At 40.0% G+C, this 67,795-nt stretch overlaps 2 long non-coding RNA genes across 2 annotated transcripts; both read right to left on the bottom strand.

Annotated features, from left to right (window-relative positions):
• Positions 1–30,978: 30,978 nt before the first annotated feature.
• On the bottom strand, positions 30,979–31,519 carry LOC110013554 (uncharacterized). Its single transcript, XR_002874838.2, has 2 exons — positions 31,306–31,519; positions 30,979–31,227 (listed from the first exon to the last, which is right to left on the bottom strand). It is a non-coding gene; the product is annotated as an uncharacterized LOC110013554 (long non-coding RNA).
• Positions 31,520–35,870: 4,351 nt separating this feature from the next.
• Positions 35,871–36,636, bottom strand: LOC105355858 (uncharacterized). The gene is made up of 2 exons (XR_910180.4): positions 36,198–36,636; positions 35,871–36,119 (listed from the first exon to the last, which is right to left on the bottom strand). It is a non-coding gene; the product is annotated as an uncharacterized LOC105355858 (long non-coding RNA).
• Positions 36,637–67,795: the final 31,159 nt, after the last annotated feature.

Genomic DNA, 67,795 nt, shown 5'->3' with positions numbered 1-67,795 from the left:
ACTGGAAGGCAACTGTGCTAACCAAGAATTGGGTCTTTTGTGACAAAAAGGGGAAATGCCATCCTAAAATATTTAAAACAATAAGAACTCTTAAAAAAAAAAACATATGGGTCTTTCAGTGGACTAAGACTTTTCAATGTTTTTTGATCTGAAAACTGACCAAAAGTAAGAGTCACACAGGATTCAGACACAGGAGAAAAATAGATGACTAAGAGTTTGAACTGCATGGCGGTTTTCCGCAGAGATTGACAGTTCAGGGTCGCCAATCACTGTGCAGGTAAAATTTGATTTAAGCTTTACTGAACTGAGCTGGGTGGCAATGCAAATGTATTTTTTACTGACATTTATGGATCTGATTAGGCTACATTTTCCTTTAAAAAATGTGATTGTCCATGTCCCCAGTGGTAGAAATGCCCACGCTTAAAGATGCAGCAGATAAGGAAACCTCTCTATCTTTGTGCATCCATCCAAATCTAAAGCATCAGAGTGGATTCTTTCGAGAAAACACAATTGAACTTGAAAGATGTGTGAAGAGCTCAGCTCACAGATAATGCAGTATTTATAGCTAGACATCAAATCCTCAAAAAAGCCTGGTAAACAAAACCTACAGGACTATTAGAATTTCATCTTGCTACAACTGACAGCATCATTAACCAGCAGCAGTCAATTCATCTTCAAAACAATAATAACAAAACATCATGGAGAAAGATGAAGAAATAAAGAGTTTTGACAAATGAATATATAAAATAAGGATTAGTAGTCAAATTTAAGAAAAAGTGAGGTAGGAACATACTCAAGCTGTTCTAGTTAAGTGTGACTATTAGATCTATGCTTGCAAATATTATTAGAATTTATTGATACATACCCAGAAACACAAATATAAGTGTATCCAAAGGGACAATAATTCACTATGCAATGCTGGAAACTGTCAGATTGTTTTAAAAGTGTGTGTTAAATTATGTCTGGGAGGTAAAATCACGCCCAAGGTTTATGCATTTCTGGCAGAGTCTGAGTTTAAATTTTGTTAAAATTCTTCTCATTGAAACTTGGATAAATTTGAAATCTTTTTCAAACTGGAAAACGTAGCTTAAATGGTGAAAAACAGGCTAAAATTCATCTAAAATTTGGATGCAAATGATAACTTGAGAAGGGTCTAGTACCCTTTAAATGCCCGACTCCTAGACTTGCTTTATTGCAGTTTTAGGCTAAGCTTGTGTTCTTTGAATTAGTGTACATTTTCAAACATTAACACAGAAAAAGTAATTCCAACAATTCTGAGCTTAAGAAAAGCAGCTTTGCACTGATACTACATTGGTAAAGTGCTTTGGCCGTTACCGTGAAACAAACAGAGTCTATCATGGAGAATCTGTGTTGCTGATGTGCAACAGTTTATAATTGTGATTTTGTAAACGATCTAAGAGTTTGTTGCTGACGACAGCTTTAGTATTATGCTACGTAGACACCGAGTTAGTGATGCACTGAATTTTTTAATGACCTTTTAGCATGCAGAGTTCACGCTGGGCTGTCGCTCCCCAATACTAGCATATGTACTCATAGTTGGAAGAGGGTTGGTGTGAAATGTCAAAGCGGTGCAAATATAGCCAATCTTGGTCCAGGGCTTTTTACTCTGATAAATGAAACACTTGGCGTCAAATACTATAACTCCAGCTGAGTACAAACCAAAATCATCAGTTTTTTCCTTCATGATCAATTTTCAAACAGTTGGCATTTAAATGTTTTAGAAAGAATGTTAGTCAAACTTCACTACCCAAACCAAGTCATTGATTGGTCAAAGTTCAACTGGTCTAACTTTCAACTTGTGTGACCACATCTTTTGTACGTAGAGCCTAAAAATGGACTTAAAAACTTGGATGCTTAAATGCGCATTTACATAGACTTTACATTGAAGGTGGTCACTCATGTGCATGCTGCCAAGAACAGAGTAAACAAACATTAAAGAGTTAAACACCCTCGACAACATTTTTGCTTTTCTGTATTTCCTATAAATTTTTTTAAATAAACACTTTTTAATTTCTCTTTCACTGAATGAGCTAGATCGTTCATTTCTGAGCTCCAGAAGACACAAATCACACAACAACACATGGTTTTGTTTTTTTCCCATTCCAAAGGGGTTATGTTTTACCATCTTTTGCAAATGATGGTGGCATTAAACCTTTTCCAATTAGCCATCTGGGGGTTGATGGAGAAATAGCTCTCAGAGTGTAATCACTGTTCCCTACCTTGCTTGCCAAACACTGACTAACTTGGCTTGGCTCTCCAGCTTCCCACTTTCAAATGCCCTCATGTGCTTGATAATCACTCTGTGGAAATAGTCACACATCCACTCAGGGGTTTGTGTATATCACGTTTAATCATTTGTATTTATGACTATCAGCACAAACGTGTCTGTGTGTACATCACTTGTGAAGCCTTCCATGCATTTGATGATCAGTAAGTGAAAACATTTAGATTGACTGATTCTTGGTGCCAGTCTGGATTAAGCCGCCGATGAAACCGTTCTACTTTGATTACCATTTTGGCATTTAACCTGCACGGATAACGGGAGGCATCAGCGAGGGAAGGACCCGACACTTGGTGCATGCAGACACACATGCAGTTCAGATAATTGACTCATCATGTCTTTGCCAACACCACCTCCCTGTCTTTTCTCAGCAACTCCCTCCCAACTCATTCTCACTCTCAGCACTATTGTGTGCTCAGGGCACACTGAAGCTATTTGGATTAGAAGCATCCGCCATGTGTGACGTGTGAAATTCCATCACGATTTATGCTGAAAGGCACCTCTGCAGCTGACTACCAAGCAGCATGATGTTCTATGCAAATCAAGTGATTATCTGACCTTGACAGATATTCCTCCTTTCCGTATTTTTTATTTCGTAATGTTCTCAAGCGTCTACGGTGAGCTTTAGATATTTAATTTATGCAGTAAAAGAAAAAAGATCAATAAAAACAATTAGGCAAAGGATTATCTGCATTGGCGCTATACAGAAGGTATTTTGAATGTTTTGAGGAAAAAATAAAATCCTACATGGGATCATTTTTCTTCCACCCATACCTTTTCAAGCACTTTGTTTTGTTTAACTGTCTATTTTTTACTCTTGTGTTTATTTTCATTTTGTGTTTGAAATAAAAAAAAAAAGGAAAAATGTCTTTGTAATAATTTTAATCCATTTGATCCATTTATTTCTCAGATGTCCTTTTGAAACGAATTCATCCAAAAGTAAACCAGTTAAAGAAAATTCAAAGGAACATTTAAAGGTAGCGGCCAAACAGATAAGGAACATGCAAAGGACTAATAAAACTAGCAGGCAAAAAGGCATGTTTTGAAGTAAAGATAAAGAAAGATTGGAAGGCAATCAACAGAAATCAGGTGGGATAAAAAACAAAACAAAGAACATTGACTAACAAAAATTGAGCTCTAAACATCTAAACATAAAACAAGTTTTGCACAGTAAGAGCAAAAAGTTAAACTTAGTTGGGGTTTATAGATCAAACTCTTGTTTGCAAGTTTAAGTTCAGTGTGTGTAGAAGGAAAGAAACTATTCCCCCTTTTAACACCTGAGCTTTAGCTTCATGGTTAACAAATTGGACAACCGTACCTCTTCAAACATTGACGCAATTAATTCCAGCAGATTCTTCAGCAGGGGAAGGCGGCTGTGTGCCGTTATGCAACACATTACTAAGGCATTACTTTGCATATTGGTGCAAAGTTGATATGGAAAAACTACTTTTCTCTGCATCAGTATGAGCTCATTCACATTGAGCGCCTAAAAGGTGGAAGAGCTAAAGTAAGTCAAAGAGCGTTTGTCATTTAGGTGTCGCCGGCGACGTGTCAGGAGTTAAAGGGATACAGGGAAAAAAAGTAAAACCAAGAGCAAGTGAACTCAAATGAAGAAAACATTTTTACGGAGTGTTGGCTTTTTTTAAAAAACAAAAAAATTATATGCCATCTATTTTTTTCAAAGGTCAAGTAATTGTTTTAAATTTTTGGAAAGAAAGAGGAAGAATCTTCGCAACCATGTACTCCCTTGGTGTCCCCTTTAATGATCTTGAGCTGTCTATGTCCAGATGTCCAGCATGTTTTAGGTGCGGAGAAACTGGCTTATGCCTTCACATTATTTGACTTATTGTAAACCTTTCCCTATACTTTCTTTTTTGAATTTTTCCCAGATTCTGACCCCTACTTACTTTACAAAAACTGCAAACTTGCTCTTTAGTATAGATAAAAGGACACAGTAACAGTTTATAATATTTCAGTCTTTGACCATGACATACAAATAATCACTGTTTCTCAAAATTAAACAGCGGTGGTTTATAATAGGCTCTCTCTGGGTTTGGAATCTCTTTCTTAGAAAACATGCCTGCACAAAAACAGACGACGCAGCACATAAAATCTATGCACTGCCTCTCAAGTTCCTCCAAAGATGGAAAGAGCCATAAACGGACTCTAACTCTAGTCTAAAAGCAACATTTGTTCCTATTTTAATGCCTGACAATGATCACCATCTGGAGTTGGGGTTTGCTCCCTGTGAAATTGACTGATCATGTGTACATATTCCATTTGTCTGAAAGATTTAGGCTTCTAGAATCTAGAAGAGACTCTGCATCCTTATAGTTCATGAATAACTCTTGCTTTAAGGAAGAGAGAGTGGATTCAGGCAAAGGAGGGGGCAGGCATAAATCTGAGGCTGACACCCTCAGTGAAAGTCATTAGTCAGCCGTCACCAACCCTGGCCCTTTGCCACGTCACGAGAACCCCACCACCACCGTCATTGGTTTTTCTCTCTCTGTCTCTCCAACAAAGCTTTTCTTATTCCCTCATTCCTTTAATGGATCCGGCAAAATCAGAAGATGGATCACGTTGATCTGGCCCCTTTTGAGGCTTAAGGGTAGATGTGTAAAAATATACTCTGAAGTAAACAAGTAGCATTCCTTTTAAGCAGGAAACAAGTATGCAGACTTTCGGCGGAAGGATAATGAAGGCAGTAAAATCCTCATGAATAATTCATAGGTGAGGTTTTGATCATCAATTTATGCCATGCTTTCTTTATATCTCACCCTTCCTCACGCATTGGTAGGACAACCCGCAAATGGAGAGAAAAGTGACGCTCAAAGTAGAAGCAGGAAAATTTGTTTACAGGAGCACAGGGCATTCTATTGTGGCGGGCCGGCGAGAAGGTGATAACGGTGTGTGCTGCAGCAAAGTTCAGAAGATTTCAAAAGGTCCTTTTGTATCTCCAGTGAATATGACTGATGCCGGGCAGACCCCGAGAAAGGGGGCGGCTCAAAACGTTGCTATTTTCAGAGAAAGAGGATTTTTTTTTTTTGTGTGTTTGTGTGTGAAATGAAGACGGATAAGCTCTACGCATGTTCCAGTGAAGAGCATACATTCGATTTAACAAACTACAAATGAGCAGCTCTCCATTCCAGAGGACACAATGCTGGATGTCTATAATCCTGCCATGCATGCGAGTACTCATAAAATGCCGGGGTCAGACTGCGAATGAATCCAAACACAGATCAACCCTGAAATGCATTGAATTTTCCCCACACGTTCGTCTGCTGGCCTTTTATCAGATGAAATTTAATAATTTCTTTCTAAAGACTTATCAGATGAAGGAGTGACTGGAAATAAACAACACTTTAATTTAACACTCAACTTTGTCACATTAAAGACAATTTACTGGTGTTTTAATCCGTCATTAAGCTAGTGTTTATGCAGATTACTTTTTTTTTTTTTTTTTGCTTGTGTTAAAAGGATCTGTGCTGCCAACAGAAACAGAACACAGGTACAGGTATGAAAAAATGTATTGAAAAGTTTGAGTCAAAGATTTGCGTTTTCAAAAATAAACTACAATCTGAAACAAAGCATCTAAAATGAAATTCTCAAGCGACTTCTACACATGATAAATGATGCTGTCTGGAGTGTTTTTCCAAACATAGCCAGGGTTGATCAAATCCCAGCTTGTGTCCTGGCAACACTTCTACACCCATGGATCCGCTCATTGCAAACATCTTGAGGCGACGTCTACTCCCTTCATGTCCACTTTCATAGCCTTAAGCGATGTCCAGATACCCAGCATGTTTCGGGCTTTACAGAGACTGGCTGATGAATGTCCCAAACCTCATTGAGGAAAACCTGAACTCACTGTTTATGGATGAAACGAGATTTGATGTTGTACTGGTTGTATTGTATTGATCTCTTTAATTTTTTTCACTAGGTTTAACTTTTGAATGATTAGTCCTATATGTTATAAACCTTTTACAGTATTTTTACAAATTCTCTTCCATATTCTACATTTACTTTAGGAAAACTGCAAACGTGTTCTTTAATTTAGAGTAAATATTGTATATAGGTACATAGGATTATTCCTTCTTTCTGAAGATATTTAAGAAAAAGAAAAAAATTGTTGATTTCATAGTCAAAATTGACCACTATTGCCATAATCTAGGATTGTATTTTCTTTTGTCATAAGATCTAAAAATCTTTTGTTCTCTTTTCAAGTGGAGTCTGCCTTTAGGTTCCAAACTGCTCAATAAAGTTTGACTAAAAGCTTAGAGTTGAATATTCAGGACTAAGTCAGGTTTTTTCACCTGCTAAATCATAAGGATTTTTAAAACTTTCAGATAATTTGGTGAGAACTCTTTGTTATTTCAAGTAAAAGTGTTGTCATGCTGGAATATTCCAAATGAAAAATGGCCTAACTTATCATAATGTCAATGCTCATTGAAGATACAGTTAGAGGATGTTTTAGATTAGTCATGTTTACCTGGATGTCTCTGTATATAGTCTTATTTTAGATTCATTTGAAAAATGGTTGAACATGTTAAAACAATCAGTGAGACTTCTTTGCATTGAAAAGTCAGATTGTATTTAAAGTCTGTTTCAATAAAAAGAAAATCAAGCATGTGCATTGAATGCCAAAAAAATGGTAAAAAGGTTTATTTAAATTTATTTTATTTTAATGATAGAAAACTCTTCATAAAATGGTTATTTTCAATACTTTGTAGAATTAAATCATAATAATTGGGTGCCGATCCGATTCATAGTTGATATTGGTTCATTTTGAATGATCCAATTCACTGACCTGAAATGGATCCAGGACATCTTTAGCCAAAAATTCCACCACCATGACTCAGAGATAAATACCTGATTACTGAACAGTGCAGGTGAAGTTTTCCCGATTCCTTGTTTTTCTTGCAAGATAATCAATTGTAAATTAAATGTGTGTACAAACCAACAAGTAAACAATAATTAATGGCAAATCCATTCACATTTTAGTTTCCTAGAGTTCAGCGCACTGTTGTTTTTTAGTGTTTCCACACATTGAACTGCTGCCAACTGCTGGCACTAATGCTGTGTTGTCCGCTGTGATGTCACTTGGTTGTTATAGTAAAATAAACCTGCCATGCCTTAATCCAAATGGTATTTTTCTATATCAATATACTTGATTTTCATTCATTTTGAAAATATTTTTTTTTAATGGTTTGGGTCAATTCAGTTAACAACCTGCCTCAGACAGATTGATCTGGTTGGATCGTAGGAATACAAATCGATTTATTGTTACACCCGAACCACCATGAAATTGTTTGTATGTCCATGCAGTTCATGTCTGCCATTGAAAAGTCAGTGTCTTGCTGGCTGACACTTCCAAATTTAAAACCAAAACAATTTCAACAGTTTCATAGTAAAAAACACAAAACAAAAACTGCCGTTGTGTTATTTATAGTAGTATTAGACACAATGGTGCTAAGCAGCAATCACTAGCTGCACCTACAGAAGAGTAATAGCAGACACACATCTAGGCACAGGGACACTACTGAGCAAAACAGGAGCAAAAGGTTATGACAGCAGCACTATGACTCTGTCTTGTAAAGTGCAAAGGATATTATTACAAAGGTCACTTTTAATTAGCTCTTTTTGTTAAGAACAAGGGATGGCAGCCTTGCCAGACTGTGGTGTTGCTTATTTTTATGACTTTACCTTCTTATACATGTTTTTAAATAGTTTCCTTTTTTGTTAAAATGGCAAAACATATAAATGCGGTGTTAATAAAAAATTTGCCAAACTATCCAAGGATGATTTGTACAGAACTAACAATGCTAATAATTAAACCAACTTTATTAGGTGTCAGATTGCAGAGACATGATGGGTTGACTGTGTATACAGTGTTTTATGAAGATCAGTGTTGATTATGTTTATTCCTAATCTGACTGCTTGTTTGTCAGTTGTTCAGGTAACTGCAACACAAATCTGTTTGGGAAACTGAACAGTCAGCTCTTTAAAATAATGAAAGTTAGCTGGTAAATAAACTGGAGGCCCTATTTGTCTTTGAAGCATTGGTCTCAGATTGGTGACATCTCCCTGGTTGAATGTTGACACTACCTCCACCAACCGATGCTCCAGGAGACCCTGAGGTTTTTTCCCTATCGAGGCAACAACTCGAGGAACTCGCTTTTGCAAACATCACGCACATAATTGCTCATGAGCCTAAGCGCCAAACCAATCAGAACCAACTGACAAACCTAAGCATCTATGTCTCCACAGAGCTCACACTTTGTCAGCATGAGTAACTGCACCAGTTCTGCAGTCTTTAGTAGCTCAAGTGGGCAAACATTTGGCAGAACAGATGCACAGATTGCAATAAGGGATTCTTCTACAGGGAACCTACACCCATATTTCACTGTCTTCAAATCTCCAATAAAAATAAAAAGCAATAATCCACGTACGATAGATTTGCTTTCCAATTTCAGCTTCATAAAACCACAAAGCAAGAACCTAAACAACCTGAAATTGTCTAAATTGCGTTGCTTAAAAGTCTCAACCATCATCTTTTGAAAAGCTATGACATTTATGCAAAGCAAAAAATGTAAATTAGTCACAGCATGGTAGCGAGACATTTCTACGTTGAGGCACTCACCAGAGTAAATGGGAAACATTTTCCTGCCACAATCGTCATTGTCGACAGACTGGGACTAAAGCAGGATAACATGCCTGGTTTGACTTGTATGCACAGTACTTATCTCATCTGTGCTAAAAGGAGACTTTATTTCATGTCCTTCTCATTAGATTTACATTACTGTGATACATAGAAGTTGTTAGTTTATGCTTCATTTATTAAGGCAGTTCCAAGCCCATTCCAGTTCAGCCTCCGTCTATCTATTACCAGAAGTTAGCAAACTATTTTTTAAAGGCTCTTAGTGCCATCCCTCTGCTTTAATTTGACTAAACCTCACCCTGATAGATTTAAAGGCGGGCTGGTTAAACAGTTTAATGGGCCTCACATTAAGAGTGAGCAGAAACACTATATTTCCAACTACCAATTCATTAAGTTCCTCAGTGGTGTTTATACTCCTTATTTTTATGTAGTGTAAGGAAATCTGTAAATTACTGATAGATGAAAAGTAAAAAAAACACAAGGGGAAACAGCTGCAGGTACGGCTGATGGATGATGGTTTGACTCCATGTAGGGGCAGTGTATTTGGAAACCTACAGCGCATGATTTAACAGTGTGTTGGAAATGGATTGTGGTGGTCCCAGCTGGGTTTTGGGTTTAAGGCAAGGATGTCTCTGCCCGGATGACAGTTGCGCTCTCAGTAATGGATGCTAACGTAGGGGTAATCATAAGCACTGAAATTAGGTCCATTAGTACTGTGAGGATGGTGAAATATGAATACTGCAATAAGTAAGTCTGGAGTGCCTCTGCTTTTTTTCTCAGGGTTGGTAAAAATGCAGTAGAAACAAAACAGTTTTCCCAAAAGGCTTTATGTTTGTCTCCCCCCTATTTTTAACCTGGATGGATGGTGAAAAGTAAAAAATTACTGAGGCGTTTTTCATAATTTGGAGGGCCGTTGGATGATTTGCACATGCTTCGATGGAATACAGCAAATGCCTTTGCAAAAGAAGACACTTGGCATCGTGTGACCAACTGCTGCACCATTCATTCTTTTATTGGTGCAGTAAAGAACATTTAAGAGGCTTTTTGAAAACCATACCAGCAAAAGTCTTAAATAAAACAAATACTCTGCTGCCAGTGTTTTTGTAAATCTTTTTCTGGTAAAAAAAATAAATAAAAAGAAATGTGAAAGCATCTATAGAAGGCACTTAATCCAACAACATTCGATTTAAAAAAATAACTAAACAAACTAGGTTGTTTTTTTTATTTGGGTGCCTGAAATCCGACAAACTAAAAAAAAGGTTGATTGATTAAATACTGCTTGCAATAATCACACAAGTGGAGACAGGTGCGCTAATTAAAAGGTGCAGCAAATGGCAAGCTGAATGAAACAAAGACGCTTGGAAAGGTCACAGTAAACAAGAATAGAGCAGTAAAAATGAGAGGAAAAATAAACAAACAATCAAGAGACAGGTGTTGCCAAAGGAGAGATTAATTTAAGAGACAATTTAAGACAAAAATCATGTAGAGACTTGACAGTTTAAAGTGAACGTTCCACGTTATGCCTACAAATGGTGTCTTTCATGTTTAAACTGACATTTATTCAAGAAAAAAAGTTTCCTAATGCACCGGACTTACATACATTTGAAATACATTAAATGTTTGCTGCCTATTTTATGCTACGTGCTTAAAATTTTCCTTCTGTTAAAGTCAGATCAACATTTTGGGCCTAAAGATAACTGCAAAAGAATGGAGTCCAATTATAAGTAGAACTTGTACAACCATTCACAGTTGGACAGTTTTCAGCTGCGGTTTCAAACTGCTTGACTAATTAATGTCAGTTAAATGAGGTCCACTGTACTTTTTGAAAGGTAATTATATAATTTTACGATTCACTAACCGTTTGTCACCACTGAGTATAAATTAGTTCTCATCTTACTAATTGTGCCTTGGCACACAGAGAAACCTCTAGAAGACGAAAGAAGCGATCCCATACACAGTTCAAAGTTTAAAAACATCTGGCTGAAGATGCCCAGTGGGTGACAGTCCCAAGTTAAAAGCAAAAGTTGGATGTTCAGCTTGTTAAAACACATTTGATGCTTTGTTACTCAATGAAACAAGTGGATGACCGTGGTCCATCTCACTGCGTAAAGGCAGAGAGAAAACAGAAAACTGTGTCACATCAACAAAGCAGGTCATCTTAGTTTCTGGAGTTTTCATCATGAGCTGCTCAAATTTCTGATCCGAGCGGATCAGACAGATTTTCTTGGGATAACATCCGACTCCTTTGATGTTATGAAAGGACTAAAGCGCCAACGGCAATGAGTTGCTTTAGTGACTGATGACTGGCCACAGAATGTACAAGAAAACCAACTTTAAGTATGTCAATGTTTGACTAAAATGGATTGCAAAGATTTATTCTAAAGCTGGACACTCAAAGTTGGACACATTTGTTACAAAGGTAGCCCATAAAATGTTTATTAATCATCTGAAATCCACATGTACTCCACCTTTAAAAAAAAATTACGTCAGATAAATCTTTCAGAGAATTCCACCATTTTTTTCTTCTTTTTATTTTGCTGTTTGTTTATTCAAAAGTGTCTGAAAATATAAATAAATTCTTGATATGTTTTTACCCAACCTGTGTCCTGTCAGCAGTTGCTTACTGTCATATCTACAGTGGGAATTTGGGACTCACTTTTACCTCAGTATTGCAAGGCTGAGTGCCCATTGGCCCCATGTCAAACCCCTATTAGAGCCAGAGTATCAGCTGTCGACATGTCAAAAGGATTCTGAGCAGAAGACACTCACTGAAGTGCTTTTTTCACTTTTGTTCTACTTCTTTTCATTTATCAAGTCTTGCTGCCTGCCAGAGTCAGAAAATCTAGAGATGGAAGGTCTTTGTGAATCCCTGACAGTGTCTGTCACTGAGTCGTATCACGTTCTTTTACTTGAAGCACTTCTGAGTTGGAGTAATGGAAACTTGGGAAACTCAGCGTTACAGATGAGTGAGTCTTTTTCCTAAGGGAAAGATTAACGACTTTTGAGGAACGGGTTCAAGGAAAAGGTTCCAATGCTGATAAAGATAAAGAAATCTGTGAATATAAAATTGTCCTTTTAAATGTCTTTTTCTCTACATTTACCTGCAGTGTTTGAGTGTTTACACTTTTCGTGTTCTGATTTCTAACCTGCACAGACTAAACAATGGATTCCAAAGGGACAAGACTTAATCACAATTTGATGAGTTTGAACACTAAGCTGCTGCTGTCTACAAGTTAGGAACCTTTTATTGGTTCCTTGAATGATTAGTGTAATGAAGGCTTGACTGCCTTTGGTTTTTGAGCCCAAGTTGTTTGGTCACTGAAAGTTAAAGTTGTAATAAATTGAACATCCCAAAAGGGAGTCAAGAATCCCTGTTGTTTCTCTACAGCAGTTCAACTGAAAATATAGAATCTGCTTGACAAGCGAGCAATAAATCGCTATTTCAAATGTTAAACCAAAGAAAAGCAGGTTCCAGTGAAAAACCCACTCCAATGAAAGTTATGTTTTTGGTGTTTTTTAACATCTTTTTGTGATTGGATTTCTGAGTATTTCTTTATAATAATTCTTTTAAGTAATTGTAGTTAAAAGACCACTGGGAAGATTTTGAAAAAAAAAGACGATGCATGTGGGTCTTTAATGTAGATGGATTATGTGTAAGTTTTTTTAAAGTATAAAAAAATATACTTGAAATACTTATACGTGAAATTTTTTATGCTTGAAATTATTATACTTGGGTGTCTTGACAACAGTAGTTGACATCACAACCAATGTTGTGTTGACAGGAATAAATATTACAATTAGAACACACCATTTAGGTCTTCGTTAACAAAAAATAAACGTATATATTGTTACTAAAGATAGATAAAGTGAATATCAGAAACAGAGGGTGGAAAAAGACACATATATGCTATATTTCATAAATTAAAGCATTTCTTTATTTTCTGCATTATGTAAAATGTCCCTGAAAGAAGACACTCTGAACCACATAGAACTTGAAAAAAGAACTCCACACATTTGTGAATTTTTCTTTTCATTAATTAATTTGTAGGGTGTCTTCAGACTGGACACATTTGAACCAGAGCACATTTCCCCTGATAATCCAGAACAAACTTTTAGTCTGAATGCACCCAAGCGAACCTTGATTAAGGACCAGGAACCACTCTGGGACCCATCTTTCAAGGTGGTCTGGGTTCGTTTCCAATTGAGCTGAGCTTCGGTTCGCTCTTAGATTCCTAAATCTGAATACAGTCCGTCGTTGGAGCAGAATAACTGAATCAAACTCCAGTGGTGATGTGACGTAAACAAAGTAGGAATGTAGTAACAGAGCAGCCGCGGACGAATATAAAGCAATTATTCTGGTGTTATCAAAGAGGGGAAAAAAAAAAAAAGAGTCCAACTTTTTGTTTGTTAGAACATTTATTTTAACACAGCTGAAATGCTTTTTACAAGCTTTTCTGTGTCTCGTCACTCGGCACGTGCCTGGCGCTGCTGTTACGTCATCCTAAAAGCTACCTTGTAGTTTCTTCACAGACTTCTCTTAAACACAACGCCATAACACCACAACGATGATACAAAGCAACTAATTGAAATGAGGTCGGCTGAATTCAGACTCAAACAATTTTTAATGTGACACACATTGCTTCTCACTGTTTTCCTGACAATCTATATGTCACAAACACTTTTCAGCGTGCCTTCTAAGCGTGTCTTTTTGCCCTACAGTATGCCTCTACCAGACCAAGAAAGCGAGTAAAAAGTGTCGAGCCTAACGTTAATACAGACTTTTCAAAATTTGTGAGCGAATTATAAAATTTGAATGTGCAGTACGTCCATTATTTCTGCCTTTAATTGCTTTGCCCCAGCCTTATCATTCCTAAACAATGAATAGATATTTATTCACATGGTTTTGTTTACAAACTTTAGTTCAGAACAGGAAAGTTCCCTTGACGGCACTCTGATTACAGACCATATGCAAGGTTCAGAGCCAAATAAAGCGGACTGGGTCCAGACCAAATGGTTTCCCAGTCTGAATGCACCCTAAAAGAAACCAGTCCCAAAATGGGTCATACCTTCTCCATTAAAAATTGACTTGTGTAGTGATTTTGAATGTTTTTCAGTTGTTTTTAAACATTTCCATATAAGTACCTTTAGTTTAAAAAATGTGTCAATTAATTAAAGAAAAAATAATGTATGAAATTTTACACAATGTAAAATGCCTTCTTACACCTCTGCTTCAGATTGGCTGCAGCTACTTTATGCCTCATCACTCATCGCATAGTGAATGGAAACTTCCATTGACATGCAGCTGTGCAAGCCTGTTCTCTTCACAATGCCGGCTGGAGGGGGAGGCTTACCTGTCAGTTTATCTAAATTAGATTTTCATTGATTTCTGCTCACCCTCTGGTTGTATCATCCCACTGAACCTCAGCTGACTAGACTTTAAATATGAAAGGTAAAATACTCTAAAGGACAAGATACATTTGGCATTTCGTATTTGATGACCTATTCTGGCATGCAGCACTGTTAGGTAAGTGATATAATGCACTTGTACAAGTGGTGCATACAGTATAATGGGTTTGGAGTGGGTCTCTGGATGTGGACAGGATACAGATTTAGGAGGTTTCATGGTTTCTCAGTTTCTTCTCGCTACAACTGGGTAACGCTGGATTTGCATCATGATTGCTAACGTGCCAGATTTTCAGCCTATCAGAAAAAGTCAGCTGGGTCAACATCTTAATTACAGAATGATAACCTGGAATCAGCGTGACCGATGTTACCTGAAGCATATCAATCGATCGTAGAACATAACATGTCCTCAATCTCGTTGGATGTTGGAGGCGTTACATGTAATTTTGTTTCTGTCAGGCTTATTAAATCTTTTTCTCTTGCATCACTTCTCGTTTTGTAACTTGATATGATAGATAGATAGACAGACAGACAGACAGACAGACAGACAGACAGACAGACAGACAGACAGACAGACAGACAGACAGACAGACAGACAGACAGACAGACAGACAGACAGACAGACAGACAGACAGACAGACAGACAGACAGATAGATAGATAGATAGAGTACTTTATTAATTCCGAAGGAACTTGCATATCCATCCATTGTTCCTCAATACACAAACATTCAAAAGAAAAAGTTGAGCAATAAATAGCCATAAAATCGTAAAATATGGAGCCCAAGCTCTTAGAGACCTTTAGGTAGTTATTTTCTATCAAAAATGTTTCCAAAAACAACACAACTAGAGAAATTCAATTTTACTTGTCTTGCACAATGTATGTTTTTAAAACAAAATATAAGATGATGTCTAAAAGTGTTTGCACCCCAGTTTTTTAAAAATATTTTGAGTAAATTTTATAAAATCCATGTTTGCAAAGATTTTGATTAATATTATATGGAATATATGGAATATGTTAAAAAATATTTGCAAGCTAGAACTTGAACCATATTGATGACTTTTTGCTATTAGGTGCAACCATGCCAAACACAGCACAAAACGGAAGATTTGCCCGACGCTGTCTCCTCACTTGATTTCCACGCTCTCACGAGACTCCTTCATATTCACTTGCTCCTCCGCCCCCTCCCACACTCTTCCAATCTCATGCATCTAACTGACTGGAGCACCAATGTAAACACAGAACACAACAGAATCACTTAACGCTAACTGAGGATAGCACCATAAAACAGATTAATAATGCTTAATGTTGGTTGCCAACTGCGACCCTGGAAGCTGTCCACCATCATGAGAAAAATACTACAAGAACATGTTAAAAACACCAAAAACAATAGTTTCATTGAAGAGGGCCAAAAAAATCAAAGTTGATGAGCTCACTAAAAGGTCATTAAATATCAAAACAAATATGAAAAGGAGTAAGCTGAAGACCAAGTTCATGATTCAAAACAGATATACGGCACAAATTTGATTCATAGGAAATTCCAGGAGTATGACAGTGGATCAAGATCAGCACAGACTGCAACTTTATAACACATCGTACACATTCTCATTGGGTTTATGGTGTGGAAAGAGGTGTGAAAGTGTGAAAATAAAATTGTATGCTACATCCTCTGAATCTACCATCGTGGCATAATCCTGTGAAACCAGTAAAGATTTGGTTACATAATAGTCCAGAGTCAATGACTAACCTGGAAACAGGTTTTGAAATGACAAAAAACTGTTTAAGGAAGTTGTTAAAAAAAAAAAAGGAATAGCTGGCTTTAGGGCATTCCTGCATGTCTCCCTTTATACCTTGTTCTGGCATGTTCTGATTGGCTGGACAGATCAGCCATGAGTAGGACAAGAATATCTGGAAATCATGAAGACACACCGGCCGTCGAGGCCTGGAATTGCCCACCCCTGCTTTAAGGCTATGTTAACCTCTTAAGACCTGGGGCCTCATTTATAAAGCTTTGCGTAGGATTTGCGTCAGAAATGGCGTACGGATGAAACATAGGACGTGCGTACGCAAAGAAATATTCGGATTTATAAAACCGTGCGCACGCACATCCTACGCATCTTTCCCTTAATAAATCACAACCGATTCTAAATGCAGCGCAGCTTTTTGCGGCTTCATGACACGCCCATATTTGTCCATAAATAGTCCGTGAAACGCCCACAAATGAATATTCATTGATTGCGGAACCATGGCAAACACAGAGAGGAAATCAAAAAAACGTAACTTCACTCAATGTGAAGTAAAAGTTATCGTTGGCGAGGTGGAAAAGAGGAGAAAAGTGTTGTTTGGAGGGCACAGTGTGGACATTACTAATGCCAAAAAGGCACGTGAGCGGCAAACGGTGGCAGACGCCGTAAATGCTGTAGCCTCACAACCTGGGTGGACCGTGGCCGAAATGAAAAAGAAATAAAAGAAATGATCGGACATCAAAGTCGAGGCAAAAAAACGTCTAGTGCTGCATCGGCAGAGTGTGTCCGCCACGTGGGGGGGGGACCGGAGCTGACCCCTCTTGATGAGAAACTGGCCGCTATTATTGGGGAATCCCTATTAAGTCCCCCTTATCGGCGTCCTCCTCCGCCTCAGTCACCTGACTGAGACGGAGGGGACGCCGACGCGCCAGGGTCAGGGTGACACAGGTAAGAAAAATAATTCAAATGAATGCAGTCAAGTCACATGTATGCAGGCTACACAATTACAGATTATTAATATGGAACAATTTTATTTTAGTTGCTGGGTGTTCCAGCGGGGCCAGTGGTTACGATGCTGCAGCTGAGCAGCCGTCTGGCCCCAGCGTCTCCACGGCACGCGGCTCTCAACCCTCCAGCAGTGGGCGTGTCCTCACCGATGCAGTCATTGAAATGCAGAGGGAAGTCAGTAGTTCAATCAGAGAGGTGGCCAAGGAGTTGGGCGAAATCAAGATCGCCCTGACTGAAATAAACTGCACGATGAGGGAATTCTTAAATAAATAATATTTTCCACACCTCTTTTTCTTTACAAGCGACGCATCACTTCCAAACGCTGGCGCACAGCAGCAGCAAATGGCTCAAATGCGTGGGGATGGGGTTCAGGGTCGGGGCCAACACAGCAATCAGCGCCAGGGGGTAGAGGCACGTTTTTAAGCTGTGCCACATTGTGTAGCACAGCACATGCCAGCACGATTTGGCACACACTGTCACTTTCACGTGTTTCTTCCATCTGCCGACGGTGTCGCCGTTTCTCATTTCACCCGTTTTTGTGCGTACGCCTGGGTCAGAGCTTGCGTGAAGGACCGCACATTTTCCCGTCAAGTTTGCTTTTTATAAATCTCAACTATTGCGTAGAGAGTGGCGTACGCCTTCTTTTGTGCGTACGCAACGTTTATAAATGAGGCCCCTGGTGTCTTAAGAAGTTGAACCTATCCATTTTAACTTTAGAAGGAGATGTAAATAGAAAGAGAAATGGTACCATGTGCAATACACCAAGTAACTACTTGTTGGCTGTTTACACATCAGAGTAGTCCCTTTTCCCCTTAAGGTAAATTAAGGTACTGAAAATAATTCCAAAATGTTCCAGTACCTTTTCTCGTGTTTTGTGTCTAGAGTTAATACCAACGCAAAGAACTCATATTGCAATTTAAAAAGTACCAAATTAAGGGTGCAGCCTTTTGATTGATTGACCTAAATGGTCTCACTGGGTGTGTTCCAACAACTCTTTGGCTTTACGTTTCCTTTTAAAAGGCCGAGGTGAGCAGTCTCATACCATTCCAGGATCACAACATCTACAAAAACAAATTAGCCTTACATCTGCGCTACAAATCAATGGATCACACAGACCCTTTCTTATAAGTTAAAAAATGTACAGTTCTAGACTCTAATTCAGCTTAAGCACACTATAAAGCAACAGTTTAGCCCAGTATATAAAAAAAGGAAAAAAATCTCTTTGGCGACCTCAGGATGTTTTCCATGACATGTCTGGCAATGGATTAACAAGATTCTCTCCACATCCGTTGGAGTTAAATACCATATTGCCAGCAGGAACATATTAATCACTGCAGCCATTTTCTACTGGGAGGCTGTAACCTCTTTGCTTTGTTAAATCCAGGTGGTGGTTAAACACGCACACACTAAACACACATTCATCATGTAACCTTGCCAATGGATTAATCCACCATAATTAGTCGCGCAGTCACAGCCAAATATGAGCATCAGTGCTAATTATGGCATTAATTCCAAATACTTAGGTGACATAGCATTGGAATTAATGTTAATTTATCAGTTGGAGTGATAAAAAATATATATATAAGTATATCACTTGTTTCTTTCTTTCAGAAACCCCCCCAAAAATTACCTTTGATTTGTACCTGAAATCACACGGTTCATTTGGAGCTCCACTCAGCCATGATTTGTCCGTGAGATCTCAACGCCTTCACTGCTTTTCACAACAGTGTTTCATTAGTGAAAACAAGCCTGGCTCCGATTTGCAATGCATGGTTAAACATTTGCTTGGCATACAAAGCAGGGAAGAAGCATCATTCTGTAAATTGTTCAGACATTTGTGTGTTGTTATTTTTTTTTATATTTGGTGCAGCAAATTTGCCTCTAGTGTATTTTATCATCACAAAACTAGATGAGAATATGCAACAATTGCGCAAGATTATGAATTAAAAACCTCACATTTTGCAATCCATTTTATCAAGTTGTACTTGTGCGCTTTGAAAACAGTCATAAGTACCCTAATAGATGTTTTTATGTTACAGAGTAAGCCATCTCTGGGAAAATGGCTTGCGGACGCCTAATGCTACGTTTACACCAGCATGTGGTGGTCACAGTGGACTGTCACTACCCAATACTAATACATGTACCTACAGCTGAGAGAGGCTTGGCGTGAAATGTCGAAGTGGTGCAAATCTTTGGTGTCTTCTTTCACAGATCTATTCAAGACTTGGTGTCATGTAATTCCAGTCGGGTACAAATCGCAATTAACTTCTCCTTTATGGTCAATTTTTAAAATGGTTGGCACTTCCACAAATGAAAATTGACCCTATCCATTCATCAGTACCAAATCTGAGTCCCTGATTGGTCAAAGCTCAATTGCTCTGAGGTTCAATGCATGTTCAATGGATGCAAGTTTTGTACATAGAGACCAAAAACCGACTTAAAAATGTGTGTAGCTATGTGTAACTGTGAGAGTTTTGAATGCAGAAGCTCGAAACATGCATATACTTTTAGTTGAAAGTGGTCACTTGAGCGCGCTTTGCGCAAAAAAATACCATTCAAAGGAAATCTCTGTTGCCACTTTCCCACTAGTCTTTTTTTAGAAACACTACTTCATGTGTAATTTTGTCCCGGGTTTCACTTTTTTCAGGACATTTCCAACTCAAAAAGGCCATGGCAGATTGTCACTCTTGCAGCTTTTGAAATAAAATTAACTATGACAAATTATTTCCCCCCAAATCAAATTGTACATAAATTTAGGTTTTGCTTAATTTGATGTTTTTATTGCATTCTCATTGTATTGGTTAAAGATGACAGCAACTTGTAAAAAAATAAACCAAATTGAACTTTTCATAACAACTTCTTTATATAAACAACTGTTCTGTCTACTTCAATGTCCTAAAACATCTAAGTTGAATGTCAGTAACTAGAAAAAGATGAAAACATCTTTTCTGGTACATAGTTTCTGCAGAGCGACAATAGTTTTTAGAAATTTGCTCTTCAGTTGTTTCATTTTCTCCATAAATATCCTCCATCATCAGTCAAATGTCACAAGAATGTCATGGTGCCTGCCGGTCTCCTCCCCCTTCCAGCCCTGCTCTGCTCCTGACTCCAGCTGTGACCAATCAACTCATCAACTCACCTGCTTCTTAAGGAGACCCAACTCCAAGAGTCTTCGCCAGTTCGTTAACCCTGATGGTGCCTAGTCATTCAGTGCTCCACGTCTGGCTCCCTTGCCTAGAACCACGCTAACCTCTTTTGTCTTGTGCCTCAGGTTTTGTCATGCCACGATTGTCACCTGGAACCTACACCACCTTGAGCTGCAGCTACCTCCCAGACGCCGACACTCTTCGGCCACAGCACGCACTGGTTCCGGCTACACTGGTCCTCCAGCCTTGCCACTCACAAGAACTCCAGCAACACCCCTCCTCAAGACCTTCAGTCACACCACTCTCAAGATCTCCAGTAGCGCTGCAGCTGCACCTCTGTCAGCAAGAGCTACAGCTCGCTCGGGCTTCTCCACCACGCTCAAAGCCACGCCTTCTAGTCTCGACCTAGCCACGCTCCTCCAAGCCTTCGCCATATTCAGTGACATTAAATTACATTTATCCACTTACCTGTCTCCTCGTACTGGGTTCCAGCATCTGGGTCCGTCTCGTGTTCTGACCATGACAGAACGAACTGGCCATCATCCGGACCCAGCTGACCCGGAAGGACTCCGCCTGGCAGTCAAACAACAGGGCGTCATGTTGGAGCATCAAGCCAAAGCGCTTACACAGATGGCCTCCGTGCACCAAGACTTATTTTGCCGGCTGGAAAGTGCGACACAAACCTTGCTAGAACTAACCGGGCAACAATCCGTCTCTGCTGTTCCAGCGTCACTTCCACCTTCCAGCGATCCGCCTGTCTCTAGTTCCGCCTCACTTCCGGAAAACTTCCGTCTCCAGCCAGAGCAGTTCCATGGCGACGTCGAAGCATGCGGGGGTTTCCTACTGCAGTGTCAACTCCTGTTTCTACAAGCGCCTCGTTTCTACCACTCGGATCACAGCAAGATAACTTTATTAGTCAACTCACTCAGAGGTAAAGCGCTACAGTGGGCCCAAGCTTTCCTCGCCGCCAATCCCGTCACTCATCTGTCCTTCGAAAGCTTCATTGGTGAGTTCCGACTCGTATTTGATCAGCCGAAAAAACAGGAAGAAGCCACCAGACGATTACTGAGGCTCAACCAACGTAATCGATCTGTCAGCGATCACGTGATTGACTTTCGTATTCTAGCGGTAGAAGCAGGCTGGTCTGATCCGGCACTTCGTGGTATCTTCTATCAATCATTAAATGACGCCATCAAGGATCATTTATGCACTCAGCCCGAAGCTCAGTCTTTTGAAGATCTTGTGGCTGCTGCGCTACGCTCTGATACCCGCCTCAGAGAACGTCAACACGAATGTAACTCACAACCCCGCAAGCCGCCATTAGCTAAACCACATGCACCCCCGGGTGATCCAGTTGGTTTTTCCCCGGCCATGTCACGTAGCAGCTCCGAGGAACCCATGCAGATTGGGCACTCAAAACTGTCAGCTGAAGAACGTCAGAAGCGTAGAGACGAAGGTCTTTGTTTCTACTGCGGTGATCCGAATCATAAGGTTTCTCAATGCAGGCTCCGTTTAAACTCCAAGACCCCCCGCTAGACGACAGGCCGCGGGCGGGTCAGACTGCTTTTCCCACGTCCAAGAACTTTTTCTATGTTCCTGTCAAGCTATGTTTCAAGTCCGCTGTCACTGAAATCCATGCTTTGGTTGATTCTGGGGCCGAACAAAGTCTTATTGATTCTGATTTAGTGAAATCACTGTCGCTGCCCGTGGAACCTTTAGAAAACCCAGTTAAAACCACAGGGTTGGGGGGTCAGCACCTCGCTGTTATCACTCACCGCACTAGACCTATTCAGCTCGTTTCCTCTGGCAATCACCACGAGTTTATACAATTCTATGTCACGCATGCTCCTCAAAATCCAGTGGTTTTAGGTTATTCTTGGCTTAAGCTGCACAACCCACGTTTGGACTGGGCCTCTCACCGAGTGGTTACCTGGAGTGCTTTTTGTCTAGCTAATTGCCTTCGTTCAGCTATGCCTACTGTACCTTCCGACGTCAACGTAACTACTGAACTTATTGATCTTTCGTCAGTACCCCCGTGCTATCATGAGTTTAAAACCGTTTTCAGTAAACTCAAGGCTAATTCTTTACCTCCGCACAGACCTTATGACTGTGCCATTGAACTCCTGCCTGGGGCTACTCTACCCAAAGGACATTTATTTAACCTGTCTGGTCCTGAAAAGGCAGCCATGGAGTCGTATATCCATGAAGCTCTATCCTCCGGTCACATTCGACCCTCCTCGTCCCCGGTGGGTGCTGGGTTCTTTTTCGTCTCTAAGAAGGACAAAACGCTACGACCCTGCATCGATTACCGGGAACTTAATCAAATCACTGTTAAGGACAAATACTCTCTCCCACTTATCAGCTCCGTGTTCGATTCAGTGCAGGGGGCCCGCATATTTACCAAACTCGACCTACGTAATGCCTATCATTTAGTCCGCATTAAAGAAGGCGACGAGTGGAAGACCGCATTCAATACGCCTCTGGGTCATTATGAATACCTCGTCATGCCTTTCGGTCTTACCAACGCCCCTGCAGTATTCCAGAGACTTGTTAATGATATCCTCCGGGACTTCATTAATCGTTTTGTTTTCGTCTATCTCGATGACATCTTGATATTCTCACCTGATCCCGTGCAGCATGAAAACCATGTCCGTTTGGTTCTCTCCAGATTGCTCGAGAACCAACTTTTTGTTAAAGCGGAGAAATGCCAGTTCCATGCTTCCTCTGTCCAGTTCCTCGGCTATATTCTTGAGGCTGGCAGCATACGTCCTGATCCCGCTAAAATAGAAGCCGTCACTCAGTGGGAACCACCGGAGTCACGTAAAAAGCTGCAGCAGTTTCTGGGGTTTGCTAATTTTTATCGGCGGTTCATACGCAACTACAGCAGTATTGCTTCACCCCTCACTCAGTTAACTTCCATCTCCAAACCTTTTATTTGGAACCCAGAGGCACAGGCTGCTTTTGACAAACTCAAGTCATTGTTTATTTCGGCTCCTATTCTCATCCAACCTGACCCGAATAGACAGTTTGTGGTCGAAGTTGACGCCTCCGATACTGGGGTTGGCGCTGTTCTCTCCCAACGTGAAGCATCCTCTGGCAAACTCAAACCGTGTGCTTTCTTTTCTAAGAAGCTTTCACCTGCAGAGCGAAATTATGACGTGGGTAACCGAGAGTTGCTTGCCATCAAGTTGGCTTTGGAAGAGTGGCGGCACTGGCTGGAGGGGGCAAAACAACCATTCATAGTTTGGACTGACCATAAAAATCTGGAATATTTAAGATCCGCAAAAAGACTGAATTCTCGCCAAGCCAGGTGGTGTTTATTTTTTGATCGCTTCGACTTCGCCATTACTTACAGGCCAGGCAGTAGAAATGTCAAACCTGACGCCCTTTCCAGGAAATTCAGCACTGACGGACCTAATGATACTGCTTCCATCATCCCTGCCACTTGCATCGTGGGAAGTCTGACCTGGGATATTGAGAACCGGGTCATTAATGCCCAAGGTGAGGAACCCGACCATGATCCCTGTCCTAACGGCATCCTTTACGTTCCCACCTCTCTCAGGTCAGACGTGCTAGTTTGGGGCCACAATTCCCGTATAGCCTGTCATGGAGGCATCTACCGCACCCTCAATCTCATCAGGAAGAGGTTCTTCTGGCCGAATATGGAGAAGGATGTGCGTGAGTACGTGGCCGCCTGCGCTACTTGCGCACGGTCCAAATCTTCCAACTCTCCGCCTTCAGGACTGTTGCGGCCCCTGCCTACGCCGCACAGACCATGGTCTCACATCGCCATTGATTTTGTTACGGGTTTACCCCCTTCCCAAGGTCATTCAGTTATACTCACTGTTGTTGACCGTTTCTCCAAGGCTGCTCAGTTCATTCCACTGCCCCAACTACCTACCGCCACCAGTACTGCTGATATCTTAGTCCAACATGTCTTTCGATTTCATGGGATCCCTAGCGATATCGTTTCCGACAGGGGTCCACAGTTTGTTTCCCAAGTTTGGAAGGCCTTCTGTTCCGCTCTGGGTGCCACCACCAGTCTATCCTCCGGGTACCATCCCCAAACCAACGGGCAAGCGGAACGGGCCAATCAGGAGCTGGAAGCATCCCTTCGCTGTCTGGCTGCCCAAAACCCAACTGACTGGGCGAAGTTTCTTGTATGGATTGAATACGCCCATAATTCCCATATCTCCTCTGCCACAGGGGTCTCACCGTTTGAAGCCTCGCTCGGATATTCTCCTCCATTGTTTCCTTCTCAGGAACTGGATCTGGCGGTTCCGTCGATCCAACACCATTTACAGCGTTGCCAGCGGGTGTGGAACCAGACCAGAGAAGCCCTGCTCCGAACCAATGAACGAAACTGCAGATCAGCCAATCGTCGCAGGGTGGTGGGACCCGCTTATCAGGTCGGTCAAAAGGTGTGGCTGTCTGCCAAGAACATCCCTTTGCAGTCCACTTCCAGGAAGTTGGCTCCCCGCTTTATTGGCCCCTACATTATTGAAAAAATCATCAACCCTGCCTGCGTTCGCCTCAAGTTGCCGGCAGCCCTTAAGGTGCACCCGTCATTCCACGTCTCACAAATTAAGCCCTTTGTCGATAGTCCCTTGTGCCCGCCTTCCGTCTCCCCTCCGCCCGCCCGTATCATTGACGGCGCTCCGGCTTTCACGGTCTCCAAGATTTTGGACGTTCGCCGCCGTGGCCGTGGCTTCCAGTATTTGGTGGACTGGGAAGGGTACGGGCCTGAGGAACGCTCGTGGGTCTCCCGTTCTCTCATCCTCGACCCTTCCCTCGTCACTGCCTTCTTCCGTGCCCACCCGGATCGGCGTCCGGGACCGCCTGGAGGCGGTCGTTGACGGGGGGGTACTGTCATGGTGCCTGCCGGTCTCCTCCCCCTTCCAGCCCTGCTCTGCTCCTGACTCCAGCTGTGACCAATCAACTCATCAACTCACCTGCTTCTTAAGGAGACCCAACTCCAAGAGTCTTCGCCAGTTCGTTAACCCTGATGGTGCCTAGTCATTCAGTGCTCCACGTCTGGCTCCCTTGCCTAGAACCACGCTAACCTCTTTTGTCTTGTGCCTCAGGTTTTGTCATGCCACGATTGTCACCTGGAACCTACACCACCTTGAGCTGCAGCTACCTCCCAGACGCCGACACTCTTCGGCCACAGCACGCACTGGTTCCGGCTACACTGGTCCTCCAGCCTTGCCACTCACAAGAACTCCAGCAACACCCCTCCTCAAGACCTTCAGTCACACCACTCTCAAGATCTCCAGTAGCGCTGCAGCTGCACCTCTGTCAGCAAGAGCTACAGCTCGCTCGGGCTTCTCCACCACGCTCAAAGCCACGCCTTCTAGTCTCGACCTAGCCACGCTCCTCCAAGCCTTCGCCATATTCAGTGACATTAAATTACATTTATCCACTTACCTGTCTCCTCGTACTGGGTTCCAGCATCTGGGTCCGTCTCGTGTTCTGACCATGACAAAGAACATGATAAAGTCACCAGAATTACATTTTAATTTGAGTGGGCCTTTAAAAGAATACTTTACCAACTTTAAAACATGTATGTAGAATATAATCTGTATCATTGTCAGGTGCTTGTTACAAGCCCAACTTCTAGCTCAAAAACAAGTTTTCAATAATGCTACCAAGCTCAGTGCAATATGAAGATACTGTATGTCTAAGAGAGATGTCGGTGCACAACCAGAGTGCACTCCTCTAATTAAGCCACGCCAGAGCTGGCCTCTAATTAGAGTCAGTTGTGGTCCAACTGTGACCCTGGAAGCTCGAATAATCAGCCTTTTCGTCAGCAGGCGGCCACACGCTGATCAACATACACCGGTTATTTTCAGCTAATACACTATTAATTAGAAGATATATATTATTTAATGATCCTAATGCAGCAGTGAACCTCACAGCTTGGTAGAGCCCCACAGTAAAAACCATTTAAATAAACAGTGATATTGAAATTATTCTGTATGTGTTAACGCTCCTTTCCCCCCTGAAAACCAAAGAGTTTTTTTTTGTGTTTTGGCTAAACTAGAAAAATTAAAAAAAGCTAAAAATACTTTTTTTCATAAAGACACAAAAATATTCATTTCATAATACATGAAATTATTCATTTACTGAGAACCTCGCCATTTGAATTGCAGATACCTTATTAAAAACAATGGGAATGCTTTTTTGCTGCCATCAAGTAAATTGCTTCAATAATAAAAAATAAAATAAAAAAAAACCAGGGGAATAAAAACACACTGGAGTGCCGTCTTTGACAAACTTGCTGTAATTTTCAAACTGCAGTGCTTTCATTGGGTTACCTCATGGGATTGCCTTGAGTGTGTGCTCTGTATGTTCATGTATTGCGCTGGAGAGCTTGTTTTAGAGAGGACTTTCAACTGAAACATATGCCTACTTATGCAGGCAGTTTATTCAATATGACTGATCAAAAAAGGATGCAAAGTGTTTAATGAATCATCGAGTCACAGTTATCCTTGAGTGGAAGAAAAACACAAAAGGAGCCCCTTGGTGCTAACTCCATTTCCATTATGTTGGAAGAGCTGGTTTTCAACAAAGGCCCTTAAGCTAAATACATTTGGAAACAACCACAGTGTAGAATCAAGCATAGATATTATATTAAGCACAACATTAAATTAAACACTTTTTTTTAGCTTCTCAAAAAAGATTTCTCACCTTTTGAATTCCAATTGGAAGCAGGTTTGAAAAAAAAAAATGACTAACTTGACAAAGGTAGAAAGGTCCCATTCAGAGTAATTTATGTGTATGAAGATTAGGGATGTCTTGGGCAGAACATTTGTTTTTAATTCTTATTTGTTTGATTTTGAGTATCTGCTGATACTGAGTCCCAATCTGATACCGTTGTAAAACATTTGAGAAAAAAAATGTACTAAACAGATCCAAGTTGGTCCATATTTTGATTTTATTCACGTTCTTTTATCATTAAACACGCAAACAGTGCACTATCTGTGAATTAGCATGAGTGATTAAATAAAATAGGAAAAAATAGTTAACATTTAGTCATGTGGGAAAGTTTGGTGACTGTAGCTTTGGTATCTTCAAAGCTTCAAACATTTTCTCCATTAAAGATTAAAAACAATGACTATATTCTTTAGGGCTGCACGGTGGCGCAGTGGTTAGCGCTCTTGTCTCACAGCAAGACCCCGGTTCAAGTCCCAGCTGGGGGACTTGAACCAGACTCACTAACAGGAAACCTTTCTGTGTGGAGTTTGCATGTTCTCCCCGTGCATGCCTGAGTTTTCTCCTAGGACTCCTCCTACCTTCCACTGTCCAAAAAACATGCTTCATAGGTTAATTGGTTACTCTAAATACTCCCTAGGTGAATGTAGATGTGTATGGGTGTGTCAGACTGACGACCTGTCCAGGGTGTATCCTGCTTGGCCGGTCTAGGCTCTGGCAGCCCCATGACCCCGAAAGGGACAAAACAGGTTTAGAAGATACACGAATGAATGACTATCTTTTTAATGTGATGAGTTACCATGATTAGCTAAGATCAATGTAACGTTTTGATTGATTTTAAGAGACTGTTGATTTTTATTAATTTCTTTTTCAACCCTTTTCCCGTGGCATGCACTTTGCTGTTTTTCTGTTGGCAGAACGGAGAAACAAACAGAAAATCCCATCTTTTTTTTGCTAAAATTTCTGTGTGGTTTTTAAGTTGCAGTGTAAATCTGATCTAATATCAGAAAATGGGGCTTTATACGGTGTGGCACTAAGCAGTGGAATTAATTGAGCTCTAGATTAAAGTGCTGCCATGTCGGGGTTCAACACAAAAACCCATCACAGGAGCTAACTCAATTGTATACCTCCATTTTCCCCCTAGGAGTGCAAATGTCAAATTTGATTTTGTCATAGAGGAAACAGCCCCCAAAACAAAATGCGACACTCAGTTTACGGGATCAGCTCCTTCCCCAAGTCCTCCTTTGTTTTCTGAACCTCAGCTGGGGTTGCACTTCTGCTCACTTTTCAAGCGCCCCCATCGTTTTTGTAATCATTTAAAAGGTTACCACATAGAGCTGTGTCAGTGGCCCCCAGCTAATTCTTTGACCCTTAAAGGAAATATAAATCTTCCTGTGAATCAACTCTCAACTGAAACAATCTTCTCTGCTCAAACCTGTGTATCAAAATCTGACTCTTAGCCCGGAGCTGAATATCTCATAAAAAACATTGTATTGCTTGCTGTCTAATAACGCAATTAAAGTTAATTGCAGCTCATTAGCGTGGCAGCTATTTTATTCTTTAACAACCTGTAATAACTACTGCTGGTGAAATGAAAACCAGAGAAAACAAACTATATGTTATCTGACTGATAAATTAATGACCCTGAAAGTGAAGGAACTTGTTATGCAGAGGTGCTTTCACAGACTTGCTTTGATGCATTTGCAGCAAATGTGATTTTGCATTCAAAGGGTCAGTTATTCTCATTTCTTCCAGCCAGACCATGACATTATGCAAAAGATTATAGGTCACCCTGCCTTTGATTGACAGTTTGGCTTCTTTTCTTCTGTTGGGGTACCTCAAATGTTCACAGGAACCTTACAATTTCCCTTTGTCAGAGTTTTGGTTAGGTTTGTTGTTAGGGCAAACAGGAGGAATTGAAAACACGTTCCCTCATTAATTTCCATATATTAGCATGTTAGTGTAATAACTGCCTAATTAGTGTTTCCTGTTGTTCTAAATTGCAAACAACGTTGTAGAGACAGAGTTAGAATTTTAATACACAAACATTGCATTTCATATTTAAGATGCAACTTTTGTTAAAGTAAAATGAGTCGGAGAGCAACATTGTAGGATTCATTATTTTTATGGTTTTTCACCTTTTGGTTGTCTCACTGTGGACACTAAGTCTATATCAGGTTCTTACTTCTATGTTTTAGTATGATTTAAGTTTGGTTATTGGATTTGGATGTGGGAACAAGAAAGAAAAATATCTGATCATTTCATGTTAAGTTTTAAAGACATACTCCATAAAAAAATGCTGTTTAAAAAAATTGTAGCATAGAAAATATGTTGGGAGGGTCAAAATCTCCCTGCTCTGCTCCATTCCAAAGCACCAGATCTATGAACATCTTTCTCTTTTTCGTCTGACCTAGTGTTGTGACTCAGAGCTAGCTAGGAGAGAACACGTGGGTGATAGGAAGTGGGTGTGGGCTCACTCTGCGCCAACAGTCGCAGAAACTATGTCCTAGAAAATGAAACCGTTTTTTGCAGTTTGGCCAAAAAACAGCATAATCATAGTTAAAAGACTACTTGGAACACTTAGAATAGATCACAAGATGACCGAATAGGACTTTTTCTATGTCTTGGTTTTTGGAATTGGTTCATCTCAAGCAATCAAAATAAAAAAACAAGTCCCACCCAATGATGTTTATATGTTTGATAAATTGCTTGAAAGGGAGTGAAAATATGCAAATGCATATAATTCAACTCCTTTAGTATTTTCCTCGTTTTTCTTTTTTTTGTTTGTAGTTTTTTACATGGTAAGGTTTGGTTTAGATATGTCAAGAGCTGAGTTTTCCTTCTCCGAGTACTAATGAGGTTAAGGATAAGACTAAAGGTGAACGTTTTTAATTTGGATGGAGGTTAATTTTACCCACCATTCTACCATCAACCTAATAATTTCCGACTTTCAAACCCTTTTCACTTTGCCTTGTCCTTTCCCTTTCCCTCTGCCCTACTTTGTTTCCATTCCTCCACTTTCCCCCAGCTTTTGTTGCCCTCATTTGCCCTCGCTTCATTTAGAGACTTAGTGTGGCTCAGATTATTTTTTGTAATAACTTGCATGGCCTCCAGCAAGTTGAGCTGCAGTCTGATTTTGCTTCTAAGTGGCAGTGAATAAATCTGACTGCTCATTCAGTCACAACATCCGCATGCTGATGTAAACTACCAGACACACTCAAACACTCACAGACAAGAAAAAAAAAGATCCCAATTTTTTGTGGAGTAATGATGACACTTTTTAGCTAAAAATAAAAAGAATGTTAAAGTTAGCTTCTTGGTGGATATGCATGAATGTGCATCTATGGCACAGACTAGTCTCATCCTATTCTTCTTTCCACCCCATTTTACCCTTTTCTATTTAGCCAGTGTGCAAATTGGTCACAATAATGGATTGCAAAGAGCTAGCAATTTTGCCCATTACTTATGAGTCATTGCCTTGCATAATGAATGTCGGCTAATGCACTTTTTTTTTTTTGTTAATTCACCACAAAGTATTAAAATTGCTCCACTCTTCTGAATCACTGCAGATCATTGCATGTATCCTTACCATATTGCATGCATTTTTGGAAGACTTGTGTAATGGAAATGTGCTAGGAAGCCTTACCCAAGGGGAAAATAATTGACTAAAGCAAGTTAACAGAAGTTAAATGATGGGGGTGTGTCGATTGGCATAAACTGCCTGATTCGTGCAGCCAATACCCATGTCTTGGGTAGAGTCTTCCCCACTTCCCTTTGGGGGAGGGATTTCAGTTGGTTCGTCCGTGCTCCTGTACTTGGCCATGGCCTTTGCCTCTTGCTCGTCTCACACCCCACAGCCATCCCCCAACTCCATCTGAATGAAGCCCATCTGCTACACTATTCAAACATGTAGTTGCAGAGTAAGATAAGCTAATCCTGTCATGGCTAGCGGGAAAACAGACCCAAACGCTGGAAACCGGAAGAATACACAGGCGAGTAGATGATGGGTTATGAGTTTTAATGTTCGGTTCTAGGTTTTGTAGATGTTTGGGTGGAGTAGTCACGTCCGAGAGATTCCCACGAAGATGATTGAATGTGTCTGCAGCCCGTGGCGTCACTGGTGGATTAGCTTGAATCGGCGGCGGTTGGTGCGGCTTGAGTCGGCAGAGGCTCGTTGGTGTGACCGGGAGAATTCTGAGGCTTGGTTCCAGAAGCGAAGATGACTCAGGCGCCCACTCGTAGTAACGGATTCCTGTGGACAGACGGAGAACAGAGACTTAGGCGAGAGCTTGACAGCAGTAGCTGTGAGCGAGGTGACCATACTAAGCACCATAGAGGAGCAACGATCTGGCACTGGAGACTGGTCCTGGATCCCCTTAAGAAGGTAGGCGGCTGATGAGGTGAGTGGACGCAGCTGTGATGAGTCAGGAGCCAAGCAGAGAGGGGAGGGGGAGGAGTCTGACAGAGGCACCATGACAGTACCCCCCCCTCAACGACCGCCTCCAGGCGGTCCAGGGCGACGATCCGGGTGGGCCCGGTAAAAGTCCTCAATAGGATCCAAGGATCCAAGAAGAGTGAGCGGGGGATCCAAGATCGCTCCTCCGGACCGTAACCCTCCCAGTCCACCAGGAACTGGAATCCGCGACCCCTACGCCGGGCATCCAAAACCCGACTGACCGTAAAGGCAGGGGCGCCGTCGATGATACGGGCGGGTGGCGGGGAAGCGGACGGCGGGCACAGAGGACTGTCCAAAACGGGCTTGACTTGGGAGATATGGAATGAAGGATGTACCTTGAGAGCCTTAGGTAGACGGAGACGGACACAGGTGGGGTTGACAATCTTGTCAATGACGTAGGGTCCAATGAATCGTGGCGCCAGTTTCCGTGATGAGGCTTGAATGGGGATATTGCGAGTCGAGAGCCAGACCCTCTGACCAGGTTGGTAGTCGGGTCCCACCACCCTGCGTCGATCGGCGAGACGGCAGTTGCTCTCCTTGGTGCGGAGGAGAGCTGCCCTAGTCTGGTCCCAAACGCGTTGACAGCGCTGGAGGTGGTGTTGAACTGAGGGCACTGCCAGATCGAGTTCCTGTGATGGAAACAGAGGTGGTGAGTACCCGAGGGCGGCTTCGAACGGGGAAATCCCAGTGGCGGAAGAGGGATGAGTGTTATGAGCATACTCAATCCAAACCAGATACTGGGACCAGTCCTGTTGGTTCTGTGCCGCCAGACAGCGCAAGGCTGCCTCCAGTTCCTGGTTAGCTCTCTCCACTTGGCCGTTAGATTGAGGATGATAACCGGATGAGAGACTGACCGTGGGCCCCCAAGGCAGAGCAAAAAGCCTTCCAGACCTGAGAAACGAACTGAGGACCACGGTCAGAGACTATGTCAGTTGGAATCCCATGATGACGGAAGACATGGTTGACAATGACATCAGCGGTTTCAGTGGCAGTAGGCAGTTGAGGTAATGGGATAAAATGAGCCATCTTAGAAAATCGATCAATGACTGTGAATATGACTGTGTTACCTTGGGAAGGAGGCAAACCAGTGACGAAGTCAATTGCAAGGTGGGACCAAGGGCGTTTAGGTGTGGGCAGAGGATGGAGGAGGCCAGCAGGAGCGGAAGACGAGGTTTTGGAACGGGCACACGTAGAACATGCAGCTACATATTCCCGGACGTCCTTGCCCATGGAGGGCCAGAAAAACCTCCTCCTAATTAGTTTGAGAGTGCGGTGGACCCCTCCGTGACAGGCCACACGGGAAGTGTGTCCCCAGGAGATGACGTCAGAACGGAGTGTTGGGGGAACAAACAGTGTGCCCCTGGGGACTGGAGGAGGGTTAGGCTCCTCACCTTGGGCTTGCATGACTTTAGATTCCACGTCCCAGATGAGATTTCCAATGATACATGTGGGGGGAAGAATGGTGGTGGATTCGCGTTCAATGGGGCTGTACTTCCGGGAGAGGGCATCGGGTTTAACATTTCGAGAGCCGGGCCTGTAAGTAATAGTGAATTGGAACCGGTCAAAAAAGAGGCACCAACGAGCTTGCCTGGAGTTTAGTCTCTTGGCGGTCCTGAGATATTCCAAGTTCTTATGGTCGGTCCATACGATGAATGGTTGTTCGGCTCCTTCCAACCAGTGACGCCATTCTTCCAAAGCCAGCTTGATGGCCAATAACTCCCGATTGCCAACATCATAATTTTGTTCGGCTGGAGAAAGCTTGCGGGAGAAAAAAGCACATGGTTTCAATTTTCCAGAACCTTCTTCTTTCTGTGACAATACCGCTCCTACCCCTGAATCAGATGCATCAACTTCCACTATGAATTGCCGGGAAGGGTCGGGTTGAATAAGTATAGGTGCAGAGACGAAGATTTCTTTGAGTTTAGAAAAGGCTCGCTGTGCTTCTGGGGTCCACTGAAAGGGACGGTTAACAGAGGTTAGTTGCGTGAGGGGGGCTGCAATGCTGCTATAATTCCTTATAAAGCGCCTGTAGAAATTTGCGAATCCGAGAAATTGTTGCAATTTCTTGCGGTTTTCGGGTGGCTCCCAGTTAGTGACGGCCTCAATTTTAGCGGGGTCAGGGCGAATTCATCCTGCCTCAATAATGTAGCCAAGAAATTGCACCGTGTTGACGTGGAATTCACATTTCTCATGTTTGACATAGAGTTGATTTTCTAGTAGCCGTTCCAGAACCTGTCGGACGTGAAGTTTGTGTTGGGCTTGGTTGTGGGAATAGATCAAGATATCATCTAGGTAGATGAACACAAAACGGTTGAGGAAGTCCCGGAGGACGTCGTTAACCATCCGCTGGAAGACGGCTGGAGCATTGGTTAAGCCGAATGGCATCACAAGATATTCGTAGTGCCCCAGTGGCGTGTTGAAAGCCGTCTTCCATTCATCTCCATCCTTAATTCTGACTAAGTGGTAGGCGTTTCTAAGATCCAATTTAGTGAAAATCCGGGCTTCTTGGATCGAATCGAAAACAGACGAAATGAGCGGTAGAGAGTACTTGTCCTTTATGGTGATTTGATTTAATTCATGGTAGTCGATACAGGGACGGAGGGTTTTATCTTTTTTTTCAACAAAAAAGAATCCGGCCCCCACAGGAGAGGAGGATGGTCGAATGTGTCCCAAAGCAAGGGCTTCTTGAACATAATTCTCCATAGCCAGTCTTTCAGGACCAGATAAGTTAAATAAATGCCCTTTAGGGAGAGTGGCACCAGGTAATAAATGTATTGCGCAATCATAGGGACGGTGGGGTGGAAGCGCGCTAGCTTTGATCTTACAAAAAACAGTTTTAAGGTCGTGGTAACAAGACGGAACCTTGGAAAGGTCAATCTCACAAGAGTCTTCATGGGCAGAAAGAGAGCCGTAGTAGGAATGGCTGACTGTAGGCAATTGGCCAGGCAATAGGGGCTCCAGTGGTTAATGGTTCTTCGTGCCCAGTTGAACTGTGGGTTATGTTGTTTTAACCAGGAGTACCCCAACACAATAGGAGTATGAGTAGATTGCGTGATCAGAAGTTGAATGGTTTCTCTATGATTACCTGAAGAAATGAGTAATAGTGGCTTGGTGCGATGAGTTATTCGTGAAAGGTGTTGGCCACCCAGGCCTGAAGCTTCAATGGGTACGTCCAGAGGTTCTGAGGGTATGGATAGCTGGTTAACCAATTGTTGATCTATGAGGCTCTGCTCGGCACCAGAATCAACTAAAGCACGTGAATCATATACTTGGGTTTGTAAACAGAGTTTAACAGGTATACACAGAGAAACGGCATCAGAGTTTTTACCGCTTGGATCCCCCCGCGATTTGGCTTTTAGCGGGGGGTCTTGGAGTTTAAACGGCGTGGACAGGCGTGGACTAGATGCCCATGGTTTCCGCAGTAGAAGCAAGAACCTTCCTCTCTGCGCTTACGACGTTCCTCTTCAGTGAGTTTTGAATGGCCTATCTGCATAGGCTCCTCGGGAGGTTTTTGAGTTATGGTGTTCTCCGTACGAAAAGATGAGTCTGGCGTGGGAATCATGAATGAATTGTGGGTTGTAATACGAGTAGTTGGGGGTCTTTCTCGTTGACGTTCACGCAAACGGAGGTCAGAACGGAGTGCCGCTGTGACCAGCTCCTCAAAAGTACGTGCTTCTGGTTGTGAACAGAGATGATCTTTGATTCTTTCATTTAGCGACTGGTAAAAGATGCCTTTAAGGGCGAGATCGGGCCAACCTGCTTCGACGGCTAAGATACGAAAATCTTTCACATGGTCACTTACTGACCTATTGTTTTGTTTTAAACTGAGCAGACGACGGGTGGCCTTTTCCTGCTTACGAGGCTGATCGAAAATAAGCCTGAACTCATTAATGAATCTATCATACGTAAGATGCGAGATGGGGTTAGATGAAACAAAGGCTTGAGCCCATTGGAGTGCTTTGTTCCTAAGAGTTAATTACTAGTGTGATTTTACTAAGGTCAGATTGGTAATATCTAGGAGCTTGTTGAAAAATTAGTTGACATTGCAGCACAAAACCTCCGCAAGCTTCGACGTCACCCAAGAATGGTTCCGGTTGCAGACGGAAGTTTTCGGAAGCGGCGGAGGACCCGGATGCGGAAGTTTCCGGGCCGTTGCCGGAGGTATGGGGGGTAGCGGCTGTGGCGTGAGAAGATTGTCCGGTTAGTTCATGAAGCTTTTGTGCCATACCGTCCAGGCGAAGAAAAAGGTCCTGTTGAGCAGCAGCCATCTGCGAAAGGGCATCAGCTTGGCGTCCGAGCATTATTCCCTGTTGGGTTACGGCGAGTCTCAACCCTTCCGGATCAGCTGGGTCAGGAGTCTGGCCAGATCGTTCTGTCATGGCTAGCGGGAAAACAGACCCAAACGCTGGAAACCGGAAGAATACACAGGCGAGTAGATGATGGGTTATGAGTTTTAATGTTCGGTTCTAGGTTTTGTAGATGTTTGGGTGGAGTAGTCACGTCCGAGAGATTCCCACGAAGATGATTGAATGTGTCTGCAGCCCGTGGCGTCACTGGTGGATTAGCTTGAATCGGCGGCGGTTGGTGCGGCTTGAGTCGGCAGAGGCTCGTTGGTGTGACCGGGAGAATTCTGAGGCTTGGTTCCAGAAGCGAAGATGACTCAGGCGCCCACTCGTAGTAACGGATTCCTGTGGACAGACGGAGAACAGAGACTTAGGCGAGAGCTTGACAGCAGTAGCTGTGAGCGAGGTGACCATACTAAGCACCATAGAGGAGCAACGATCTGGCACTGGAGACTGGTCCTGGATCCCCTTAAGAAGGTAGGCGGCTGATGAGGTGAGTGGACGTAGCTGTGATGAGTCAGGAGCCAAGCAGAGAGGGGAGGGGGAGGAGTCTGACAGAGGCACCATGACAAATCCTTATCTAGAGGTTCTGGTACGTGGCCTGTCCGTCCTTGGAGAGTTATCCCTCCTTCGTGTGGACATCCCTGAAGTTTTTTCTTTTTTTCCCAGAATCGGTTTCTTTTTTTTTCAGGAGTTTTTCTTTACTGAGAAGGAGTGTCTAAGGGGCAGGGATGCTCAGTTTAGACTAGTCTGTTTAGTTTAGTTTAATTTAGCAATTACAGTTATATTTTATGACTGATTTTATGTTCTTACAATTACTGGTATGAAGCCCATTGAGACAACCATGTTATTAATATTGGGCTGTATAAAAAAAGGTAATTGACGTAATTGAATTGATTTTGTTATTTTTTACCTACAGGCGGGAAAATAAGTGCACTTGAGTGCATAGACGTTGTAACACAATGTTGAAGTTTCAGCCAGACATGTAACCCTGCTGTCAGATTTGTGTCACTCATACTTGATCCTTTTACTCATGGATGAAAAACATAAGATACAATTGCACAAAAAGGTTGTCATATCAGACTCTTATTCTTCAAAATTTATAGAACACTTGAGAAACCAAAAATAATTATTTCAAGTTGCTCTAATAAAAGGGAACCCTCACCGACATTATAAATCAAAATCAATTGTGTAATTATCCTGAAATATGACCAGAAAATGGAGCTATCTAATGTGTTTTAACAGCATAACTGGATAAGTAAAAGTCTGATTCTACCAGTCTACATGAAAATGCGTCTGGATTTCAGTGTCGTTTTTGCCTCATTTGTCGCAAAGGTTATGTTCTAAAAACGTTCGTGAAGTACGTTTACAGATATTTTGAGGCTGTAGAACCCCTAACTACACTCTTTATACACTTTTCTCAAAAAGACAAACATTTTTACACTTTTCTCTGACTTAAAGTCCTAATCTGATCCACTTTTGAATTATTTTTAAAGCGTTCCCAGTGGTCTTTTAATAATGATTATGCTGTGTTTAGGCTAAATAAAAAAAAAAAAAAAAACTGTGGTTTTCTAGGACATCATTTATCCAGAGCCGTGGTAGCTCATCAGAAAATCACCTCCAAGTTGTGGGCAGGACCGTTGGTGCAGAGTGAGTCTGCTTTCATTTCCCATTCTCCCTTTGTTTACACTCTCTTCTGCAAGTTACAGCCCCTCATCCCCCCCGACCTGCCATTGCCTTGCTATCCAGCTATAGAGTTTTGAGCCAGTATAGACTATCCATTTGTCTGCGAGGGGATGCATCAGAATGGAGCGGAGCAGGGAACTTGGCATGCCGATTGGGGATTTTATGTAGCAGCTATAACCTTTGTCAAATGGCCTTTTTTCGTCTGTTCCTGATTCACAACAATTTGAATAAATAAAACTCAGAACCATAGATTCAATCCTTTTTTCCGTTATACATGAGGAAAATGCTACAAGAGCATGGTAAAAACACCAAAAACACAATTTTAATAGGAGTGGGTCTTTAACATTTTGAATGTTCAAACCAGAAAAATAAGTCCATAACTGTAGAAAAAGACAAAGATCATCTAGCAATAACATATTTGTGTAAATTTGATAAACTGAAAGAATTCTGTACAGGAGACACTCTACAGAGGACCTTGATTGTCACAGCCAATCAGGACTCAGAAGACTCAAAGATAAGCGAAACAGCGAGAGGCACACCGCCATAAAGTCATGGACAACTGTATATGTTGTAAATTTAGTTGTGTAGATTAAAAAGGTTTATCTTTTAAACACCATGAAGCTTATTTATAATTCAGATTTTTTAAAACAAGTATTTTTTTTTACTCATCTTGATTAAATGGGGGTGGTTTACTCAAAAAGACACACAGATGTGTAGTCAATGCAGAAAGTTGCTTAAAAAAGAAAATACATCATTCTGCTTTAAAAGTATCTTTAGACTTTGTTGCATCTATGAAAAATACAATTAATCACATTTAAAGCTCAAACAGTAGCACAAACAGAATCACATCTACTTTCATGAATGGTTTAGAAAATGTTGTTCCAGCCTGGAATAAAACTGCTTTGAATGCTTTCCTAATCAAGCTGTGGTCTTATTATTATTTTTTTTTCTTTTCTTCTGTTAACTTGGCAGCTACTTTAACCACACTGTGGGCAGCCGTTGACCCAGCTCTGTGGTACTTCGTCTGACAACCTCTGGCAGATGCTAATTTGTTATTGTGACGTCCAACAAACAGCGTCACCCGCAGCCATGATTGACATCGTCACTAGTTAACTGCAAAGGGCACACGCAGGTCCTGTTTGAAATTGTGTCTGTTTTCTCTCGCTTTCATGGAAAGGGACAAACTATTTATAAAGTTTTAAATAATCCTTGATATTGGATAAATTATCCTATTGGAGTATCTATCCTAAATAGGTTCCAATTTTGAAAAAAATAAATTAATAAATAAAGTAAAAAAAATAATGCAGAAATGATTGGATGATGGAAACTGTTGCAGTAAAGTTCTGTCAGGTTCTAAAAAAAAGTCATTGGATTTTTATTTGGAGACATAAAAAATATTGGGTTTAACCACTTCTAGTGTTAAACAACTTTTTTCCCACTAGGTTGAACAAAAATCCACCTTAATTCTTAGCTGAATATAAATTTTAGTCATTTTTAACCAACTTGTATTTTTTTTTGTGCCAAATTTGTTGTTCAGGAATCCAAAGTGGAAATAAGACTTTTTGAATCGTTTAAGGTTTAAATAGTAGATAACAAGTATTAAATACTGTTTATAGAGTGTTTTTTTTTACACAAAATTATGCAATTAGTACTTTTGAGTTTGCAATAAATTTAGGGATGGAATGAGATTGGCCCCATTTCATTGCTAAAACTGCGCCTTGTATCAACAAAATGGTATGAATGAAAAAATATTATAGAAAAAGTTTAGTATAACCGTCTGAATCTCGTTTCTCAATTAGCAGGCTGCATACAAAACATGATAAGACAGATGAAACCATAAATTTATAAATATATGGTTTCATCTGTCTTATCATGTTTTGTATGGTGAAGAGCCTTTATAGATTAAGAATATTAAAGCATCATCACAGCATGCCACTTTTCATTCTTTGACGAAACAGTAAAAATCTGAACCCACAGTAGTTTTGCTGCATTTTATGAAATTAGACATGCAGTTCATTTTCTGTCAATAGTTGGTAAAGGTTAACCACTTTTTTTTTTGCCAACAAACAATGTTTAAAAACATATGAATATGTATTGATTATTTTACACTATGAGGCGCTGACTTTGTAATCTGAAGGAAATTAATAATTTAATTAAGTGGAAGTGAAATAAAAATGTTGAAGAATGCTGATTTAACTCAGAGTCTACATGAGTTTTTCCCACAAAACATAAAAAAAACTATTCAGTGACCACTAAGGCCATGTTATATGTTTAAAGCTGTTCTTTACTGTTATGTTTAGACAATAAGCTTTTTCAAATTCCCCCAATGCTCTTTGTTCATATCACCAAGACATACTTATGAAGTCGACTTGATAAGTTATGCACAAATGCATTTCCAGTTACATGCCACTCATCCAGACCTATACTTTTTGCTAGAACTTACAACCCATAATCAATTTACACTACAGTTACATTACATATGCATTCATGCATCGTCATAAGCACTCAATTTCTCTTGTCACCGAAGTACAGTTTGTTCAAACAAATAGAAACTAAACTGAAAATAATTGAGTATTATAGAACAATAAATGACTTATTTTGGTAAAAATTACTTTCTTTGCAGGGTTTTCTGGTGGTGCAGGGGTTAGCACTCTCGCATGAGTTATGGTTAAGACCCCGTGCAGGACATGTGTGGGTTGTCTCCAGGTTTCTACGGCATCTTACAACCGGTCCAAACTTTTCAAATTGTCCCAAACTTGTATGGGATTCCTTGGTTGTATGTGTATGTGTGACCTTGTTATGACTGGGCAAACTGTTCAAGGTGTGCTCCCGCAGCTCTTTTTGCAAAATCTGAAGAATTGTGTCTTGAGTAATTAATTGAGTATAGCTAGCTGAAATGTTCATGATTTAGGCAGGTGTAAAAAGTAAACAAAGGCTCTGCTGTGTTTGGTTTTAATGCTCAGAAATGGGCTCCTGAAGAAAATCTCATCGGCCACTGTGACTTCCTGTGAAATGTTCAACTGCACTCTTCCAGAGAATAACGATGTAGAGCAGTCCACCTTCTCCTTCATGGTGCATTGTTAAATTGGTTTACAACCAGTCATCTCAGTTTGAGTTTGGTGCTCAGAGCCTCAGGGGGGGGGGGGTTCAAAGATTCTGCCGCCTCGTTGCTGACTCTTAGCTTGAATGTGCTCATCAGCATTTGCATGATGCAGCAGTTTTGCATGTTGTCATCTTCGGGATAACGGCAAAAAAGCTGTCATTTCCTCAGGATTTATATCCCAATAACATTAAAAGTCTGCTCACACTTACGCTATGGGGTGTAAGAGAGAGCAACATAAACACAGAGCTCTGCACATTTTCCAAGATGGAAAGTCATTCATAGAAGCTGCCTTGCCAGCTGCACACCGTGCGTTAGAGACGCCGCAGCATTAGTTTTATAACTAAGAGCACTTTTTTTTTTACAGTCTGCCTCCGTGGTTCTGTCTGTCCAAAATGATCCCCCCAGATTGTGTCAATTTGAAACAGTTATGTGGTTCCATAAATTCAGGCTACATTCACTGGCATTTTTTTTATCATTTTACAGAACAACACTTTCTTGCTGTAAGTGTTTGATCTACCTTTAATTGCTGCAATGAATAACTTGGACAAGTTTGCTGTGACACGATATAGTGCTGTGCTAAAGCATTAACCTGCTACAACAGGGGTCGGGAACCTATGGCCCGCGAGCCATATATGGCTCTTTTGATGGTCACATGTGGCTCGCAGACAAATCTTTAATTATTTTATTTGTTTTCATTAGACCAGTCTTTCTCGGGCGCGACGCGATGCCAGACGCGCGCAGTAGTAGCGGTGCTTGGAGAAATAAATCTGCGCCAGCACTGTCACTTTATTATTATCTATTATTTCACAGAGTTTGTACCACCCGGAAACCTGTGAATTTGCGTTGCTAAAACTGCGCGCTCCCGTCTCTGAGAAAGAGCGCGCAGTTGCGGGGACGGGATGTGTGAGGAAGAAAGCAGAGGGTGGGGCTGAGGGGTTGTGGGGACAGGCAGCAGGTGAACCGCGCAGGGATTGTAAAAAACGTAAAACCCGCTGCCCGTGACTCACTGCGGCGTGTGAGTGTGTGTTTGACTCCGCGTGTTTATGTGATCAGTCTTTGTCACATCTACAGAACATTCAGACCTACGATCACGTTTAAAGTCTCAACGCCTGCATGAAGCAGAAACTCACCACGTATCAACCAGACTAGACAATCAGCAAAACTACCACGAGAAATACTCATCATTTATTAGCGACAGCATAACAATGTTATTAAAAAGAATCCACAGACTTATTGTACTTTAAAAGTGTTGAAATTACATCAAATGCACACATTCATTTGTATATTTAGTTTTAAACAAATTGTTGCGGACTGAGTTTAACTTGGCTGTTGGGCCGCATTAAAAGTTCTGGAGTTCATTGAACGCATCATGCAGAGATCTGATTGGCTCTCAGTTCTGTCGCTGAGCCTGTTGTTAGGTAATTTGGACCAATGGGGTTCAGCTATGGGCCGAATAATGGAAATGGGAGGGCTGGAGTGGGAGTAGGGGAATATAAAGTTGGGAGAAGCGCTCCCGTCTCGGCGGGAGAGACTTAGGAGTTGCTGAATTAATTGTACGGCGTTTGTTGCGGTCTGCAGTAACCAGAATAAAGAACCTTAAAGAGGTTAAGTCTCCGTGCCTCAGTGTGGTAAAGGGACACTACATTACTGTATGGCTCTTTCGAAATTACATTTAAAAATATGTGGCGTTTATGGCTCTCTCTGCAAAAAAAGTTCCCGACCCCTGTGCTACAACAACTAAACCAGGAAAAAAAGGAGCAGAATAATGTGGAAAAAACAACAGACTTCATGTAAGGCAAATTCAACAGTTTTAAGGGACTGTTTAATAATCAATTCATAGAAAATGTTAAAGGGAGTATAAAAGGCCAGACTTACATAAGTTATATTTTGGAAAATGATCGATTCTCTCCACCACATCCCAAGAGTCGATCTTGACATGACACTAGTCTCATTCATCCCTTCAATACGTAGCATTTCTGAGTCTTTCTTTAACCCAATCAGAAGTAGATGAAAGAAATATGAAAGATGAAAGAAACATTGTTGTTAAAAGGTGAGGTGGAAGCTAGAATTAGCGAGCCACAAGCTTTTGTGCACAGTTCTTCACTGCTGTGAGTCTACCGAACCCTCTGCTAGGCGAACTGAGCGACAATCCATATTGACCAGAGAGGGTGATATCGATGATAACAATCAGATCTCTGCCAGGCCAGCAATTACAATGAGGGAGGGCTCAAGTCATGTAAAATTAGGATTACTTTTGCACAGCAATTAGGATGTTGTTGATTTATTTTTCTTGAACTTTTGTTTAGTCATTTGTGTTGATTTATTTATTTATTTTATTTGTTTTTAACCTTTATTTACCCAGGAATTGTCCCATTGAGATTAAAAATCTCTTTTTCAAGGGAGTCCTGGCTAAAAATAGAGTTTTTTGAAAAATACAGATTTAAACAAATGCTTTTGTAATGATTCACAATGACTTGGACTTATCACATAGGAACTGGCATAAACACAAAGTGAAATTTAAAATCAACTTCATTTACTTAAAGGTGGGTTTTGCTACCATGGCTTTAAAAAGTGAAGATCTCCATCGTTTTTTCATCATCCCAAATGCCCTCTTAATTATGCAGCGTCCCTTTGAGTGACGAAAATTCAAACACCTTTCAATTAAGTCAAATTGCCTTATTACTCTTTATGGAGTAATACGGCAATTTTGGTGTATCAAGCCAGGGATCGCCACCGTCTCCTAAAAGAATGTAGCCTTGTGGAGAGTATCGTGGCTGCTTTTTAACACACAAGTGTCATGAACTGATCCTGGGTAACCCACTAAAACCAATTTACCATTACAATCACAAATTGCCTGCATATTTATGGAACACGACCCTTTATTATTGGGGTAATTGATACCGTGCTGTGCAGGGGGCTTTATTCTAATGTGGGAGTCATCAATTGCACCTACAACTTTTTCAAATGAAGGGCTTGCAGAAAGTCGAGCATAAGCCTGTCCCACAGTGTCCAGTTCTGTATGTGATGGGAAAAAATAGCCTTGGCAAAGTTGATACAAAGTATCTGTAACGGTTTCAGTTTTTTTGTGTTTGGTTCCTTGAGTTCCTGTTTTATTTTGTAGTATTTCCTGTTTCGTTGTTGTAGTGAGTTTAACTTCGAGTCCCCATCAGTCCTGAGTGTTTCCACCTGTGTCTTGTTGCTCTGCATGTATTTAAGTCTTGTCATTCCCTTCCTCCTGTGCTGGTCCATATTGTGCTGTTCTCTGGTTTTGAGCGTTCTGTATTTTCAAGTTTCGAGTATTCTAGCCTGCTTAAGCAGTGGTTTTGGTTTTGTGTTATTAAACCCTCCATTCCCTGCATCCTCCTGCCTCCTCTCCTCTCTGTGCCTGGGTACTTCCCTTCTCCCCCGTAACAGTATCTGTCCACCTTTTTGAATGATGTCATGAACTGTTGACATTTTGTTTAAGAAGTCCAACAGTGAAAAGATTTTTGTAAAGTAAATCATTATTTGAAAACGGTTTTTGGCGTGTGTATGGAAAACTTTATTTGAACTGAATCACTGAAGTATGACAAAATGCATAATCCTTTCTACTTGAAAGTACTAGAAATGAAAGATTACAAAGTGATTTGCGTTATTCTAGTCTAGGGTCAACTAAAAGCTGGAAGTTAATTTACCACAGCCATATTAGGGTTAAGACTATTGTGCTACTTTTAACATGTTATAGCTGTTTATAAATGTCAGTATATAACGATCCAAAGTGTCTTTTGCTTCCTGATTTTTTACATGATTTTACTCTCCAGAGGCCTTTCCCAGACATGGTGGCTGGTCTTAAAGGTCTTGATGCAGCATGGGTCCCCTTGGCCAGAGTCCAGAATCTACAGAGTGGCCTTAAGTATTTTAATTAGAATGCTTTTAGTGTCAAATCAGGCGGCTGTAACTCAGAGTTATTTGTTCTTGTGAAATGAGAAGGAGGGCGAATCTCCAAAAGGTCTCAATCTAATAAAATTTAAAAATAGGGAATTATATAAATTTGAGACAGGTGGAGCATCATCAAAGGTCAGATGAAGCAGTTTCTGTCACAACTTGAAACTTCAGCTTTTTGGACTGTTGAACCTCAGCATGGAGGCAGAAAAAGTGCAAGACAATTAAATGGGCCCAAATTATATTATTAAAGCAAATGAAATGCTCCAAAGGCTTGGGGTATCACTGACATAATAATGGTGTGAAGGAGAAAACCTCACATAAATGTTGAGCTCCACACTCATTCTCACTGTCTATCTGTTTTAGCCTTTCATCCTGACCTGATGTGAAATCGGACTGACAGCCGAGCTCATGCGTGTACCCAAAACAAAAAAGGAGGAAAAAACAGCATTAATTTGATTGCTGTGCCTCTTGCACTTCGTTGCAACTGACCTGTCATAAATAACAAAAACTGCTATTTACCTTGCAGCTGTTTTTTATTGATCGCACGTTAGAGCTGTCAGAAAATTAGTGCAAATGAAGCTCAGTGTTGCCACAATTAACAGAGTGCAAAAAAAATAATAGGAATGATAACCTGTACGTAGATTTGTCTGCATAAAGAAGATCAGGTGGAACTGGAAAAAATGTGGAGTTAAAATAGTTCAATCAGAGAAAAGGCAAATGCAGTCATTGTCATTGGTCTCTACTGTGTATATATATATATATATATATATATATATATATATATATATATATATATATATATATATATATAGCTCCTCCACACTAAGAAAAGCCAGCTTAGGTTGTCCGGATGCCTTCTTGATATCTCCCTTTTGGAGATTTTCCATAGATGTCCCAATTGGCCAAGACCCGGATGAAGACCCGAGAACACGCTTGGAAGACTACGTCTCTCAGATTTACTTGGAAGTGCTGGAGGAAGTGGTTAGGAATTTTTGCTTAAACTACGCCAGCCATGACCCGGCCCAACATAGGTGGTAGAAAATGGATGAATGGGTTTTATTCAAATTTTCAATTTTGCATTTAAGACCCAAAACGTTTTTTTTTGTCAAATGTTTTTTAGCTCTTCAATTTCTTGACTTTTTCCAGTTCTAGTTGAAATGACAAGTAATGAATAAACATTCAAAAAAAAATAACAGGTACAGTATTTGTGTTGACAGAAGCTGAGTACGGTCTAACTTGGGGGTATTTTTTCTCATTGTAACAGCATCTACTATATCGTTATCACGAGATAACAAGTTTTATTCTCGTGATAAGAGATCAAGTCCCGAGTGATACGCACTCCTCTAAGACTGCACCTCTCATTCATCAATGTGTACCCGTGTAGACGGCCCAATCCCCTCATCTGGTCACTGATGAAATCGAGAACAACAGCAGGATCACTGAACTGCAGCCGCCTGCACAGCTGTAGGCGAGCCAACCTTCTCCTCAAATGACTACAACGGATTTGGACGTTGTCCATGACCGACAATGTCAGCACAATCTCTGCCTATAAGTTTGACTAAGAATGAAGGAATCACTTATGAAATTATTGTTTTTTTCTGGTGTTCGACATTTTGTCTGACAAGCTGCTTTGTTTTGCTGCGGAGTGTTGAAAAAGGAAAAATGTATATTCTTCATTATCTCATCAAGACATCACAAAATCTATAACTCATGATAACGACATCTACTATCTCATTATCACGAGATAAAAACAAGTTTTTCTTGTGATGACGTGATAGGAGATGTCTTTAACCCGAGATAACGGTCAAAAACAAAGAAAGTGAAGTAGGCCGTTCTCAGCTTTCACATAGGCCAGCAAATTCCAAACCCAAAATGTGGATTCAATGAAGAAGCAAATATGCTAGAAAATAAAATTAAGGCTTCACCAAAAAATGTGTTAGGTCTTTAGAATCCTTTAGCTTGATTGTGGTGTAAAACTAAATCTGCTAAATTAAAAAAACATAACCCAAAAGTGGAAATACTTTGGGTTTACATTATTTAAATACAATGTAGGAGCTCTTTAAAATGCAAAATAAAAGTAAATTATCAGGAGGCCTGACATTTCACCAACAAGGTATTTAATAATTCTCCGTTATGGCGTTGGTCCACATTAGAGAGTATTTTCTTAGAAGCTAAACTTTGAGAAAGCTCATTAAAAGTCTGGTATTGATGTAGTTAACTCTAGGTTTTTAAACCCTACGATCTACCACAGTCTTGGATAATTACGAGAAAAATTGCAATTTGATTACACTATTAAAACATTAACAAGCCATTTAAAAGGTCTAAATGTATATATATAGTTTGTATTACCAAATGAATTCCAGCAAATCAAGACAAAAAGCAACACTTGCTTGAGGATTAACTACATATAAATGTTTTTCATGAGATAGCATACATAGTCCACCAAATATTACATTAAATTTATACTAAACTCTACAAAGTGGCACATTTTCAGAGCTGATCCTTCCCAACATCTAGCAGTGCTTTACCCTATTAAAGTGTTTTATTCAAAGCACATGTTTTTACCATTAAAAATACATGTTTCTAGATGTAAAACTACTTACACTGATCACTAACAGTGATGATCCCTTTTCTACAAGCCTTAAACTTTACATTTCCCAGACTACAGAAAATTATCTTTAGACCACTGGCTAATTCTAATATTCAATACTAAAGCATCAAGATCTTTGATATTCTCCTGAGATACAATAGCTGAACATAGTCATTGTTGTTGAGGTCTTTTTTTTTTCCCCCCGTGCACCAAATGGTGGCTGATTACCGTGGTTTGTCATTGTCACAGTCACCATGTTTGCCCTTTACACTAATGCTAGTTTGTACATGGTTATTTAAAGATGATGTGGTGGTAAAAATCACTGCTTATGCCATGTACAAAAAGTGTCTTCACAGAGTTACACAATGATTGTTCAGATAACTCACTGGATCTGAGTCAGTGTATTAAATGTCTTGGTCATTTAGTTTACTGGCATCTATCTCCAGTCAGTAAATACATTAATAAGTTAAAAAGACAAATAATGAGTGATGGAACACTTTATTCTGTTTTAAGTTGATACGTCTATACGAATGTATAACTGCTGATTGTATTGTTTTGTGCATCATTCTTGCTTTGATTGCTTGAAAATGCTCCAATTACATTACATAAAGTTATATTAAAAAAATGTTTTTATTTCAACTGTCTGTAGATATATTATAATAAAATACTTTTATAACACTCTTTTTAGATTTGTTGTTAGATCTGTTTAGATTTCCCTGATTTTATTTTATGTTGCTGTACTAGCTAAAAGTGGAATAATCCAATTTAGTTTTATCATGAAGCCCCCCCGATCATACCTTTACTTTCCTAATTAGTAAGTTGCATTAGAATTGACTCAACTCAAACTGAAAGTGTGCTAGATGGTGGTGTGGTAATTAGTGACTGACTCTGAAAAAGTCCTGGTTTGAATCTCTGCTGGGTTCTTTCTGTGAATGTCCTTCCTGTTTTTTTTTTTTTTTATTTTTAGGCACCCCAGAGTTCTAATAATAAGCTTCATGTCCAAATCTCCTCTTGAGATCTCCTGGAATATTAGGGTTGTTCCACTTGATCCTGCATCAATAGCAGAATATGATAACAAGTTGAAGTTTATTTTAGACGTGGTTTTATTACACCGATGTCACAGCCGCAGGGCAGGACGCCATCAGGCCTTTGTCGGTTCCAAACGGTCAATCAAACAGACTTCCAAAACATTTTCATTAGTTTTTAAAAAAAAATTTTTGCATTGTTCTTAGAACTAAAAATAATGTAAAAGTTGAAAAACAGAACACAAAGAGCAAAAGCGTATTTATGATCAGAACATAAATAAAGCATATTGCTGATGGTTTAGAACATAGGGAAAATGCTGGCTAGATGTTATTATTGACAATTTTTGGACCTAACTGTATGAAACCATTGAGTTACTTAGCTAAACAAGGTTAGTGTGATCCCATCGAGCAAGCAGGGCAAAGCCATTTATCTACTCCCTTCTTTGCCTGCAGCAGGGAGTTGGGATCAATATGAGGAAAAGCTGCATCAGACAAAACTAATTGTGGAGCTGATGGTCAGGCACTTTACCTATTTTTAAAGTGCTTTAAAGTGTGTAGCAAACACCATGCAGAGACAAAAAAAAAGTTTGACTGCTTTTATTTTGAGTCCCTAAGACAAAAACGATGGGAGCCCTCAGGTGTTGGACCCTAAATACTTTAGGAATTATTGGACGCCTTCACAGCAGGCCTAGTGGTTAGTCTGCCACCTCACAGGAACCAGAGCCATCTGTGACTGTTGCTGCAGGGAATTTGATTACTCTCCCTGGACTCCTTCCTACATTTCAAAGTCAGATTGATTGGGAACCGTGAAGCCAAATGCAAGTGCTGAGGATGACTTCCTCTTGAGGAAAGCTGGAGCGGACTCAAGCCACTGTTTCAGGGAACATTTATACGTCAAAACCGTCCCCTGGCAGAACATTGAGTGTCTGCGCTCCTGACGTGTGACCTTGACATTCCATTAAGGCATCATATGCTGAAGCTGGGTCCACCAGACTAATGGATTCAAAAGACAACTTAGAAAGACGTTGCAGGGGTCAATGAAACCACTGAAAGGCCAAACATCATTATTTCCCAACATGTTCCATAGTGTCATACTTTAATGTTTAAGCAGTGCTTTGTTTCTTTCCTGCTGGCTTTTAGAACAACTTGGATGGTCAAGCAAAGGCTGAAAGATGTGATTAATGACCGTTTTTAACCCCCCATTCAGTAAACCTTATGAGCAGGATCTTTGGGAAGTAAGCTGAAACCGTTTTACAAAGACATTTCAATGATACTTCTCTTGCAAGCATGGCCCATAAATCAAATTTCTCAAAACACATGTCTTTGACAAATGGAGAAATATGGTTGTCAAATGCTAAATGACATAACAAAATAGTTTAATGGCTGCTTAGTAAAAGTTTCCCATCTGAGCTACATTAATCCCTAAACTCCCTTTTGCTTTTATTAAAATATATAAAATATTTCTTCATTGGCTTGAAGGAACACTGAACACTTTGAAACATGTAGGGGTAAAAAGGAATGACCAACGGTACGTTCAATAAAAGATCACAACACACACAAGGGCAGCTGTGGAATCAGCAACATTCAAAATAATAATAATAATAATAAAGGTACCAGGTGTGCAGAGTTTTGCAAGATGGGCAAAAAGTCTAAAGAAGGCGGAAAGGAAAGTATTTCAATAAAATTGTATGAAAACATAAGAAAATACTCCTGTGAGTAGGAAAAATGGTTGCATCTTGAAAAGATAAAATAGTCTATGGGTAGATAGAGATGCACAAATCACAAAAAATGGGCAATTAAGCAACAATTTCAGTAGACCAACACAAAGTTAAACACAGTATAAGACTGTAAAAGACAAAATATAAATTTAGATCAAGTAAAAGCTCTTGACCTGACTTAAAACACTTATCAAAGTCTGACGTAATGACAAAGTGCAGGAGTCCCAACAGATGAGCAGCCACTGCTTGAAAGCCAAGGTCTTCTCTAGTTTTTGAGATTTATAAATAGTTTTGGTTTGACGATCTGGGCTGAAGAGAAGAGGGTTAAAAGGTGAGCAAGGTATCCAAGAGTTTGTCCACGCCAGACTCTAAAATCTAGAAGTAACATTTTAAAATCAACTCTAAGTTGAACTATGAGCCAATGTAGAGAGGACAGTAAATGAATGAATGAATGAATGAATTCAGGATTCTGTTAAACAGCACTTTACAACTCCTTCAGGGTACCAAAGGAAAATAAATAAATAAATAAATAAGATATGAAAAAGAAGAGCCATACTGTATGTGCTCAATTATTGGCTCATGTTAAAAGCATGCCACCTTTGAATGAGTTGCTGCATTTTTAAAAGCTTTTGTTGAAACGGGTAAAAAACACCTAATTATAATAATCTAAAAGATTTAAAAAAAACAGGGGCCTCAAAAGCAAATAATCTATTTATGATGTAAAAATAAATTCATGTTCACTTTGAGAAATATTTCATTCTTGCTTATTTCATTGGCAGGGTCTTGCAAGCTATTTGGCAAGTAGAAGTTAGAGGGTTACTCGTCAAATGCTTTTGCCAAATTAGTCATGTTTATTAGCCCTCCTTTTGGTGAATATCCACCTCTACTGTCCGTTCGCAAGGTCCACAAGTGCATGAGATATGAAAACGCAACGGGAGCCAACCGGACCGGCCTTTAAGACATGGCAGATAAATACCACAAAATGATTCATAGGACATTCATAAAAAACTGTAATTTCTAAATATATTACCATATTTTCATGCTTTCATTTATGCTAGAAGGGGGCTTATTTTCAGCAGTGTTGTGCTAAAGAAAAACCAACAGACAACTAATTTTTGATAGAAATTTAAACAATTCAATGACTGTGGGAAAACACCAAAGCTAGACAGCAAAGACTCTCATTAGAAATCAATCAAGGAGTTATTTAGAAAAAGCTTCTTCAAAAAACAATAAAGTTGATGTTATTTTATGTTCTAATATGTTGTTACTTCCTCTGTGTTTGCATTCAACATAATATAATATGATTTTGGAATAAAACACCTGATATTTTTCTTTGTAAAATAGTGTAATAACTTGTCCAGTAAAACAGGTTTGCGGAAATCATAATTGTGATAGAGGAGAAGTTAATTACCAAGTTCACCTTTGGCTTCAAATCAGCTCAAATTATGCCCCAAATACCTAAAAGATACATATAAAGGGTCCTAATTTTCAATGTGTTCCTTGGGGAGGACTCCCAGACCTCCGTCAATGCCTCATGTCTTCAGTACTCCGGCGGTAGCCTCTGAAAATGCTTGAGGCCCCTGTTCCGCAGGTGGTACAGGCAATTTTGACCATTACTTTAGAGTGTCCTTCCAAAGATGGGGATTTGTCAAATGACACCGCTAGGGGGGCTCAGACACTGGACACTGCAATCATAAACCAAGAACTAGAGACACAACATGGAAGACCTATGATCTATACATCTTAATACAATGATCAAGCAAAGATCTTCTGCATTAACACACTAAACGGAAATTTAAATCTCTTTAAAAATGTGCGGCAACTCTTTTCTCTTTTTAAATCATTTAATTTACGATATTTTTTCCATCAGATTCTATGAAACACACAGATAGAACCCCAATAACAGATATGCTGAGCCATCAGAATAATACAAAAGAAGAGTACCTTCTCTTCCACACAGTTGCTAGTAAATGATAAAGTGCCTCTATGTACGAGCACATTGCATTGCCAAACCTAATCGCATCAACTGAGTCTCATGAGCTACCAGGAAAATGGCATAATCATCTGTAGACATCCAGCTATTGCAGTTTTCATAGGCTCAAATTAAATATTTGGTATCAGTACTCAATTTTGTCAAAGGAAATTGCTGCTTCATTAGATTCGAACTGACCCCTCTTTGTCCTGCTGGGCAGACGAGAGGAAGCGCAGGATATTATCCTACTAGTGTTGGCATGAGGCAGTGGAGAAGAGCTTTGACAGGTCTTAGCGAGTAGAATCACAGTTTATAAACAAAAGGGTTTGGGTAGGAAATTCAAATGCAAATTTACTTTAGGCTACATTTGATGAATGTATTAATGTTTGCATAATACGTCACCATCTTAATGACATTTGATACATTTTGTTCAAAAAGTGATGTTAAACCTAATAAAATAAAAAGTCATTTCATCTAGTAAAAAAACTTCCCTTACGTTGTTTAAAAAACACTTTATTCATGAAACAGATTAGTAAGTTCTCAAATATACATAATGCTTCATCTTGGCGCTAAAAGTCAAACTTATCTCAGAGTTCAGTGTGAAACTATATGAAAAACTGACAAGACAAACTGTCTTCTAAATATTCAGAACCATCCCTTCCCCTTCACCCCTCTAGTAATGCCTGAGGCAAACAAGGAATACATGCTGATCATTGGTAATAAGAATTTGACCAGCCCTATGCATGACACAAAACGTCCCATTCAAAAGCCATTTCTGCTCTAGTGATTACGCAAAAGGACTGCTTACATTTGCACAGTTGTTTCGATAACAGTCTCATTTTGCTTTGTTGCTGCGTTGAGAAATATGTCTCTGCAGATGACTTGATGAAGGAAAAAAAAAAACGCTTTCCATTTCATGACTGAAACTCATTTTTCAAAACAAATCAGTCTTACGGAGCAGGTGCAAATGTTTCCTTGCAAAAGAAAATGGGACATGATTTTTCTTGCACATCATAGTTGCATCTCTGTGGGGCAGCAACGGATATGTTGAGCCACAAGCAAAAGGACATTACTGTAAGAACATCTAAAACAAGTCTGAAAACAGACAATATTCAAAGCTGAGATCTCAATTTCCTGTGTGGTAGTTGCCCCCCAATGTTTTGTTTTTCAGTAAAAAAAATAAAAAAATACACTATACATTCACTTTAAGTTGTCCAAAATATGATTTTAGTGTAATATATTACCAGTCATCTGTTTCAGAAAAGTTTTTGTGAGTCCGAATGAATGGCACATTGGAAAAAAAGTCTCTAAACTCTTTTCGACAGGCTCTCAGTTCTGTTAGTCTTTTGCCTTTATGTGCTGGTGTGGCACCAAAGTAAAAAACGTCAGGACAAGCAAAGTTAGCAGTTCCTGACCATAGGGGTTGACCAGTTGGCTGTAGATGACTGGGTTGAGCTGCTATTTGCCAACTGTTGAGCCAGGTGTTTAACTTCCTAGATGAGAGGGATTGTGTCCTTAAACAGGACACTCAACCCACAATGTCATAAATTATTGAAATAAAGCAGAATTTCATTTTTATTAAAAAGATAATTGCAAATATGCCAAAAAGCTAAATATGTTCAGTGTTTTGGTTTTGTGATGTTTACAGGTCTGATGACTAAACACAATAATAAAATCTGACATCTAGAGAGCATTTTAGTGTAATTTCCAGTTAAAAGAGTGACTTATTGCCATGGTTTGTCATAGCTAGTGATCTTGGTGTGCCCTTTACATTCATGTAAGTTGGTACATTTGTCAATAAATGGTTATTTAACGATGGTGTGGTGGGACAATTCAATGCATTTGGTAACCCTTACCAAAAACAAGTATGTTTATAATGAAGCTTACTTATAATAATCTCTATTCAACACCTAATCTAACAATATCTGTCAACATCTATCAAAATAACAGACTGTCTTTTAAGTAAATAATCTTTTTTGTTTAATCTATTTTGAATATCTTTTATCTGTGCTAGCTAAAAATGCTTGTTAGATTAGATTTAGCTTTTTTATACAGTAACTTTCTCACATGGATTGAGTTGTAAAAGTTGCACTCTCATTGAGACCTCAATTACATATTTAAGTTGGTGGTTGGTAAAAAGAAGCTGTTTTTGTTATTCTGCCTTGTGAAAGGCACTGTAATTTTAGGAACATGTAATATCTACTGAATAAGAAAATTACATTCATTCAAGCTCAAAACGATGACTGTCTGTGTCACTGTGACAAACCACCCAAGAATAGATTCATCCATATCACACCACACTCCAAGGTGCATAAATCTAAAAAGTAATTACAAAACCAAAATGTAGTGGTGCAATTTTGTTCTCTGTTCTTGCATTGGACTTGCACTTTGTCATTTTGTACTTTTTCTAAATCACAGAAGGGGTGAACAAAGTCACAAGCTCTTATGTACTTTGCAGTCAGAGTCCCTCTTTCATGTCACACGAAAAGCTCTGAAAGTAGCACTCTATTCCCATCCTCTCACTGTGCTGCAATTTTGCATTCAACCTGTACCGACATGCTGGAAGGCTTGACCTCAAGTGAAGGCCTACTGTCAAGCTGCGTCTGATTTGCCGAAATAGCAATCTGACCAGCAACAGCTTGCAGCAACAAAAGGTGACCTTACACCTTACTAGCCAAAACACAAGAGAAAGGTGTGGACACCCCTGGTAGGTACAAGGTTTTAATAGAATGGGTTAGAGCAGACAAGCTGTTTCAAGCTTTACTTTAATGAAGGCATCTTTACTTTGTCTGCAGGAGGCCTGTCAGCCTACACAGGTTTACTCTACCTCTGGCCAACTCTTAGAAGAAATAGACTTTACCTGCCCTGGATCCCTCAACAGAAACCAACAGGTATAGAAATTATTGCATAAGTACTCATTTTGTCTTAGCACTAAAAGTGCTAAAAAAAGACAGTGTGTTTTCAAACATGTCTTATCTAAAATTAAAGAAAAGGGCAAGGGAATCTACATGAGTATTCATGGCCAAGGACTCTGATATGAGTCTGTTATGAACCAATGCCCACACAGTATGACTTGGGAATTGCCTATAGCATTGAAATGTAGAAAAACATCATAGAAGAGGAAATTTTCAAACGAATGACATAAATAGATAAACCAAACCAAGGGACAACATGTTCATTTTTTTTCTCCTTGCATCTGCCTAGAGACATAAGTGATTTTAGCCAAATCAGTTAGCAAGTTGACAACTAGATGAGCTAGACAAGCACTTTAGACTGCATTCAATCAAATCTAGAAACAGAATTATTATAACAAATAAGTAAACCTTAACTTTTTATTCTACATCTCGTTACAGTGACACCCAGAATTGTCAAATTCTACAAGCCCCATCGTTTGAGTTTGTATGTTTGCATTTAAAATTGCTCACTGACATGAATAAAAACTCTTGAGTTAAGTTGGCTGTTGAATTGTTAGCTCAAGTGCACTCATGAGTTCTAACAAATGACAGGTACGTTTGACCCATTGATACTTTTTGGAGTTTTCTTTAGAGCTAAATGTAGCAAAAACCAAAACCAAAAAAGAGAGCTAAGAAAAAATTGGTACCAGTCTATCTATCTATCAACTAAACTTGGTTTGGTTGGAATGGGAATATCAAAAAATAGTTTTGGTTTTGCAGTTCATGATGAGGTGACATTATGAGCATAGGTTACTAATAACAACACCTCACAACGTCAAATCCGACCATAAGATAGTCATTATTGTCAAAAACAGTTTTTTTTGCTTTGTTGAATAGTCCATCAACCAACAACTATCAAACACTACCAAGTAATGTAATAATAATAATAATGGATGGTATTTATCTGCGCTTTTCCAGGCACTCAAGGTGCTTACAATGTGTATCCATTATTCATTCACTCCTCATTCATACTTGGTGATGGTAAGCTACTGATGTAGCCACAGCTGCCCTAGAGCAGATTGACACAGGCGTGGCTGGCAGTGCACATCTATGGCCCCTCTGACCATCACCGGGACATTCATACACATTCACGCACCAGTGGGGCCACGCTGGAGGCAGGGAGGGTGAAGTGTCTTGCCCAAGGTCACAGCAACAGTTGAACGGGGGATAAAACCGCCAACCCTTCGATCATTGGCTGACCTGCTCAACTGCCTGATCCACTGCCGCCCCTGGGTAGCCAGGGGATTCCCATTTTTGGATAGACTCCAATGTTTTAGTTAGTTCATTTCAGAATTTAGCTTTTACAACTCCCAAGCATAACAAGCTATCCTAGAAAAAAAAAAAAAAACTGGCCCAAACCAAACAGCCATTAACATTTGAAAATTAAATCACACTGATTATAGCAACAAAGTCCATTAGATTTTCAACAAGGGGGTTGAGGGGTGTTTAAGGGTGTTGGAATTACTCATTGGGGAATATGTACCAATCTTTCTGACTGGGAAGTAATACATTTATGGTGGTATACTTACTTTTCCACCTTCAGCAACCAAAGTGCTTCAGAGTCTCCATAAACACACATTTACACACTGATGGCAGAAGAGCTGTCATTTAAAGCACTTCAAGGAACATGTGGTATTCAGTGTTTTGTACTAGAACACTTTAAGGAAGCACACTTGAACCATACCTCCAACCTTCCAATCAGAGATCAACCGTTACACCTCTGTGCCACAGCCATGGCATATTCTGTTCCAATTGATGTCCTGCTTATAGAAAAATCTGTCATATTGATTGTTTTTTTCAGACTTCTTTTGGCTCTTGAGTGAGTTTTTTGTTTTGAAGATTAACAAGATGGTTTTAACGATTGCTAAGAAACCCAGTGAAATGCTTCAAATGAAAAAAAAAAAACTTTCTTTCTGAACATAAAGAGCATTTCAAAATGATAATCGTATCATTTCATAAACAAATATGTGAGAAACTCATGATAACTGCCCCTCTCTGAAGTGGAAAAAGAGCTAGACCTATCCATGTGGAGAATAATGGGAGACAGTGCTGATAAATATTGAACATTCTCTAATGAAAGAAGATCAAAAAGCCTGATCTGAAGACGAGCAGAGTCGACACATCCTTGATATAAATAAAAGATGGGATACCGCATGCTTCTGGTCCCAACCCAGATTTAATGAGAAAAAAATAAACACATATGGTGAGATACGACTTTGCAGCCCGAACTATTTCAGGCAAAGCTGGCAGGGAGAATTTTAAAGGTGATTTGACAACAACATATTAAAGTGCTTGCTTCATTTTTAGTTTGGGACAAGAGTTTTGTTGACTTTAGCAAAAATTTACAAACACAGGATTTTCTGGACTATGGGGAACATACATTAATTAGAGATTATGTCAAAGTTACATCTATATGAGATATTGAAAGACAATTTGCAGTCCAGTGATAACAGCAATGCTTTTTAAAGTAGAAAATGCCTTTTATACAAGAAGTTTCAATTTATTAACAAAACAAAAAAAAAATCACAGTATTAGGGAAGTCAACACAAAGGGATAACTATTTTAAGATACCTTAAAATTTCTCCTCAGATTGCCACAGGAACAGAGGGCCCCAGAGAGTATGTAAAAAAACAAAAAAAACACAAAAAAAAAGGATTAGACCCATATTTAAATCCTGGTTTTTGCTAATTTATTATTTTAATTAATTTGCATTTATTTTAATATGTCTTACGATCTTACACTGAATTATTAATAATTAATCTCACTATTTTCTATTTTATTGTTTTTTATTCAATTGTTTATTGCTTTTATCAATGTTTACTTTACATGTCCATTTTTATTTTCAATGCTTCCTCAGTTGGATCTTCTCCCTTAGGGTCGCTGCTGTTCAGCTGCTGCAGCTCTAGACGGGGACCCGCATCACCGCCGTGCTGTGGTGAGGCTGGATCCACGCCAGCGATGCTACACCTGGCATCCCCAGAGGGGAGAAGTCCCAACTATTAGCATTTTCACTAACCAACTTTTTTGTGCTCTCCTTATTTTCCAATGTTTATATCCATCGGTAAAGGGGGTGGAAGGAGTTAAAAGGGGGTTGGAGGTTGTTTATGGGTTCGGCAGAAAGTGGGGGGGGAGGGGTCTTTAAATTTGAGATTATTCTGCTTGTTTTATATTATTTATTTTGGTTTGCAGCGTGTTGTGTTATGGCAATGATCCTAGACAAATAAAGTTTGATGTGATGATTATTCTGTACATTTACCGCAGGTGGGAAAAAGAATGAGAAACTTTCAAGACCTGTGCATATCTGTTCTTTCCTTACGTCAGAGTTACAGTTCAGTCATTTAAAACTATGTGTGTTTAAAAAAAGTCTTTGTTTATCTAGTTGTTATATACAGGTAAATTGCACTGTTTAATACCTAATAAATTTTATTTAGGACTAAATTTGTATTAGCTTATAATGCTAAAAGTTAATGAAGGGGCAAAACAATTACTTTTTAGCTATATTTCAATCTAAACACTGATTTAATACTTCTATGAGTAATAAATACCTAAAAAAGACTGGAGTTATGTTCTAAGTTACATAGGCAGCCATACACAGAAAAATGGATGCCTTTATTATGATCATCAACTCCATTAGTGGGTCATAGAAACTGACCATATGACAACAATGGATGTAGGAAAAAGGCTGAATAAGTAAAGAAATGTATCAGTAAAAGTACTGCATAGTGATAACATGCTGGTGAAAAGAAGTTGACTAAAAAAATCTACAATCAGTAGTTGAAGACCAAAAAAGGTTCAACCCAGTCTCTAAATTTAAATGATTTGTCTAGTATGTTCTGTACTTGGATGCTCAACTTTTGCAAGTGACTTTAAACTGAAGGCTAATATAAAAATCTTGACTGACCAGTTCACAACAATAAATGTAGAAAAGTACCTGAAGAGGTTAAGACATGTAAAAGGTAATTAACCCTTGTACTATCTTAGATGACATCACCCTTACATTGACGTGTTCTCCCTACCATGACAAAGGTGGATAAAGGTGGAAAGATTTCATGTAATCCATGGACACCAGTGAAAATCACAAATCATTGAAGAAAAAAGGTTACGCGCACTGTCTAATGGGTCTAGATGACCCAACTCCCAATGTTAAAGTGCCTTGGATAGCACAAGGCTTAAAAGAACAACAGGTTCTTGTTACTGACAGAAACAGATCACAGAGACATAGTCACAGCCTGTACACAATTGAGACAATTGAACACTTCAGTTGACCGCTGATTACACACATGTCAGAAAAGAAGTTGACCAAAACACTACAATCAACTCTTGCAAGAAAGACAAAAAGGGAAAATTGATTCCTAATTATTTATTTACTTATTTATTTATTTCTACTTATTTATTTATTGACTTAGTTATCTATTTCTACTTTTCTCTTACAATTTAAAGACCTACCATAGCACATCTCTGCAAAAACAGTAGCTTGTTTGCTCACGGCAGAGATACATTTTGATACAGTCTTTCGCTGCTGTGAAACAGTACAAGTACAAAAAACTCCAAAGACATCTTATGTGTCAGCCTGTGCTGGTAAGAATCACAACAGCCAAAGTCCCTGTGAGCCCTGACAAAAGTGAAACAGTTTCAGAGAATTCAGGACCCAACAAAAGCAAATCCTTCTTCCCAGAGCATTGCACCTCTGACCTGAGAGGCTGGCCCGAACAGGATAGTTGAAGCGGGTGTGGGCGAAAGGTGCACTGACCTCCAACAGGTAGGCAGAGTGAGCAAAGTGTCCTGTTATGTGTTCTGTTATGGTATCACAGCTTTAGTTGAATTCCTGACTGAAGGCTTTATCTTGAAATCTGACAAAGAGCTTTTGTTTTGGTAAATATACAAGATGGAATTTTATTTGTATTTTCTGCAACAAATCCAACTTCTACCATTGTCTAAAAAGCTGGGCCTCTCCTTGAGAAGTAAAAATATTAACTTACTGATGTCCAACAGCGAAACCATGTTAATGAATTCAATTTGAGACATTTACTGCCAGATATCCCTTGCTCTAAACAATATTAGGAAACAAACAAATTAAGTCACAAACAAGAGAGCAGGAAACATTTGTTAAAGAGGAACAAAGTTGCCCATTTTGCACCAATTTCTGAGGATTTTTTTTTTTTTTTCAAAACTTGATTTTTTAAAACCCAAACCAAACCCAACTGTAAACAACAAAGAAATAGGAAAACGAAGCAAAAGTAGCACAGATTCTTTAGCACTAAAAGTCAGGACCATAGATATTTGGACAGAGACATATTGAACAATTGACTTCCATGCCATTGCATGGGCAGGTGTTGGCAATTCCCTTGTTATGTCATTATGAGTGAAGCAGATAAAAGGCCTGGAGTTGATTAGAGGACTCATGCTTGCGTTTTGAAGATTTTGCTGTGAACAGACAACATTCGGTCAAAGGAGCTCTCCATGCAGGTGAAAGGAGCAATCATTAAGCTGAGAAAACAGAAAAAAAACATGCCAGAAATTGCTACAGTACTAGGAGTGGCAAAATCAACAGTGTGGTACATCCTGAGAAAGACAGAAAGCACTGGTGAACTCAGCAACACAAAAAGACCTGGACGTCCACGGAAGACAACAGTGGTGGATGACGGCAGAATCATTTCCATGGTGAAGAGGGACCCGTTCACAACAGCCAACCAACTGAACAACACTCTCCAGGAGGTAGGCGTATCAATATCCAAGTCTACCATCAAAAGAAGACTGCATGAAAGTAGATACAGAGGGTACACTGCAAGATGCAAGCCACCCAGAAGCCTCAAGAATAGGAAGGCTAGATTGGACTTTGGTAAAAAAAAAATCTAAGAAAGCCAGCACAGTTCTGGAAAAACATTCTTTAGACAGATGGAACCAAAATCAACCTCTACCAGAATGAGGGCAAGTGAAAAGTATGGAGAAGGCGTGGAGAAGCTCCTGATCCAAAGCACACTACATCATCAGTAAAACACGGTGGAGGCAGTGTGATGGTCTGGGCGTGCATGGCTGTAAGTGGCACTGGGACACTAGTGTTTATTGATGACGTGACACAGGACAGAATCAGCCCAATGAATTCTGAGGTGTTCAGAGACAGACTGTCTGAGCAGATCCAGGTGAATGCAGCCAAACTGATTGGGTGGCGTTTCATAATACAGATGGACAACGACCCAAAACATACAGCCAAAGCAACTCAGGAGTTTATTAAAGCAAAGAAGTGGAATATTCTTGAATGGCCACGTCAGTCACCTTATCTTAACCCAGTTGAGCATGCATTTCACTTGTTGAAGACTAAACTTCAGACAGAAATGCCCACAGACAAACAGCAACTGAAAGTCGCTGCAGTAAAGGCCTGGCAGAGCATTCAAAGGGGGGAAACCCAGCATCTGGTGATGTCCATGAGTTCAATACTTCAGACTGTCATTGCCAACAAAGGCTTTTCAACCAAATATTAGTAATGATCATTTTGTTTTCAGTTATGTCATTTGTCCAATTACTTACGAGCCCATGAAATGAAGGGAATGTGTTTAAAAAATGCTTTAGTTTTTCACATTTTAATGCAATTTTTTTGTTCAACCCATGGAATAAGAGCTGAAAGTCTGCACTTCAATGGCATCTGAGTTGTTTTATTAAAAATTCACTGTGGTAATGTACAGAAACTAAATTAGAAAAAATGTGTCTCTGTCTAAATAGTTATGGTCCTGACTGTATATTCCCCCCCATTACCGTCCGAAATTGAAAATTTATTCTAAATGGTCCCTGATATATTCAAGAATGTGACTCCAAGGCTTTAGCTGAGAGGGAGAAGGCTTTGTCCAAGGCAACCGGAGGTCTTTCTCCTCTTCGTCAGCCTGTTGCCATAGCAACCACTCAACCTTGACGTGTTCCTTTATCAACTTCATCTGGTTCTCATGTCCTAAACCCCGACAGGCAAAGGAATCAATGTGTAGAAGAGGTCTAACATAGGGGGAAAAAAACCCAGAATATAAGGCAGAATTAACTGGTGTCACCTAAGAATGAAATATTTGGCTTTGCATGACACTTTTTCTCTCCTTAAGAAACAAGTGTGTTTCTGTGATTTTGAAGACAGCTTGCTTACTTTAAGGCATTTTTGTTCCTGATAGTAATTTCTGAAAGTCCCAATTGACACTGTATTGTTTTTTTTCCTCCCTGGATCGCAAGTTTCCTCTAGCCATGCTATCAGACAGCACGTCAAAAGAAGTCTCCTTTCTTTTAGTTCTTTCTTCGAAAAGTATCTTCTTAATCTTTTCCCATCATTGAGATTTTAGTCTGATGTTCCTAAGGAAGCATCAAGTTTACACTATGGTTTATACCAACTTCTCATATTGTCATTTTTAATGATTTGTTAGGACAGAGGACCAGATTTGGTGAGGTTAAAATATTTTAGGGCCAACCATTCAGCCAGCATTCTTGGAACTATTTGATAACATTAAATGAAAATGAACTGATGAATTCATATTTTAGGGCAACAACATACTTTTCAGGGGTGCACGGTGGAACAGTGGTTAGCGGTCTTGCCTCACAGCAAGAAGGCCCCCGGTTCAAGTCCTGGCTGTTCTCACTGTGCATGAGTGGGTTCTCTCCAGGGACTCCAGTTTCCTCCCACCGTCTAAAAACATGCTTCATAAGTCAATTAGCAACTCTAAATCGTCCCTAGGTGTGAGTGTGAGAGTGAATGGGTGTGTGATTGTGGCCTTGTGACAGACTGGCGAACTGTCCAGGGTGTCCCCTGCCTTTGCCCACAAGTGGCCAGGATAGGCTCCGGCAGCCCCGTGACCCCGAAAGGGTTAAAACAGCAGAGGAAGATAAACACACTTTTGATTTTTTCACATAGAAAACAAATACATCTAAATATTTTTATTTGCCAAAATTATTGTTACGTTTTTCACACCGCTCATGGCCAGGTAGCTTGTTTTAAATAGCATTTCTTGTCTGGTAGTCCTTTTTGATATTGAACAGCCACAGTCTCTACGTAGACATATTTGTTTCATATTTCACTGACGTTTGTTTGTTTTTGCCAATTTCCTCTTCTCCTGGAAGCACTGACCCTCACTGTCAACTTTTCTTTTTTGTTTACAGTTGACATTTCAGAAATGAGCTAGAAAGCGTCACAGAAGAGTTGCACGACAGTGTTCCCACAGGTTTACAATGGCCTTGACTTTGGACATGCCTGGTTTAAGGTATTGATTTGATAATTCCACTTTATTTTATTATTTATTGACTTTATTTTTGTACTCTAAAGAGATTTTCCCAATCTGGAGTAAACAGTTTAACTCTGGATGCTGTTGAACTGTTTTATTCATGAGTTTTTCCTTTGAATTGCACAATGAGACCTCTATAGTTGTTTATTTAGCTCATTTGAATCATAAATCCTCCACTATCTTATAATGAAAGGCATTAAAAATCATGACTAAAAGGACTCTTTCTGCTTATTGGAAATTAATTTTGTATTATTTCTGTTTTGATTGCTTGAAACAAAGCATTTCCAAATCCAAATTAAACTCCAAGATTCCCCTGTTTGCCTCTAACTTTAGTGACTTAACCAACTAGAACCACATCTAAAACTTGTATCTAAACCCACCATGAATCACGTCAAAGGCAGATATACCTCAAATGAACAATCAAAATGCATTTTTTCCCTGAGCACTTCAGTTTTCTAACTAAAAAGGTAGATATCACAAAAGGTTTTTCTGAGGTGGCTCACTTAGTCTCAGTGGAAGTTAAAGTTTCAGGGAAGCCACTAAGGTTACTTGAAGAATTTTCCATGTTTTCTATTGGAGCTTTGAACCAATACACTCTGCCAACAGTATTAATTACTGCGCTCTTAATTGGTGGCACAATTCTAAATGAAAAGGGGAAAATATTTTTTTTTAACTTCACATATTAGGCATAAAAAATGCAAATAATTAGACATGTCCATACTCAATCGTTTCTTGTATAGGTAAGAGACAACCTTCACAGTATGTCACAGAGATAATGGGCTCCCTTCTTCTAATGGGCAATGCGAATTACAGCTAAAGCCCCGGCACATTATTTGGAAATGGACATAAATAAATACAATTAAACTAGTTTTTTTGGTTTTTGTTTAACTATAATTATTATGGATTATTATTATGGAATATCTGTGAAAAATATGCTGTCCAGGCCACAAGCTCTCTGCTCCTCATGGGGAGGGAAAGGGGGGTGAGGTTGCTCCCCTTCAATAGTCCCACCTAACTTGTTAATGCCCAACTCTTGCTCTGCAAAAACTATGTCCTAGAAATGTACCATATGTTTTGATTTAGCCTAAAAATGGCCTAATCCTAATAAAAAAGACCAGTGGAAATGCTTTGACAATTGATCAAAAGATGATTGAATGGGGACTTAAAGCAAGGAACCCTTTTTTTAATTATTTGTAAATCATACAAGTACAACATCTTACCAAAAAAGATCAGATGTTGTGGATTTGACAAACAGGGGAGGCTGAATTGTGGTTTAATTTAAACGTTCATCTTGATGATTGAAGCTGACCTATATGGGTCTGTGTGTACTTTGTTTGTGTAGGTAGATCTGTTAGAGATGTACTATGTTCTCTTGTATATCGCAGTGGATGCGTTCCATGAATTACCTGTGATAAGTGAAATCCGCGAAGTACGGTTAAAGATGTTTAGGGCTGTAAAACCCGTCACTCAACCCTTTATACAATTTTTTTAAACAAACACTAACATTTTCTTACATTTCTCGGTTGTTATACTCTAAAAGTTCAAACTTTTGTAGAAAAATAAGTCCAGTATCATAGAATGAAAACAAAGATTTCATCTCGATGAACAATTATTAAACTCCGGCAAGCTGCATGTGCAGCATTTCTGTGCATGAGTCACAGCATGGAAGAGATTGACCCCACCTTTGCATTGACGTGTTATTCTTACCATGACAAAGGTGGATAAAGGTGGAAAGATTTCATGTAATCCATGGACACCAGTGAAGATCACAAATCATTGAAGAAAAACGGTTCAGCGCACTGTCTAGTGGGTCTAGATGACCCAACTCCCAATGTTAAAGTGACTAGGATAGCACAAGGGTTACCAACATCAAAACCCAATCAGTATGCTGAAAAAAATCAGCAAAACAGTTGAACTGAAAAAAGCTGAACCACAATGTAGCGCCAGAGCGATGACAAAAGACAGCTTGGAAAGGGTTTTCAAAGTGCAAATCTTTATGATGAGAGGCAATAACCCTCACAATAAAATAGACTTGTGCATCATTATTCCCTAAAGTCCCACACCAATCATCTTTTGATCTATTATAAAAGCCTTCTCTAGTGGTCTTTTAATTATGATTATGCCATTTTTAGCAAAAAAACGAAAAAAAAAAACCTGTCTGTTTTTCTAGGACATAGTTTCTGAAGAACAGCAGTAACTCGTCACAAATTCACCTCTGGGTTGTGGGCAGGACTGCTGGTGCAGAGCAAGTCTGCCCCCTTCCCCTCTCCTTTGCTGAGAGCTCTATGTTTACACGTTCTCCCACCAGCCTGAAACCCCCAACCTTTAGCATAGCAGTGCAACAAAATGGTGAGCAATATCGAAGCTGTCAGATAGTTTGAATTTGTACACGACTACATGGATCTATTTGTCAACAACTGGATGCATCAGAATGGAGCTGAGCAGGGAGTTTGTGGCCCTCCCAGCTTATTTTCTATGAAAAAAAATTCATTAATTCATTCATCTCCTAATCTGTTTGTTCCCTTTCGGGGTCACGGGGTTGCCTGAGCCTATCCCCGGCATTTGTGGGCGAAGGCAGGGAAAACCGTGGACAGGTCGCCAGTCTGTCGCAGGGTAGAGTGTCCGCAATCACACACTCACATTCTCACCTAGGGACAATTTAGAGTCACCAGTTATATGAAGCATGTTTTTTGGATGGTGGGAGGAAGCCAGAGTCCCTGGAAAAAACCCACGCATGCACTAGGAGAACATGCAAACTCCCCACAGAAAGGTCCCCCCATCGATGTTCTGTTTCAGGTCCCCCAGCCGGGACTTGAACCGGGGGGCTTCTTGCTGTGAGTCAAGAGCCCTAACCACAATCTGAATAAAGGAATACTCAGAAATGCATTTTTAAGCCTAATTTTCTTTATATATGTACTCCATCATCAGAGAAATACCACAAAAACATGTTAAAAACATCATTTTCATCAGAGTGGGTCTTTAATGTTTCTGCTTTAGCAGATGTAGAAGCGTTTCCGCCTCTATAAGAGTCAGTGCTGACGGGACACAATTGTTTCACTGTAGTTCACGCTGTATATCCTTTACAATGGGAACATTACAGCCCCCCACTTTTTGCTGTGTGCACTTTAGGTCGAACTGAGTCAACACTGACCAGAAAGAACTTTCACTCACTTCTGCAGATACATGCCTCCAGCCTAAAAGTGCATCAAAGCTGTTCCGGGATCTTTTTGAAGTGTTGAAGAAGCGCTGACATGTAAGCTTTTTGCTGTATAGTCAGCACTGAACCCAACTTTAACACATTTTCAGTGAGGGTGGGGCGGGTTTCTGCTGGGATTTCTTATGAATAAAGTCTGGTTTTTGACTTTCAGTGATCCACGCAAAGTTTTACTTCAGCATTTGTAAGGTTTTAACGGTCCTGATAGATTTGTGCAACTTATTAAAATCTTGTCTTTTTTTTTTGGAGAAATTGCCTCAATAAAAGAAAATTATCTGCAAACGGCATGATCTGGTTTGGTGTAATAATAACGCAGTGCGGTATTGAATTCCGCTCACGTACGGTGATCACCGTCAGGACACGGCGCAGTCACAGCGTCTGGCATGTGTATCTGTGCCTGAAAACAAAACGCCACAGTTAATTCCAAAGGAAATAATTCATAAACTGTGCTTGCTGAATAATAGATTGCCGCCTGCTTCATCAATGTCATTTTATCGCTCCCGTTTTAATGAGCATGTGAGAGGAATCGCTGTCGCGCGGTGACACTGGAAGCTCAGGAGCCGCAGCAATGGGATTTCTGTTTGAAATTAGCGCACTTTCATAACATGATATTATTTCAGTGATATTTATCAGAGGGCTCTTGCTGTAATTGCTCGTAATGATCTTTAGACTTCTGCTAATGTTGTGTTTGTTTCCTTTTGGCAGCACAGGTGTTGTTGGCTGCCGAGGCGTTAAAGTGAAAGAATTTTTCTGTAGCCTCCAGCGCTGACCTTTCCTTTAATGTTTAATCAATGTGCTAATCCCAGTTTGACATTTTTTATTCATTAATTTTATTTTTTCTTCTTTCAAATCTCCGTTTAAAAAAAAAAAAAAAAAGAGCAGAAGGCAAACCTTTCCCCGGGTGTCATCGGCATTTCAGCCTTGGTGACTCAGATGCACTGTGATAGGTCAATGAATATTGCAGCAGCGTGATAATATGTGTCTGCTGCTAACAAATAAGTCATAACAGCCCTGAGCAGAGACTGTGCAAACACTGCCATCTCATTACTGTATATTTCATTTGTTTTCTTTTCAGGGAAAAGACCTGAACTGCACAGGCAGGCATGAGGGTGATGGTGCATGGAGCCCAAACAGCCCCACTTTACCCTTCTGAGTCATCTTATGCAAAACTAGTCTGCCTATTTTTATAAATGCCAATGCAGGAACAATGTTAAGCTTTTTTTAGCATGAAAACTTTTTTTTTTTTCAGATGACAGTCTTACCGAAAGCATTTCCTGTATCGAATGTGCTGCTCGTCCAAAAATGTGTTCATAAACCTGACGGCTGTGTATGGGAGGAGCTACTGTCCAAAGTTTTTAGCCTCATCACTACTTGAAAGCATTTACCGTATGATTCATTTACAACGCATGGAAAACACAGATGATGTTGAGAGATCAGTTAGTTTATTCTAAATAAAGTTCTAAAAAATTCTCAGTAATCACATCTCCTTGTCTGGGTTCATGAGACCATTCAGAGATTCTCGCAGTGAAGGGAGCTTCACCATCTCCTGCAGGAACTGCATCTGAATGACGGCCACTTTCAGCTTCACT

This window comes from Oryzias latipes, chromosome 2 (genome assembly GCF_053564925.1).
Source record: "Oryzias latipes strain Hd-rR chromosome 2, Olatipes_Hd-rR_3.1".
NCBI lineage: Eukaryota > Metazoa > Chordata > Actinopteri > Beloniformes > Adrianichthyidae > Oryzias > Oryzias latipes.
This window is presented reverse-complemented; position numbering and strand designations above follow the sequence as displayed.